A 56,512-nucleotide genomic window follows, 5' to 3' on the forward strand; every position below is an offset into this window, starting at 1 on the left:
CAAAGATATGAAAAATGAGCAACACCAAGGGACATTTGTGCAGCTCTGTGGGGCTGTACATGTATACAGCTATGCTAAATGCTGTCAGCATGCTAATATGCTCACAGTGACAATGCTGACATATGTTGATACTTCCATCCATCCATACGTACATCCAGTAATTATTGGGGTATTTCAGGTTTAATTAATGAATAATATATACCATAACAAGGTGATTTATTAATGTTTTTGGTTGCTGTTACAACAAATTAAACAGCAGCTCTCTGAATTTACACTGTTAGGTTTAAAGTCTGAACTAGTGGGCTGAATAACTTGCAACATAAGTTATTTTGGATGACATGTCCGATGTATTTATTGTCCTAATCCACCAGCATGTGCTGAATTTATAAAATGACTTCATATAATTGCTCTGGGTTCTAATGAAACCCTCTAACTGGCTTCTTAATTATCTTAATGACTTTGTGGCGTAAGAGCCTCCAGCCAGCCTCCTCAGGGAGAGACAAGACCAGAGACTGAGTGGTCCTCGTCTTAGGGTGGACAGATGCAGGACTGAGGGATTGAGTGGTTTGAAGGGAGGATCAGTTTTCACGTCCTGTCTGGGAGTTCCTATGATCCCTGCTGGTTGGACCTGAGGGATGCTTAAATTTTGTTTTTTAAGCAGAGAGATGTGTATCTGTTAGCTGTGACCGTCAGAAAATGATGATTGCATTTAGTAGAAACATCTGCAGGACCTCAGGCTTGTTGTTGAGAAATCATGTTTTAAAATGACTAAGTTTTGGTAATGGGGAAAATCCAGTATTGCTCAACAATTAATACAAGACAACAAACCAATCACCCCTAGCAAACTTTTAAACTCAGACAAGACTGCTCTCACCTTAAGTTATTCTCACCATTATGAACAGACTATTGCTGAGCACATGAAGGGAATTTGTGTGGGTAGAGTACTCATAACTATTTGCTTAGTCCCTCAGGCTGATCAGATACCAGACAACACAATGATTCCATTAGATCTCAGCTCGCACTCTTTTGAGTAGCAACAATTAACATGACTTAAACAGTATGCACAAGCTCAGTTTCTACATGGGCCTTGAACACTATAGTTGTTGCACGACTTACTTTTGTTCTCTGAAGTTGCCCATTTGAGCACACGTGGAGGTTCCCATGATGTTCTTGAATCCATTTGCATCATAACAGCTGAGCCACCGCAAAATGATTACATGTGCTGTCCAGGGAAAACAGACAGCTGCGTAACGGTTTGTCATGCTATTAAAACACACACATACTCAGATGACGAGTTGGAGAGTGGGAATCAGACCCAGCCGTGAAAGAAGAAAATGTCAACTTGGCTTTGTTACAGTTCAAGAGGAAAAGTCAGGGGATCCCCCGAATCTTTAGTTTTCATCCTCCAGCCTCATGCATGGAATGTCTTGACGAACATCTTGACAAAATCAATCCATCCATTACTCTACTGCCATACACATTGAGACAATCACAGCTGCTAAAGTCCAGATGTTTGAAATATACATTTAAATCCTGATAGGATGCGTTTCTGCATGATGCAAACTTCAGGCCTAGATTTCAAAACATAAAGTTTGCTGCAAAGTTGGCATGTCACAATGTCTGATCCTATGACTCATTAAGAAATTCCAACTTGCCCAAGCAAATAAGCTACAGTAATCACTGCACCATGGGAGCAGAGTCACCATCAGTCATCTGGAGTCAGCAGGGGAGCCTAAGAACTCGTGATGAGGAGGAACAAGACTTGACATTGTTTCCGAAAACAAATTGCCTGATCAAACAACCCCACTAGGTCATGAGCTGCCCCAGGTGCTTTAAAACCCAAATAAAATAGGCAGTGGAGTGTGTTGCAAACCCGTTGTGAGGGTTAGAGCATTACCCTCTGGGTATTGTTGCTAACAGGTCAATCATATCCAGTGGATTTGCACCATCTACTATCCTCTTATTCAGTCCTGCTATGTAGCGGAAAAAGTCACATAATAAGATTTTGAAAGATTTTCTCCAAATGTATTGCATATGGACATATTTCTTTTATTTAAAAAACAAATGTATTTTGATGTATACATGATAACATGTGGGCTGCATCACAAACATTTCTTTGGCAGCTGGTGTTTGTGCAGAGCACTGAGGTCTGGTGCACATGCCATGCAGGCGATGACAGCAGGCGGTTTCCATGGAGCAGCGCTGCATGAGAGCGTTGTAGAGCCTCCTCAACCCTCCTGAGAGAAGGCTATGTGGAATATCTTTAAAAATGATCATACTCATGCGAAATAAAAAAATAAAATACTGCTGGATATACAGTTTAACACAGTTATGCATGTATTTGTGTGTTTGTGTGTACCATTTGTCTTAGACTGACTTGATTTCCAAAGTCTGGTTTTGGGTGTGTTGCTTGCTTACACTGGCACATCTTGTCCCTCGCTCAGTCTGAGTGAAGTCACTTCTTTTGGCCAATACACTTTGGGATTTTCACTTTGAACTGTTCTTTCTTTATTTTATAATTTTTTTTTCCAGCCTTTGTGTGTGTGTGTGTGTGTGTGTGTGTGTGTGTGTGTGTGTGTGCACAGTTGTCCATTTAAAGCAGGATAACAAAGCTGGTTTAACATATTTATTCAGCCGTAAGTCTAGAATAGATGTAAGGAAGCTCAAACAGTATGAAGAACAAAAATAATAATCTAATGGTTTATAATTACATATCTGAATGTGTATTCACATTTTAAGAACACAGCAAAAACCATGCATCATGAACACTGAAGGTGAGAGAGGGGGAGGGGAAGAACAAAGGAATCAGAGGAGATGGTAGGAAACATGGTCTACAGGAGAATGGCGCCTGGTTTTAAAAGCCACAGATCGTTTCTAGCTGCTTTCTTGTATTTCACATATTCTGCTGAGACACAGCAAAGCATCACTTAATGAAGAAAAAATGAGGCAATGAGGGAGAAGGATGGGTGGGAAGTCGAAGGCGAGGGAGAGGCAGCAGAAAGCAGGGGGAGGAGGGAGCGTTGTTGCGTCTGCCACCGCTGTCATTCTGCTGCTGCGCGGTTCAGCAGCAGGAGGGTGTGCTGAAGGGAGGAGTGTGGAAAAAACGGAGGAAAGACGGACGGGAGGGAAGGCGAGAAAGGAGCGCCTGGACAGTACTGCAACAGCTGCAGCTGCAGCAGCCTGTCAGGAGAAAAGAGGGAAAGAAGGAGACTGAGGGAAGAAAGAAGGCTGCAGGATTGCCTTGGAGGAATCATTTATGTGTGCTTTTTTCTTGCAGAGGAAGAAAGATTCTGATAAAGGAAGCCTGTTTTTTTCTCTGCTGATGATTTTCTATACGGTCTCATGCAGGAGGCATGCTTGGAAATAGTGTGACAGGCAGAGAAGGAGAATTGAAGATGGAAAGGACGGATAGCACAAAGGCATACAGCCAAGCAGATGGCAAAGGAGTTGGTATGGCAGCTAAGAGGGCCAAGTCTGGAGTGCCCCAGAGCACGCAACGGGGTGAACTGAAGGTTTACCGGGCAGGTAGCTCTGAAGGCAGGCTGCCAGTGCCCTCCAATCTCCGCAAGCAGAGGTCTATGACAAACCTGGCTGTACTCACATGATGCTGAGAAGAAGTTGCATCTTTATGAGCCAAAGTGGTGTGATGACATGGCAAAGCCTAGAGCAGGACAGACCAAGACAGGCAAGCCAAAGACGGCAGGGGGTGGCAGTAGTGCTGGAGGGGGTGCCCCTCTCTCTAGAAACCTATCCAAATCTGAGCATTCACTGTTCCAGGGCAAACCCAAGCCCTTTAGCCCTCTGGCTGCTCCTTCTGCCCTGAGCAAACAGAGCCGCATACCTCGTGGTCCTTATGCCGAGGTGAAGCCCCTGAGCAAGGCACCTGAGGATGGAAAGTCAGATGACGAGATCCTCTCCAGCAAAGCGAAGGCCAATGCAAAGAAGCAGGGAGCCGGAGCTGGGGGAGAGTCTGGTTCCAAAGGCCCAGGGGAAGAAGGAGGAGATAAGCCCTTCCTAAAAGTGGACCCAGAGCTGGTGGTGACAGTGCTAGGAGACCTGGAGCAGCTGCTGTTCAGTCAGATGTTAGGTGAGCACAGTAGTTATCTTGATGCATCCCTACAGTCTTGTGCTGCCATGTGCTACAAACCAAATGCCCCGCTTGTGCAATTTCACAGTGCTTCTTAAAGTGGGCATCACACCCCCTTTGATTTAATAGAGCAAACACACGGCAACCGGTTGCTGCTGCAGACCTACATTTCCCCAGAATAGATTTTATAGTGATCACTCAATGGGGTGAACATGTTTGCGAGAAGTCATTGTTCTCGCAAAGCATTTCCTCAGCTTGGTATTGAAAGCTCAGTGGTTGGTTGAAAAGCAAAGATTTAATGATGCTCTATTGTTCTCCAGCATGTCACTCAGGTGTTTGAGGCTTGGTGCCATTAATTGTGTGAAATGTGGTTGCTTCCTGTCGCAACATTGTTTGGCTGATTGTGAGAAAAAACCCCAGGGGTTAGGGGATTATTAGCAGCATGCTCTTCTTTCTAAAGCTCTTGTTTGGTGCAACATGCACCGATTCTCTCGTGTCCATCCGCTAGCCCATGTACACTCCCAAAACCAGAGATGGAAAAGACGGCATGCCATATTGAATTCATTTCAGGCACACAGACACATTTAGCCTCCTCCCCGCTCCATTCATCTGTAGAGCACTGACAGATGGTTTGCACCCTGTGTAGTACAACAGTACAAATGGCTTTCTCTCTGGAGGTGTAGGTCAGGTTTATCAATAGAAAGGGCCAAATTAATAAAATCATAAAATATGTGTGAATTAATTTTTTACTTGGTTATTTTCTTTGTGTATACAAGCACGCCCCTGTGTTTAATTGCAGGTACATTCTGCCAATAGGTATATTCTGTATTTTAGTCACATGACAGGAGACTTGCATTGTTAAATGCATAAAACTACAAAGGTCAGAACTGGTTTTTGATAGAAGGCTTTAATTAAAAGAACTGGAACATTGAACTGCTGTGCAAGCTGAATTCTCACTTGATGACACAAGCCTACACTGACCTAGCCCAAGCATGTCAAACCAACAACCATGCAATATTCAGTATTATACCATTGCAGCTCACAAGTGCATGTTGCCTGCTCCATCTTAATGAACAGATCTGGAATAATTGAATCCGTTATCCATGCCTCATTAGCATATATAGATGTCTGACATTTTTGTTGGTCACACTTCTAGCCAAGTAACAACTGTAAACAATGCAGGGTATCATGGAGTGTAGCGTTCACAACATCATCCTTTTCGTGAGATTGAGTGTAGAACCTTTTTTTGCACCACACCCATGTCTGCTTTATTACCCTGATTCCACAAAATGTGCAGGAAAATGCCTCAGGCTGGTTCTTGTGAGTGTGTTGCATTGACCTTCATGGTGTTTCCAAATTGACTGTCATTATAGCTGAGAAAGAGAGTTTAGCATCTTAATGAATTATTTATCATCATTTAAGATGATAATCCCATGTGGGCTTTTGTCATGAGTCAACTGCTTTGTGCCTGTGAATGGGATAAAATGGTAAGAACATGATGATGTAAAAACATGAAATGAGTGACACAACAAGTACATTGACCAAGATATTTAGAAAAATATGTTTTTAATTATAGAAATATTGATGTTCAGTTTCAGAACAGCATTATCACAGCATTATTACAGCTTTCTGCAACATTTTTTTTCACTTTGCCTTACTGTGCATGTACAATGGGCATGCTTGTTACTTTAAATAGATCTTTTTATTCATAGTCCACTATACATTCAAGGCCTGCTTAATGCTGTCCTCTTCTTCAGTAGCATATCCCATTATGAGTCCACTGAAAGGGTTCTTTTATTTCTGAACATAGGGGTACTCTTTCTCCAAGAATGTTCAATTTAATTAATACGCCCATTTATTAAACTTGTGCAAATTTGCTCAACGTCTCTGTCATACAATACCGCCTCATCAATAGGGATTTGGATGCAAAACCTTAAAAAGCATCCCAAACAGTTAAAATCTTTATGCTTTATTTTGTGTGTTTTATTCTAATTAAGTGAATCATTGCAGCTGAATGTCTCCTTTCTCTTAGAGTAGAGTTTTTACTGTCCACTTTGTAATAAATAAAAATGGACAACTCACATCATCTGTTTTAAAAAAAAAAGATAAACCTGTTATGACAAATGGATTCTGGGTCATTAGGACGATAAATTCATATCCATGATGAAAACGGACAACTGGAGCAGTATGGACTATTCTAACTAACAATGGGATGTAAAACTCTCTGTTGGTCACATTTATATGTGGTCTGTCATATCACATCTGCACAGCCATGCCAATGGCCTACAGCTAGGTACAGTCATAGTGGAAAAAGGCAATTTATACCCTGGGAAACCTTGGTCATGGATCAATGGCATGCCACTCTTAACATACAGTTAAAGTTTTTAAACACTGTAATACAATATACGGTCAAGTAATTTATGGTTTGTTTTATTTGAATACCACAGTCAAAATGCCAACAGCTTTTTTTGTTTCTCTCTGGCTCTTTTTATACAAGAAAGATTATTATAAGTATTGATGGCAGGATTGAAAAGGAATCTATATTTTTGTCAGACTGACCCATCTGTATTTGGGGCTGGTACAGTAGCTGTTTTCTAATCACAAAATATGTGATTCCACTTCCAGTTACTTCTAGTTTTAACAAATTAAAGCCAAAGCTGCAACATGATTATCATGTGATGTGTCTAAATGAGCTGTAACATTCAAATAAGTCATCATTTGAAAAGGTGATAGCTACTGCACGATAAAAATAGTGAGCATAATGTGATATTTCTCCCACCGGTTTTCACTCACTGTATCACCTGCCACTGTGAGAAACTCTGCAAAGCTTTTGGTCTATTTTAGATACACAAAAGACCTCCTCTAGTTGTTTGTGCCATAAAGCAGCCCTGCTCTTTTCTGTCACATTCTTTGGATTTCTCTGTAATTATACACAATGACACATGCTTTAACATCAACTGTGGTAAAGACGGTCAGTCCTCTAGCTCATCATCTACTTTGTATGGAAACTCCGATGTCTGTTTTACCTTCTGTAACATATACAACAGGAAGTTAATTTTATGAACGTTCATAGGGTTAATTACTGAAGTGCTGTTTGTTTTTACCATGTTTTCATCTACTTCTGCACTGTGTCAGTATAGACCAAGTCATGTGCCATGCGGTGTTGCATCATTCATAGGAGTTTCCCGATCCAGATCTGCTTCAGTATTCTGTGCGAGTTTTCCTTCTCTGTGTTAATGGCATCACTGCAATGCAGGGTGCCAGAAGACCATCAGCCACGGCACAGGAACACAGTGCATGTTGAACACAGTATATACTCAAAACAGATGTGATTCGCATGCGGTCTGTGTCCATGATTCCTGTTTGAAGAGATCCTGGAAATATACTCAAAGTAAATTAGCAGTATCTCAGAATAAGTTTAGATTGAGGGGTTTGTAGACCTGCTGTGACTAAAAGATTTATTCCTGAACTCGTTCATCCTTACCATTTAGAAGAACCACAATGTAAGTGTTAGTGTTATTTTGCATATATATATATACAAAACACTGTCTAAGGAAAGCTCATAGTTTTGTTTCATGCAGGAAAAAAGTCTGCAACAACTTAAAGCATGAGATAGTTTAATAAAGATAAACTTTATCCAATTCTGTCCATGCCATACAGACTCATGAATGAGTGCTTGTCCGTATTGGACACATACACCTTTATTGTATTATACTGAGGCAACAAGTCCATGCAATTCCAACTAGTTAATGTATCAAACATATCATGGGCTAATCTCCACTTTTATTTATTTATGTGGACCCTATGTCAGTGATGAACATGTGAATAATATGCCTATGTTGTGTTTGAGATACTCACAATTCGCACCCTCTATACACACAGTAGAATTAGTTTAACACTCACTCTGAATGTTAATTTCTCTTTGTCCCTAGAGGTTTTGCTTCCTCACACTGCGGTGGAAAACGCCTTTTTCTGTTTTTCTGAGCCTTCCCCCATTTTTTACAGCTAAAACAACAATACTCCTAATTGTACTATATATATTTGATTGACTGTTTCAATTGATTTGAGATGGTCATGAATCACTGACTGTACACTTGTACACTGCAGCTTGTTCCAAATAAGCAGTGCTGCACTTCAGCTAGTTGTTAGCTTTACAACTTTAACTGAATAATGGAGATAATGCTCCACACATCAGAAAATGGAAACTCTAGAAAGAAAAACTCAGTTGTTTGAAATGAGCGCAAGTAGAGAATGTCATAGTACTTCCCCCCTGGTGGCAACCTTAAGATTTTTCCTTTTCAGGATGTACCATGTCAGGCAGAAAGAGGTAGATCTGGCGTTACCAGCAACAGTGATGCAGCACATGGAGTGAAATGCGTCTGCTTAATGATGTGAACATTCGTTGGCTGCATGTTTACAAGGACAACACCTGTCACATCAGTCCATACACAAATAATGCTCAGAGAACACAAACGTATGAACATCTTATGTACACACACACACACACACAATTATATCTTTTAAAACACGCACAACAGTAAAACAGCAGCAAAATGTTGTTTTGACAATGGTTTATAACCTTTTGTTCTGCATGACAGACCCTGAGTCCCAGAGGAAACGGACCGTGCAGAATGTCCTTGACCTCCGCCAGAATTTGGAGGATACCATGTCTAGTCTGCGGGGCTCCCAGCTTAGCCATAGGTAAGTGCAATGTGTCTACATTGTTTGATTTGCCAATACAAGCTATATAACCTGACTACGGTGCACATTTTGTCCATGAAACCATATGTGGAATTCTGTCTTGGGTTTAAATTGAAGGAAAGCGCACACTCCTGTGAGATAGATTGTTGGATCAATATATAACACAATCATGTGAACACAGTCTTGCTGCGGCTACTTGGAGAGTTGCCACCTGGTGTACATCTGGCTTCCATCCTTCTTAAATAGCCCCTTTCTGTTTCATCATTATGACTTCATTCCAACAATCTCTCTGACTCTCCTAGGCAAAGGGCCTAGACATTCATTTATGGCAAACAACCACAAAATAGCAAGACACTGGTGAAAAGCAGGTGTTTTATTTGGACTTTGAATGTAGGGGTTTAATATCCTGTGTAAAACATACCCAGCAAAAAGGAACACTGTTCTGCTTGTATCCCTTATTTTATTTAATTTTTTTCATTCTGTTAACTCGGATTACTTGTTCCTGGAATAGTTATTAATAGTTTCATTATTATGATATATTGAATTAATTTCTGAAGTGTTTTAGCCTCTCTTAGCTCACTGTTTACATCATGTGTATGATGTATACATAAAAGAGTGAAATCTTCTTGATCAACATATTTCACATTGTCCAGTTATCTTGTTAAGTATCTTTTTTTTTTGAATGACTCAGATCTTTTCAACAAGCCAATCCTCACTTGTTGACAATAGTAGAAATTATCTGTCACTATCAGTACTGGAGTGGTGCCAGTTAGCCTCAAAGTGGATGAATTATCCATCAGAAGGGATAAAAATACTCTCGTAGTTGTAACCATTGCAATATTTATTTAGGTAACTTGGTTCATCTAGTTATGTAATCAGCAGACACAGAAGATGCTTCCGGCCGTTTAGGGGACATTTCTAACACTGACCCACTTACAGAACAGAACGTGGAAAACTTTTACATACTCTATCATTTAAAGAGATGCTGTGGTATGCGTTAGCAGATTGGGAATGGCCATGTAAAACACAGCATGACTCCCCTGATGGGAGAGTATTATCCAGATGTGAGTGTGAATATATTGCTCAAAGAGATGCCGAATGTCATGGTAACGTAAAGATATCAGGTCATCTCTTAATTTATCTTTGGGTTTTAAGATGCCACATTTCTAGTTTCAGTCCCTGATGATAATACGGCACAGTTGTTGTATGTAGGTCAACGGCAACTCATTGTCATTGTGGGTTTCTTTGAAGGACTTCTGACAGAGAAAGTAAATTGCTTTGTTGGGTGCTCTGGTCTCATCCTTTGCACTGTTGTGGATGCACTGAGTTTGTGTGTCAATCTTGACAAGACTGTCTGCTAAATGCTTCAGATATACAAATGTAATATGCACCCCTCCTCTTCCCATGTGTCTCTGCAGCTGCCTGGACAGTACTGTGGGCTACGACAGTGATGAGACCAACGCTCGCAGCATATCTAGCCTGTCCAACCGCTCTTCACCTCTCTCCTGGCGCCATGGCCAGTCCAGCCCTCGTCTACAAGCAGGTGACGCCCCGTCATCGACAGGCGGGGGATACCAGGGGAGCAAAGCTGGCTCTCAGTACACAGCCCATACGATGCCAACTCGCTGCTCCAGCCGCTTAAGCAGTACATCTCGAATAGAGCTCATCGAAGGGTTGGATGTGGATGATCCTGACCTCAAGTCTGGTTACCTGAGTGACAGTGACCTTCTGGGAAAGAGCTTGCCGGATGATGATGATGACAACCTGGCTAATGGGTAGGAGCATCTGATACAAGTATGGTTTGAACCTATTGTTCCCATGACAACATGTAGCAACCAAAGGCTGCAGTGGTGGCAAAGGTCCGCTAGAAGTTGTACAATAGCATTTAACTCACAGTTTTCAATAGCCTCACAGACCTTTTTCTGTATGTGCTACATGTGGTTAAAGCTTCATTTTTATTTTAAGATAATAGATAATATGCATTTTAACATTCAACTTTGGTGCAAAAATCTTCAAAAAGGAAAACTTTACATGCTGAAAGTTTTCTGCTTAGTGTTGGGTTTTGCCGGACCTATCAAAGAGCTTTCAACAGCAGTCTCAGCAGACTTATTCTTTCTTTCTCCCTAAAGATTTCTCAAAGTACACATGACACTGACAGAGGCTCTGAGAGATGTTTCCCTGATGTAAACCGCACATGTTTACATCTTGTGAAGATTGGGTCAACAGGTACACGTGCAACAAATAGTCTGCATCAAACATGAGCCGGTTCTCCTTTTAAACAGGCTTTTACAATTTCTCTCCATGTTTCTCTTTTGCTCTTATTCCTGTTTCGTGCCTTCACCCTTGCTTCCTTCAAATCCTTAGTGTGCCTTTATCTAATTCATTCTCCCAAGTTGACAGCTGACAGTGAGAGTCTGAGAGAGAGACAGAGAAAGAATCCAGGACAGTTCTTGTGTGGTTTAGCAGCTTTATCACTATTGCACATGCAGTAGGATTTAAGCTTGGTCCCTTGAGCATTCACTGGGCTCTGCAAGTCAGGTCACATTCTTACTACAGAGTGAATTAAGAAGAAGAAAGAGACATTTAAGTGAGCAGAAATTAGAGGAAATAAATTGTGAAACAGAGGCAAGATGGTTTACTGTATGTGAAGTGCTTTAAATATGGAGCTGAGCTGAATCAAGACTAATCTAAGATTGGTACTAGGAATGATAAAATAAAGTAGCTCAATCAGAATTTTGGGAGGAATGAGGTGAAAAACGTCAGACAGCAGAACCCTGATGAGGTCAGGATTATGTTGGGATTATGTCACGGGTCCATTCCTCACAGTAACATTCATGCACTCAATCCAGTTAAATCTGCCCTGTATTTTGTCTGTTCTCCTGCTGCATCAGCTCTGCTGTGGTGATTGAAAATTATGTGAGGAGTGAATCAAGGGACTCACCCCTGCTTTATAACAGCACTAGCACCAAAGATGCTACAAAATTTTATGTAACCACTTTTTTTTTTTAATGCCTCAGCTTGTTCAGTGTGAGACTACCAATACCAGCAGAATCCAGACATGTGTTCAAGGTGGCTGCAAGACACTCTGAGGGGTACAGCTAGTCCCTAGAATAGATGAGCTTTTACAGTACACTAACAGGATTGTGCATGTTTGGATATATGCTGTCCTAATATGGAAATGATTTTCATACGTGTTGTCACGAGTAATAAGAGACTATTGTGGCTGTGAAGATGCACAAAGATATAGAAACACTGGGTGCTATTTTCTCCCTGACCTTGAGTAGGTTGCATGCTAATAATTGAAGATACAACAGTGTGAAAACCCATCTAATTTATATGCTGTGCAGATCTGTATTTGCATAATTTCAGTGAGAACGTATTCTTGATCCTCCTGTAAAAATACTGGTATAACTGCAGTAAATCAAGACTTAATCCTGCCTCATAATTATACTGACAATCTCTGGTGTAGAAACCTAGCTAATCTGCTTTTTGAAGCAAGCGCAACAGCACATGCTCTACTTTCTATGCTTACAGTATCCTCCTGCAGATTCTGTGATCTATTTGCATTTCTACTGTACATCCCCTGCCACACACTCACAGTTCAGCTCATTGAGGACCATTATCTACCAGCTCTCAAAAATGGATCAGGCTCCTCCTGCGTAACCATGGAAACCAGCTGGCAATTGACTGTAAGGAGAGGCACAATTTCTGGTCCTTCCTATAAAGCCCCAGTTTTACTTTTTCATACATTCAGTTGATTTAAGTTTTTGCAAGAATTGAATTACCTTTCTCTATCTGATAATATTACTGTTGCAATTTTCAATTAATAACGCTTTGATAATGTATACAAAATGTATAATGCTTCAAACTAACTGGAGAGGGACTGTGAAATAAAAAGCAAAGAGCTTTTTGTTGATCTTCCCTTTTTATGGATTTTGGGAAACAGTGAAACTGCAGCACACCACTGAATGTCTCATGGATATTGATTAATCCACACCAGACAGTTATCACTGCTATTGTGTGTCTGCCTTGTCAATTATCATGAGCACAATCTATGCATCGGAGGGGAATAGCCACAGCAACAGCAATAATATTCTGGTACGCCCCAGTTAAAAGAAAATGTACTGTATTTTTTAGAAGCCTGTTTTTATTAATCATTTATGTTTTTCCTGTTTGTTCCCATCAAACCACCCATTATTTATGGTACCAGTTGCCATCATTCCAACTTTTACTGTATGTCATAACAGAGATTTTGGCCTCTAGACTCTAGACCCCACCGTACTAAGTATACTCCGTTAAGAAGTTCTTGTTAGTCATTACAAGTGTGTTTGCAAATATTTAACAGTGTGCATCAAACAGAAAATCTTCTAGTTGGGTTTATGGCCAACTCTAATATATGAGGTTAGAGGAGAGAAGCAGTCAAAGGCACTTATCTTCAATAAAGATAAGCAGATTGCACTACCTTATAGACAGCTTCAGCTCTGTTTTGCTTTTGGGCTAGTTTTTGTTCCACACTTTCTTTTAAAACCACAATGTAAAACTGTGACTTGTGATACATGCAGTAGCTTAATGACAACATATTGGCTTAGCCATCTTTTAACCTGCATTAAATGATTTGTATTGTGACATTCATCTTGGGGCAGAACAACAGGCTGTAAACACTTTACTGTAATATTGCTTCATAGGTTTTTAGGTGACCTGATGGAAGTTCAGTATCATTTTTGATTGAATCTTATACTCAGATAACTGTTTGCTAAATGCTTTGCTTACCAGATCATCTTCTGGTAGTGACAAGGTACAGAGCTTTATCACAAAAAAAAAAAAAAAACACCAGCCCAGCCTAAAAACAAAAGTTGGTGAAAGATGCTTAAATAGCTGAGTACATGTGCAGTCTGTCACTGAGTCAGTTTGTCACTATGCGTTGTCTTTCCAATGTATACAGTTTTTTTAATATATAATTTTATAGCTTGCAATATACAGTGGCAAGAAAAAGTATGTAAACATTTGTAATTTCATGGTTTTCTGCATTAATTTGTCATGAAATGTGATTTGATCTTCATCTAAGTCATTAGGCCTATGACAGTAGCCAGTGAGTGTATACAATAGATAAATAATATAGTTTATATTGTATATTTGTTAAATGTCACACATGAATAGATCACTTCTTTTTTTTGTGTCTTATTCACAGTACATTTTTTAGATTTCATTGTGCTCCATATTCTATTGGCTCTACATGGCATGGACTAAAGACCTAGTTAATGTTATGACTCGTATATAGCGACCATGCCGAAGAAGATGGGAGGCAGGTGAAATAAAATAGCTTGTTTATTGTGCTGTAATATTGTCCAGTATTCTACATGGTAATGTAGGGTACCATCGTATGTGTCTATACAGCAGCACACTGGCAGCAATGCAGAGCAAAGAAAGGGGGCTGGTTCAGTAGCATAACACCTCTGATCATGCGGCAACATGGCTCAGGATGTGCTGCCATGGCAACTGTCTTCCACTGACCCAGTGATGGGCTGCCTTGTGTGTCGCGTAATAGCTTCTGAACGGATGCATGTGTGAGAGAGCAAAAAACACAGACAGAAAATGAGAGGGAGACGGTGACAAAGATGGATGAACAGACACACAGGGAGACTGGTGTGAAAATGGCATGCTAACCATTTAATTAGATTGTTTTGTAATTGGCCTTGTGGAGGAGAGCTGTCTGCCTATAGAGCTATTGTTTTTCTTTCCATTTACATCCTGTTATTGGCAGGATTTACACTAGTGGTTTTGGAAATGTATTTGTGTTTGTCCAGAAAACTGGTATAGAAAACTATGACCCAGAGAAAAACACATTTAACACCTTATTAATAATAAAAGTATACAATTAAATGATACAGAGAAATGCATAGCATACAGTTATGGTATAGCTCATAAGCACTGAATGTATTGAGTCTATATCTTTTGCTACATTGCTGCTGGTGAGTGGATCTGTTAGAGGCTTGATATGTACAGCATGAAGGTGAATGAAGTTTTATAAATACTGGAATACTTTACTGCCTCACTCATGGAAACTATGTGCATCAACACATTCTGTAATGCACAAATAGTTTGCTGCAGTCATCTGATCCTGGACCTGTGCCCCTGGCAGTCTGCAGTCAATTTCCTTTTCCTGCCATGGTTAGACCTTTCTATAGGAACAGAGTGCTTTGCTGACTATTGAAGCCTCACACATTTTCTGACCCACTTAAACCCAACTGTGCAACAATTAGGCTTCAGCCTCTTTGCTTCAGTCTTCCAGTGGAGCTGTTGCTGTTTACAGTTTAGTGAGGCCACCGTGTGGGGTCAGTCATTTATGGGGTATGGCTCAGTAAGAAGGGATGTGGTTTTCTTGCCACTGAACACGACACACATTCACAGTAGGGGGCACACAAATCATTTTGAAATGTTTCTCTCAAAATTAGTTAATTTGTCATTTCCCTATGTTTCAAAGTGTTTGAAATACTGAAAGAGCAAGTATAAAAATCTTCTCCATTAGACCCAGCTGTGAGTTACTCTTAACACACAATACACACAGATCCCCTAAAGTCAGCAGCTCATTGCCCAACAAAGGTCAGTAAAATACCCCCTGCACTCCTCAGCCTAGTGAATAATGGACCATTACAGCAACACCCCAGGGTGTGTGAATCATCCCTGTCTCATGTCTGCGTGTGGTTGTCTGGGTGTGCAGTTTGGATTCCACCAGTGTATAATATTAAGCCCCAGGTGGAAAATATGATACATCTACTATTTTTCATAAAATATGTAAAGTTCCACATATACACCATATGGTACATATTAATCCATCATTCACCATGTTGTTGGACTTGGTTCAGACAAGTCAAATTACCTGCTCCATGTAAGACTAATAAGGCCTGGTTGGTTTAGATTAGTTTATTACTCAGACAGCAAACAGATCAAACTCAGTATTAAAATGTCATACAGTATTAATCAAGTTGATATGAGTGTGTCCAGTGGGGCTGAGACAGAAACAGAGCACAGGGCAATATTTTAAAACGATGCAACAAAATAGAGTAATGCAATTCTCTAACCTCGCGCCACAAATGTGGCACTGTTGTATTTTAGGCTTCATCTGCAGGGTGAAGTTTCCTGTCTGAGGCTGATGAAGACTGTACGTTAATTTTCCAGTCCAATAATCGGATGACAAGTTCATTTTCTGGGGCTCAGTGAAGATGGGTCAGCCAGATTCAGTCACTGATGCATCTCAGTCCCATTTACTTTTGTGATGTACCACTGCTCTGTGATGAAGGCAGGCCAGGATTCTGCCCAGCTATGGTTATTCTCTGTACAGAGTCATTCCTTTTTGGATGAATGATATTGAAACAGACATAAACCACTGAACCCACTGTTTTCCTGTGATGTTCCTTTCTTTCTGAAATAATGCCCCCATTGTACAATTGAATCAAATTCACTGGGAGGAACATCTGATCTTTCTCTGCATCAAAGAGATGAAAATCAATTTCTATTCCTATTGTTTTTTTCCTAAATGTCATGAGGTTTCTTCCCTCATTGCACAATTACAGAGCATGTACACAAAAGTAGCCACAAGACGTCCAGCTTTAACTCACTCTGCCTCCTGCTGGAAATCCAATGTCATGACACCACATGGAAACAGAAGCATTAACACCACTAAGTGGTTTTAAAGTTGTGGCTGATAGGTGTACCTTTAAATACATCTCTATTTTTCATTGAGGGATTGAAAGAGCCAAGCACTATTATCCACCAACAATGCCTTCATATGCCACTAATGATTCTGTGGCTTCATGGAATCAAATCCCTGCAACCAGCTTCCAAAATCCTGTGGCAAGCCTTTCCATAAGGCTGCTAAACGGCATATTAATATTACATTAGACTTTCCACAATCAAACGTTGGTCACATGTCCACATAGTTTAGTCCTCATGCTGTAGTTTTTTGTTCAACCTGGCATGGAGTTCATTGTAAAAAATTTATTTGAGAGCTCCCAGTAATGTTTCAGGTGTATCATACAGTATTTACTTGTTTTTAGTAAGGTGAGATTTCTCTAGAATTAAAGTGCCATATTGATCAGGTTGATGTGTCCTTTTTAGACTTGGATACTGCAGCACAGTTTACTGCATCAAAGGGAGACAGAACTGACAGATCAAAAGCTGCAACACTTAAGGTCAGATTATGAAAACTGTTTCCTGGCTGGTGACCTCACCGTGCCGTAACATCTCACAGATGGGCTGCATCTCTCTATATTAACAGTTTGTAAATACTCCAACCTGGTGGTGGCAACATTACTGAATGACCTAAGTAAACACAAAAAGGATGTTTCTGACACAAGCCATTTGGTTATCAGTGCAAGACAGCTGCTAGTATACAGTACAAACATGACTTCAAGGCTTGTCAGATGACAGCTTGTTTAGCAGCTCTGTGGCCTGGCTGAGATAAACAGGAGATGTGATCAACACTAGTTGTTTTTTCTTTTCTTTGTACTGTTAACAATATATCACAGTCTTCATTACAAGAAAAACTAAGCACCCGAGTTTATTTTTTAGTATTAGCAAGTTTGGGTTTTTTTTATGTTTTGTTTGAGCAAAACAAAAAGAGCAACACGCAGAGACGCAGAGCTCCTTTTTAGATGATGATCACAGTGATGATTAAAAAAAAATGGAGGCAGACACAACAAGCTTTTGTCAAACAGTGGTCTCCCTCTGTTAAAGAGATTTTGAGGAATGCTTGTATGTCTGGAACACATACTGACAGCAAAACAGTTGGTAGATTTTAACAAAAAGTAAAGCCACAGTCAGCTAAAATTCCTGAAAACTGACTCATGGAAAACATAGCCTCTGAACTGCAATACATCAATTGTGTCAATACATTTAGTTTACTAAAGTGCAACTAAACTAAAGTGCATTTGATATTTTATGCATCTCTGTTTTCTGTTTGTAATGGATCTCTTATAAGGTCAATTAGCAGAAGTTCTATCATTTGCAAGTCTTTGTTGGTACATTGTGGCTCAAAATAACAGATTTTGACTGAAGATGTGGACTGGGTGTGGGACATATATAGTGCACAGAGGCTTTACCTCATGGAGTGGTTAATTTACAGAGATCTGGTGAGGTCATCGCCAGATTGTTCCACTGCTAATGGGAGGGGGGCAGGAGGTTTTACTAAGTACTTATGCGTCACTGGAGGTCCTTGTATCATCTGTGGGTTTGTGGTTGCACTCGCAGCGATTCAGACTTTACCTAGACTGATTTTTTTTTTTTTCCAGCTAGGCCCCAGAAAGTAATGAATGAAGCTGGAATATTTTTAGAGACATTCATCATGGTAGTAATCTTGCTAATGCAGGAGGAAGACTGATGCTACAAATGTCTATGTAGCCACAGTACTGTATATGGCTTTTTATTCTTGGCCCTGATTTTGACTCCAAAAAATGTTAGACAGTAGTATATAAAGTGGATGGAACGAGGTGTAACATTAGCCACTGGTTTGCTCTGGAGGGGGCCCAAAGGTGCTGCTGACTGTCGCCTGCCTGATGTAATATAAAGGTTTGGTTAAGACTCACTTGAGAAATCACTACAACTAACATAAAGAGATAAAATGTTTATTTTACAGCATTTGTTGAATTTTGGTGAGTTTACATAGTTTACACTGGTTTCTATATATTTTATACAAATAACAATCACTTTATACAAACAATAAGAACTACTTATAATAGGAAGCACTGATGTTTGTCTGATATTTATTTGCACTTCCATAAAGGTGGATGAGATGTTGCTTAAAACTAAAAATGCCGAAGCATCTTTCACCAGACCCCTGCTTGCGACACACTTGTTTCATTATCCTACACCTTCATTGTGGTCTCAAGACCAAGCAGAGTTTATCTTCCAGTGTGAAGTTAATTTCAAGCAAAAGTGCACATTTTGAACATTTGTAGGTCTAAGCTTAACTTATAAACTACCTACAAACCCCATTTTCAGAAAAGTTGACTTGACAACATGGATGGATGATTTCAAAATTAGCGGGTTAATTGGTAACAGGTGAAAAAGGAGCATTTACCATGAGCAGGCTCATTGTTTGCAAGGATGGATCACAGCTACTTTCTGCAACACTATTTTACGTAACGCTGTTAAAAGATTCAGGGTCTCTGAAAAAGTCTTAGTGTATAAACAACAAGGGCAGAAAGTTTGGTTCTCTGTGCTAAAGATGGAAAACACCATCCAGACTGCTATAGGAAATTATCAAAAAGCAGGCCTCCCCGACATTTATTTATTTATTTGGTGCAATGCAGGCACCAAACCCTAAATTAAAAAACAAAAAAAAGTATTTACATAAATACAATTAAGTTAGAAATCTTTTCTTTGTACTATTGCTCGATGATTAAAGGCTTTGAGGTTCGTTTTTTTATTTTAATTTAATTAAGCAATTTGAACTGTTTCTCTATTTTGAAATGTTTAACAGTCCAAACAGTAGCGTTTAATTGGTTCATTGGGAAAAAGTGACAAATAAAACAATCATTATGTTATAATAATAATAATAATAATAATAATAATGAATTATTGTTCGGCCCAACAACACAGAGTTTGCGTCTTGTAGCTAACGTTAAGCTATATGTTAACATGTATGCTAGCAGTATCCCCGCTTTGTATCCTACCTGTGTTAGTTGTGTTAGGGAGTATCTCACCATCGTTTTCTTTAAAAACCACAGAAGATTATTAACTTACCTTCACTTGCTGTTGTTTTGACGGTGGTGCTAAAGACTCGTCTAAATATCTCCCTACACTAAATGATATCTCCTCCGCTGGAAGACTCTGAACGTAACTCATCTTTACCGTTAGCTCAGCTAATTAGGTTGGGGACGGGCACAAGCTGGAGCTAAAGCTAGCGTTAGTGTAAGTTTTGGGGCTAGGTGATTTAAATTCCGACTTGATAAATGAATTTTAATAATAATAATAACTTATTTAGCTATGTTTACTTGTAATCTAATTACCATTGTAACGTCAACGGGAACATTAAACTGTTTCACTGTAGCTAACAGCAGTGAGGTTACCATGGATACCACTCACCTCGCCAGCCGTTAACGGAGAACTATCGGGACTATCGGGGTCTGTCTGTCGGACTATCGGGACTATCGGGGTCTATCTGTCGGACTATCGGGACTATCGGGGTCTGTCTGTCGGACTATCGGGGTCTGGCTGTCGGACTATCGGGGTCTATCTGTCGGACTATCGGGGTCTGTCTGTCGGACTATCGGGGTCTGTCTGTCGGACTATCGGTGTCTGGCTGTCGGACTATCGGGGGCTCCGCTCTCCAGTCTCCGCAGACCTCTGCTTCTTCTTCCCCTCCCTCCTTCCCTCCCTCCCTCCTTCTCTCTCCTTTGGGGGTGGGGGTGTTGCCTGCCCAGTGGCAGACCGCTTCTGTCTGCTCTCTGAATGGGAGACAGAAAAGGGGTCTCCGCTTGCGGAGGATATGAGTTTGAACCTCGGCGTCAGCACACGGCTACTTCAGGGAAGCTGTGCTCTCCAGAAACGGAGCCGCAGCCACAAATGAACCGCCGCGTTTTAATCGGGAAAGTGCCTCCAATGCAGTCGGTGCCGAGGGCTAAAAGGACTTTACTTTTCACCCCAAGGTAAAGATGACATTTCATCAGTTTTCGACATGTTAAACTTGTGAATGTGGTCAAGATGCTGCAGTGGTTTTCTCGATTTGCTCTCTAACCTTAAATACTAGCTATAGCTTAACGTTAATGGCTGCTGCACGTATTGGGTTAACTTGACAGATTTATTTGCTTTAAATTATGGAGCGTTTTACTGACAGTATAATACAATAACAAAAGCCGATAAGATACAGTAGAAGATGAATTCGGCTGGTTTCACTACATTTTTTAGCTGCTTGAATCATGACATTGTACTTTAATACATTCAGAATAAAATGGAGATCAGTGAGCATTTTAGTAGCACAACAACTATTTTACTGCAGGAGGATAATCCACTGCTGCTACCACAACTATCTGTATAATAATAATAATTTCACCACTCACTCAGCCATAGACATTCGCTCCTTGGAGCCCAGATCTTGATGTCCTTCATGCATAAAATACACACAATGCCAGAAATGAACTGCAAAATGCATTCCTTATACTGTGTACTGGTTTTATAGTCACAATAAAATACAATTCACAACTTTAAACTTTTAACTTTTTCAGTAAAAGTGTCTTGCATTTATGCCTTTCTACCTCTTTCTTTGCAGTGCTGTCCACCAGTGCCTGCCATAGTGTCGGCCAGCACGTACATGTGTCTGTGTGTGTGGTTTTAGTGATGCTGTTAGATCCAGGTCCAAGTCTGGACAGTGATTGTAATGCCCCCACCCTGCTCCACCCCACCAATCATCACTTAGTCTTTTTAAACCAAAACATGTTCACACCAACCCAACTTAAATAATAGCATGGGTGCACAAATCAGAGATGCTGGAGCTTTGCCATACAAAACAAAACGTTAATTACCACCCTATGTATGAAGTATGCAGTTTGCTGGTGTACTCCCACCCTCTCCGTGTTTGGATTTCAGCACTGAGAGCAGACAGTTTGGCTTTTTAATATCAACAGCCCACAGACCCGCCTGCCTCTTCTTAGGCTGACATACCTGTGGGGTTATTCATGACCCCTACATTACCCTTGACAGAGATGGTATTGTTGAAACATCCTATCAACATCTGTACTTATTGTAAATCAAAACTATTCTCATTATCTTATTGTTGTTGTATAGAAGGACTTTAAAATACCCAAGTCTAACAACTATCTTAGGTTTTTTCCTGCTCATGTCAAATTTAGCATCGGACACGTATGGCACAAATCTTTACTAAGATGATGACTTCTGTGCATCGCAATGCTCAAAACCAATGCAAAGTGTCAGTGAAAGCAATGTTTCGGTTTTACAACTGCAACTACAACTCGACTACAGCCATGTGATTAAATCCAATTCTGAAAGTGTATGGGCCATTTTTGTCTCCCTGTATTTTTCTATGCAATGCCATGTTCCATGGCTCTGCTAATTGCAGACTGCTGACCCACAAAGGACATTTTCAGCTCAGGATGGAAAGCAAAAGAAAAGGAAAAGAAATAATTCAGCTCAAGCAGTGACTCAGCTTTAAAGGGTCTTATTAATTTACCTTTTCCACTGTGCCAAATTTTTGTGCGCCAACACAAATTTGATTACCACCTGTGGTTGCCAGAAGAAACGATGGGGAACATAATTATACTAAATCCAAGCTGGACTTGCATTTAGCTCTCTGGAGATGTAATTTTTAAATTCAACTAGGCATTATTGCTCTTCAAAAGCGCATAAAAATGCTTGACTCTTCAATTTTAAACTCCTTTGGTTTCTGAACAGTTTTTTCCTCCTATGTTGTTTTGGTTGACTGAAAGGATGTATATATCTCTTGTTGTGTTCCACCAACGATTTGCAATTTAAATTTATAAAAATATGAATGCCTCTAGAGATTTGATGCCCAGTGAGCAGTTTATCTGGGGTGTGCTATCCATCCATGCCTTTCTCACTTGAGGGGCCGATCTGGCAGCATCTGTTTCAAGGCGAAGCAGGACGTCATTGTGGGGTGAAGGGAAGGGTCATGGAGGGTTTACTCTGATTTTCCTCATCCTGTTTCTTTAGAGCATACCAGACCACTTTCTAAACCCTGAGCTGTCAGTTGCTATACTTGTTGTTTAGTGTGATTTATCAGCATATGTTTCCCTTGAAGCTACAGTTAAAGATTAAAGTGTGTTTAGCTCTAGGGTTTCTGTTTAAAACCCACCATATTTGCTCACATGGTGATATATTGTAATATGGTTAATCTAATATTTTAATAAATTAAAATTATATTTAAAAATTATAATTTTACTATTACTGCTAGTTATGAGTTTCCTCTTCCTTTTAGTGTTTGACATATAGGTTTACTTATTTTTGTAAAGTTCCAAACAAAACTAACTGTATGGAAAATGTGTAAAAATGCATGTTGTCATTATCTAACACAAAGAATTTATGGATCATGTTTATGTAGATCGTTGGATTAAACAGCAAGTGAAAAATGTGTACCTTATTTTAACTTGAATTACCTGTTTGTTTGAACATGTGGCCCCATGTAGAGATAACTTACTTCAGACAAACGGACATATCATGGCTGCCAGCCCATTCTCCCTGCTGTACATTTATATGGTTGTAATTTACTTGAAAAAAGCAACAATTTTGTTTTGTTTCAGTTGGGATGAGAGCAGCTCCATCAGCAGTGGGCTCAGTGAGGGTGACGGTGATGGCTCGGAGAACCTCAGTTCCGAAGAGTTCAATGCCAGCTCATCCCTTAACTCCCTCCCAAGCACACCCCTGGGATCTAGACGCAACTCTTCTGTCATGGTGAGCTGAAATACTGTACCCTGCAGCCATCTGTACAATACAGCGTGTGGCAGAGTTTCTCTTTCCTTTGTCTTGTTTGTTTGTATAACAGTGAAAACATTACAGCTAAGGCCTTTCCTTGGAGCATTTTTGGTGTTTCACTCTTTGATTTATTTTGCTCTGTGTGTTAAATGGAAGTGCTGTGTTTTGACAAAGGCCACAAGAAGACACCAGCTCTCACCTCTGTCCTTACAATGACATTAAAGAGATAAACAAACAGTCCAGGTGCATTAAATCTTAGCTATATTTACTGTTTTATGTTCCAAAAAGTACACATAAACGTCCAGTAGTTCCACTGAGCAGTAAAGCCTGTCTTCACTTAAAAATGTGCATTGCTTTTTGTTATCTAACCTTCACCTTCACTAGCCAGAATTATGTCTGTGCACAATAACAAGACTGTCTGACTGACCTCAAATTTTTAACACACATTAGCATGATTGTCTCACAGTTTCTCACATGGTAAAACTGTGAATGCACTTTTCATTGAAGTAGGAAACGTTTGAAATGGGAAGTATTTTCATTGTCATAGATTAAGCAGCTGATTGCAATTTCTATGGTTGATAAACGTATATCTGATATAAATTTTTGTTCTAAGCAGAGTATGGCTTAAAACACGTCAGTAAAGTGTCTTAAAATATCTGAAAATGGCTCTTAGCTTTCTAACAGGTAAACATATTTACCTTTTTCTTACTATGTGTCGTTTTTACTTACTTCTTACTTACTTGCAGAATGCTAGCTGGAAAGAAATAGTTAGTGTTACTCAGTGAGCCATCTGTCACTCTAGACGCAGCATGCACAGTGTTGTCTGCAGTGCTACCCCCTCAATGCACCACAGAATAGTTTTTTTTATAATCTAGCTTTTAATGACCACTGCAGTGTGACAAAAATGTATGGCTCTTTTTCTATATTGTCCTGTTTTATCTCTGAAAGTGTTAAAGCCATTTTGTTTTCTTATTTGTTTTTCTTCCTTTGTCTTCCTCTGTGGTTGTCTTTAGTCCGCGTGGCGCATGTCAGTCTAACTCTAATTCTCTCCTACTGGAATGCAGTTTAGATGGAAAGATTACAGACAACATTCAACTCCATAGATAACGCATACCATGTTTGATGGTTACCCACACTGTGCCTTTCCCCTTTCCTCTGCAGCTCCGCACTGATGCAGAGAAGCGCTCCCTGGTGGAAAGTGGACTCTCTTGGTACAGCGAAGATGGCAAAACTAGCCACAAGCTTGATAGCTGCAGCTATGACACAGGGAGTCTGAAGACAGAGGCCCCAAGCAAGTGGAGAAAGAAGCCTCCGATATTTAGTGAGGATTCAGGAGGTAGAGGGGAATTTAAGAAGCCTCAAAGCTTGGGTCAACCAGGGAGTTTCAAGAAGGGCCGTAACCCGCCTGTGGGTGTGACCTCTCCCATCACCCATACCTCTCAGAGCATGCTCAAAGTCGCAGGTAAGCTGTTCTCACTTTTTATCTGTATGTCTTCTCTTAGTTTGTATTTTCCTTTGCTATTCATCTTATTTAGGAATTTGGTGTTTCACTTCCAACTAAGAAATCATTGTCATCAATAATCTCTTGTATGATGAATCCAAATGTAAAACAGTGTGTTTATAGAGCAGCCAAGCCAGATATCTGCTTGGTGTCAAGATGACTACAGAGGTGTACCCCTTAGAGTTAGCCAAAATTTGATTTGTAGCATAGCACGGTATACTGAGTGAAGAAATGCACCATGAAATCCATTTCTTTGGGGGGAGAAATCTGTTTAATGGCCAAAGCCATATTTCTTCTGTTATCTCAAAGGAAAGGTTGATACTGTACATGCCTGCAGTCTGCAGAGACGCCATCTGCCATGTGAAGCAATACAATTTACTCCATTATTAAATAATAGTCAAGAAATTGAGTTCCAACATTTCTAAGCCTTTAATTTAAAATTGCTGATCTCAATTTCAAATAGAAAACATGTAATTAAAACTAGTTGTGATTATATTTATTTTGAGTGCAGTTAAAATTTATTTTAAAAAATGTCCGTTCTAGATTTACAGAATGGCTTAAAGGTCAGATAACTAGATAATGATGTAATTTATAACCTTGACCCCAAATAAAAATTTATTTTTTTACCCTTTTATCTTTTGAAAGTATCGTTCAGTCTTCATATATCTGCCACATACTCTGTGTGTAATAATTTCATAATACATAAAGTTCTGAGTTTGAATGATTTTATCACTTGGATATGTTTCAGATTATGGTAAATAAAAGTTTAATTTTGCATGAGACTCTTAAATCAGAGTCTGTTGGAGAGGTACACATCAAGGGCGCTTAAAAGCTTTTTAAATAAATACAGATGTTTCTTGATTTTATATTTAATCTTAGCTGTAATGGCTGGAATGACTACATTTCGCTATATGTGTAGTTGAACAGAAACATTTTTTTATACATTTTAGTTGAGTTCTCATTTTGTTTGCCCGGGTCGACTGGGTTTACTGACCTATCAACCTATCACCTAACATTTTCATTCATCTGTTTCTAAATAGCTTACTCTCTTTAGGGCAACTATAAGGAAAACTGCGTACCCACACATTCTAGTTTCTCCTTCTAACCACTGAAATACATCTAATTCTGACTAAAATGGCTGTAATGTTATGTCTAACTTTCGTCATGCAGCTCCTAAATGTGAGAAGCCACTGGACAAATCCAAGATGTCCATTAAAACAGCTGGTCTACAACGTTCTCGTTCTGATGCTGGTAGGGATCATCATGGGGAGCACCGCAAGCCTCCTTCAGGTTTAGTTAAACCAACTGCTGGGGCGTCCTTTGGGTACAAGAAACCAACAGCCACAGGTACTGCCACTGTTCTGACAGCAGGGGGCGCCACCATCTCAAGTGGCTCTGCTACTGTGGGGAAAATCCCTAAGTCGTCTGGCATCCCTGTGAAGCCAGTGGGAGGAGGGACACCCTCTGGTAGAAAGAACAGTTTTGACGCCAGCAGTGAACAAGGATTCCTGGGCCCAAATGTCAGAAATAGTATTCAGTACCGGAGTCTGCCTCGACCAGCCAAATCAAGCACATTCAGTGTGATTGGCCGGCCTACAGCTCGGCCTGTCAGCGGTACCATTGACCCCAGTCTGTTGAGTTTGAAACCTGTGCCCATCGCCTCCGCAGGTCCGAGGGTTAAAGAGTCTAGTGGCGGCAGCAGTAAATTGGCTAATCGAACCAGCACAGGCCCAGTGAACCAGACAGACAGGGAGAAGGAGAAGGAGAGAGCCAAGGCCAAGGCTGTGAGTGCTGACATAGACTGTGGTTCTTTAAAAGGAGAGGACAATCATTCTGAATCCACAGGAGAGTCTACTGTGAAATTGCACGGCCTGAGACGGACCAGCAGCAGCAAATATCCCGAACTATCATCACCCACCACACCAAGGTGTCTCTTTAAATACTGCTCTAAAGAGTCATTTCACCTGAATTACAAAAAACATTATATTTTCTTACTGACCTCTTGTAATATCTAGCCATGTGGATAGGTTCTGGTTTTACTCTATATGCCTGAGATATCTGCTAAAACCCATTACTATGGATTGGAACAAAATTTTACTTGTGGCGCCTGCAGGATTTTAAAATGCCATGTTAAAAATTCAACAGCTATATCTTGTTCCAGAAACAGTGTCCCAGTTACTCTAAGTAATCCACAGAGCTCACTGTCAACAGTTTTTCCTGGAACTAATTTCTATTAAAGACATGGTCCAGAATAATGGGAACATTGTTTTGGATTTATGCTTGTGCTGACTTTTAGATGCAGAAATCTTAGAAGACAGATATTTCTAAATCATGCTGAATTGAACCACAACTATTTGCCTGGTTAAGCAGTGTGTGCTTAGAAGTAAGACAAATGTAAAATGTGTTTTCTGTTATTTTGGTGAAAGACTTAAACATACAACACATACATGCATGGCTCCAATCATGCCTTTGTTTTGAATATCATTACTCAGGACTTCATCATAGTTTGGTTTTATTGAAATCTTGCTTCTCTTTTCTGATTCCTAGAATGCTCAACACTAAGTCTCTGGGCCGTCCACCCAGCCTGGCTCACCTGGATCAGGTCAATTCCAACAGTCTTGATTCCTGTGTGACCATCCAGGACCTCCCACCCAAAGTCCCCCCATACTCCAAGCTTCAGGACTTGGCCGGTTCCCACACAGCTGCCCGCCTCACCCCTAGCCCCGCTCCTGTCCTCCACATCGATTCTCCCAGCTCCTACACCAGTGAAAGCTTAAGTCTGAGTGGATCACCTCTTCTGTACCCCAAATTATCTGGTTTGCACCGCAGCCTAGAGTCCCTGCCACTGCAGATGAGTGTACCACTCAGCGCAAGGTTTGTCACAACTGAAACTCGTGACAAGGAGGAGAGGGGTACAGGAACCTGGGGAGCTGGGAGCAGAACATCCCTCAACCTCTCGGATAGGTATGTCCCTGTCTAATGTCCATTGTTTAAAAACATGCACTTGGGACAAAATTAGTATGAGTGAATATTGTTGCTTTTGAGAATGAAAATGACTGTGGGAGCCTTATTTTTTGTTATCTAAGTGACACTGATCATATGAGGTGACATCACGAACAAGCTACAGTATCTCTTTATTATAAAAAAGAGCAATCACTTTTATTTCATTTTGTTTATTTTGGTATAATCATGTGAACAAAGGTGTATTCAAATAAAATAAGTAATTTAGGTAACTCTTTCACAACTACTTATTTATAGTCTTATAAATATTCATAGAAGTAGCCACATTTGTCCAAGTAGCAAATGGTGTCTATAACATATTTTGAAGTGTTGTTCGACATTGGTCTATAGGTGTCTTGGCAGCCAAAACAATATCCATCCATATTTTATCTCTTTTTCTGGGAACAGAAAATATGAACTGTCATTTGGACAATGAAGGCATGGTTCCATCTGACAGTCTCTGGAGATGGATTAATTCCTGTCAAAAGAATGTACTTTTAGGCAATCCCACACCATGTGTATGAAAGTGCCTAGTGTTCCATATGGGCTTCTTATACAAAGTGCGATACTCCACTGTTATGCAGATCCTAATGACTAAAGTAAAGGAATAAGGTAGTCAGTGCTTGTGTTTGTGGGCTTTTTATATGAATCATTCATATTTACAATATTAACATATTTTTTTCTTCTTCTTCTTCTTCTTCACAGTTTACAAACAGACCGGAATACCCTGCCAAAAAAAGGCTTAGAGTACGTCACAACTGTTATTGTCCAAGTGTCTCGTTTATTAACCTCATACAGTTATATCTTCATTGTTTGATGTTAAAACTACCGTTTTATTTATTTTTCCCCTCTACTAGACGCTATGGCTCAAGCCTGTCAGAGAGTGAAGGAAGCAAACCAGGAAGGCGCCACTCCCACACCATACTCAGCATGACAGAGAGCGAAAGTCCCCCTCAGCTGCCTTCTCCCACCCGTGCGCCCCACCCCTCCTCCTGCAAAGCTCCTCTCACCAACGTGGGTCAGTCTGCTTGTGACTGCCAAGTTCTTAAACCACTTACTGTTTTCAGCTGTGAAACTAATGACACTTGAGATCTTTGACAGTCTGTGACAAAGTCATCCATGTTCTCGTTGATTATAACTTTTAAAATGCTGAGGAAGGACAATCTAGTTTTTTAATTTTTACAATTAAGAAATGTTGACAATAGATTCTGCCATATCTCTGAGTGGCAGCCAGTTAGTGTCAGATCAGTCTGAATGATATGATTATGATCATTCCACATCTACACCAGTTTAGACTTATGTTTAAGTCTGAATTAAGCAAGAGATGGAGCCAATAGGAGGTCAGGTCAGGCTATATTTATCTCTTTGACTCGAACCATAGTGTTGCTTTACACTGAGTCATCAGAATCAGAGTGCTATACCTAGGTGTAGGCCTACTCTGTGTGTGTCTTTTTTCTACAACACTGCGTCCTACAGTTTTATCTGTATCACTCACTATTTTCCATATGTCTTTGTTTTGTGAAAGTTGCCCCAATATCCAGTGGTAGCCCAAGGATATCTCGCTCCAACAGCACAGGGCCCCCTAGTGACTCAGCCTGCGATCTCTATGGATCCTCCACTCTGGGCAGCAGCATGTCCCTGGCTGACCGGCCTAAAAGCATGATGCGGTCCGGGTCATTCCGTGAACCAGGGGACGATGGTGAGCCTTTTCATTTGGACTTCCTGCAGGCAGGCTTCCTGACAACTGGCTTCAAGTGAAACAGAGCTGTCTAATACTGCAGGCAGTCTGTTTAAAATGAATAGAATTTGTTTTCATGAATGAGGAAAGTGGCAATGAGTCTTGGTGCCTGCGTTTTAGACTATAACTAAAAAGAGCTATCTGTGATTTAAATGTCAACAACACTGGGTTTGTAATGAACATTGGTTCAATGGAAACTTGGTTTGGAAATATGAAAGATACTTCCATATACATAGACTCCTGTTCATTCTAGTTCTTTCAGTGATTTCAGGAAAACTGATTATAAAAGATTTAAGCACACAGAAGCATCAAGACAACTTATCCTAATAATATGGTGATTTATTATTATCTTTATACATATAATAAACCAAGAGAGATGATAAATTTAAGGAATAGCTTTCCCACAAATGATTTAGGCTAGCAAATGACAAATGGATGTGGCACTAGAACAGTAGAAGATATCCCAGCATGACTTATTACTGTTATTGTAAATATTAAGGATATCATCTATCAACCAAAAAGGAAACCACCAATATTAATATACATAATAATATGAATATGAAATTCTACTATTTATATTAGAGATTCTGAGGTTTTCTGACATCCCACTTGGAGGAACCTTAGATTTGACTTGTTTTAGGCCTGAAACTCAGGAATACTTTGAAGAAGGATCATTGGAAAAAGAGGTTCTGGCAAATGAGTTAACTGAGAAGATTGATGCCCCTCTTAGTGCTGTCTGTTATTTATGTAATGTTTTTAAATTTTTCAAGCAGCAACCACATTTCAGCATCTCTAATGATGACTAATAAACATGTTACATCTTGGCTACACCTTCAAATGTCTGAAAGAGTACAACATTTCAGTCACTGACTGGCTCTTCATCAGGTGCAGAGACATTGTTATTATTACATTATTTACTTTTTTGGACTTGAAACTGGATAAGTACTTTGTGCAGGGATTGTGCCTGGTCAAGAGTCAAAAGTCCAGCACATAACCCTCATGAAAAGGGAAATTGGTACATTATCGAAACAAGATATAATATGTAATATTAATTTGTTTGACTTTGACAAACATTAGCCTGCTCTAGGTTTTATGTAACTCTCCACTATGCAGTAAATTAGCAAGTGTTTTTCCAAAATGTCAAATGTCTCATAAGTGTTCTAATGCTTCAACAAAGTCAAAACATCAAAGTCATAATACTTTTTGTGAATTTTCTGAAGATGTGTCTAGAAGTCACTGTATACAGTATGTTCTTAATGGCCTGGCTGGGTTTAAAGTGTTCCACTGTCTTTAGAGCTATCGGTACTAAAAACATAATTTTCTTGTTATGCAATGCATCTACCTGTAATTATCTTTGGTGACAGCAGAAACTATAAGCAAGGATTTTTTGACTGGCATTTTTTTACACATTTGGTTGGCCTAGTAACCATATAGGATTACAGCTTTTTTTAATAATAAATAAAATCTCTCTCTCTCTTTTTTTTATGCAGTTCATGGCTCTGTGCTGTCTTTGGCATCCAATGCGTCATCCAATTATTCTTCGGTAAGTTTATAATGATGAATGAAATAATAATACAGCCATTTACTCTACATACTGTTACATAAGAAAGGTTACTCTTACTAAAATGAATGCCTTTACTTTATTTAACAGCAAAATATTGAATATTAAAAATATTTCTCCAATTACGATTATTGTGATGCGATTTAAAAATTTGATTAATATAACCCCTCTCCAGCTCTTAATGCATGCAACTGGTATTTCATGCCTATTTCAAAAATTTGTATTTTACTGTTGTCGTCACTAGAAAACTTAAAAATATCCCTTTTACTTTAGTTAAGTAGTTTTCATAATTGCCCCTAAACTTAATTCCCCACCCTATTTGTTTTCACCATGCCGTCTTAAGAATGAGGAGAGGATACAAGGAGAGGTAAGGCCAATTTGCCATATCTCTTCAACTGACATTGTGTTTTGTTTTCCATTTCCTGTTAAATCATATCAACTCATCAATGAGTGACTTCAGATCTTTATCTCAAGACCCCAGAACTCAGTTCATTTTGGTTCATCTCTAATATTATTCACTCTTAGCACCACATTCTTTCTCATTTGCCTCATAAAATTCTCAACGCATGAGAAAAGTGATTAAAAAAAAACAACTGTTACACCATGATTATAACATTTCCTATTTGTCTCAAATGTACTTAACCTGTTTGTGAGTCCTTCCAGTTTCTGTCATCAAGTAATATCTTTCAAATTAGTTTTTCTTTTGTTTACATTCTTCTTGTAGTAACCTCAGTGAAACAACACATCTAACTTATTCAGTTGTTGCATTATGATCATCAAAATTAACATATCAAGCACACCTTAGTCCAAGGTTCTTATTAGTATAATGTTTATACTGTTCTGACTCACTGTACAATTTGTCTACAGCAAATCCGCAAATTGAGGCGAGAGCTGGAGTCCTCTCAGGAAAAGGTTGCCAACTTGACTATGCAGCTTTCTGCCAATGTATGTATGATGTTTATATGATTCCCTATTGGTCTCTTTTTAAAAGCTAACTTGTCAGTGAGTTGGATGAATTTTTGAGTTTTTTTAGAATACGGTCATTTCAGGATGTAAACACCTCTTAATTGATGGAGCCTTAATAACACTGTCAACTGAAAACAGAGACCCCATTAAACAAAGGGTATTTAGTATCTATCCTGCATTAAACAGGTTTAAGCCCTTGCTTACCTAAGAGAATAAGGATCACATTAGTTCTGTCTACATGATATTGCGTAAATCTTGCTTTTACCCTATATATTCATGGCTAACAGCAAGCAGTTACAAAATAGTCTGACCACGTTACCTAATCCTTGTGTGTCATGACAGATGTGTCATATTGCCAGTACTTTTGCTGCTGCTCACATATGTCAATTTCTTCTAAAAGCCTTCAGCCCTTTTCTTGATGGACACCTATTCAAACGTAATGCTTAATTCTCACTTTTAACTCTGTTTCACCAGCTTTACCTAATAAATCTCCATCTTCTGTCTCTTCTGATTGTCTCACTGTGCAGCTTGTGATGCTTGAGCCTGGCATATTTGATAATGTTGCATTTAAACTACACACCGCATAATAACACATTCTAATGTAAAAGAATGAACATGAACTACTGTCTCCTATTCAGCGTTTACTTACTGGATTTCCTAAGTCAGCTACTACTTCGGGTGCTTTGAACATAATAAGTGACTGTAAGAAGTCTACATATGTTTTGTTTATGTCTTTAAAAGAAGTCTTTTCCCACCCCTAATGCTACTGTGCCCTCTCTTTTACACTCTTGACTTTATTGACTGCTGGACTTGCTGCTGCCCCTGCCTGCCTTCCACTGACCTGCTCCACTGGATGTTGGGTGTAGCAGCTAGGCCAGGTTTGTTTGTTGCCTCCAGAGACTCTGTCCCTTCCGCATGATTGTGGGCATCAAGCTGACGAGTTGCTGTCTCATCTCTGTTGGGCTTGTGGTGTGGCACAGACAACCTGAACCTCTAGGTTAAATTATGCTGACAAGGACTGCAATTACTCTATATTAATACTTTAATGTATATATTCATTACTTATGAATCATTGATGATTTAATTTAATTGAAAATGGGATTTATTTTAATATTTTTTTATCTTTTTTACATCTTCATTAGCATATATATATATTTAAGTTCTTGTTTAGTTTTGTCCTAATTACTTAACAAACTGTGTAGGGGCGTGTCATCCATGGATTTTAGAAGCTTTGTACCAGCAGCAGTGGTGTGAGACACCCTAGCCTAAAGGTCGACTGTGCTTCATAAGGTTTACGAGGTTTATCTCCTAGTGCCACACCGCTTCCCTCCGTCACCAACATTTCTGTAACATCCTCTTTCATCTGTGACATCATCTACAGCTGTCCACAACTCCATTCCTTCCTATTTCTCCCAGCAGATGGAGAAAGCCATTTGCTTTATTTGTTGTGAGCGTTTCAGACTGCAGAGTGATTCGATTCAGCTGGTGACTCATACCTGTCTGCTGTCTCAACACCCCATTCACTCACTCTCTTTCTCTGTCTCTTTCTGCCATGTTGTCTATTCTTAAAGGCTAATCTGGTAGCAGCATTTGAGCAGAGTTTGGCACTAATGACGGCACGCCTGCAGACCCTGTCGGTCTCCTCAGAGCAAAAGGTATCTATCACAGTTATATCACATTTGTGATGAATGCTATACGACCTGTGAGATCTGTTTTCATTTATTAATAGAATGAGTGATAAATGTCCAAAAGCCTAACAACAACAACAATAAACAGACCTGTATAGACCAACTGAAAGGCAAAGTTAAATATTATTTTATGTAGTTGTTTTACAGTACTGTAGTGCACTGTACAAATACAAGAAAATAGATCATTAGTTTCTGTTGATTATAGCACATATTGATTATTCTTTCCTCAGGACTCCGAGCTCACGGAGCTGAAGGACACCATTGAAATTCTGAAGACTAAAAATACAGAGGCCCAGGAAATCATTCAGGGGGCACTCAGTAATCCAGACATCACACCTAAAGGTAGACAATGTGCTGGGCATGTACAGTATGGTTAAGACTCCCTTCCTTTGCAATATACAGTTATCTTCTTATCTTTGGTCTTGGCATTTAGAACTGTTGATCAATCGCCAGAACTCCTCAGAAAGTATCTCCAGTCTCACCAGCACCACTAGCCACTCAAGTATGGGTAGCCTCAAGGAGCAGGAGGCCAAGAAGAAGAAAAAGAAGAGCTGGGTAAGGACGCACAAGCTGGGGGTCACATTGTTCAGTTTACGCAGTATGTTATATAGGTCAATTAAGTCTGTGCGTGATTAGACCCACACAGACACTACCCAGAACAAAATACAAGAATTATTTTTGCAGTAGCCTGTGAATCTTTAGATCGATGTAACATGAGTTGAAAGTCAACAAAAGCTTTGAATTAAATAATTGAGCTTGTAAAGTTGTTGGACTTTGATTAAATGCAATAGTCTTGTCTTGATTAGCACTTATCTCAACAGATCAACTTACATTATTTTTAATATATTTAATATGTTATTATATAATATACTGTTTGTATTTTAGTCAATGAGTCAACCTCTCTCCTAGTTTATGGCCTGCATGTGTTTGTGTTTGTGTGTGTGTACAGTATGTTCTCCTCCTGTGTTTTTCCAAATCTGTTATTAAGAATGGCTCTGGTCTCTCCCTCATGCTGCACTGCTTTTTATTTTAGGTCTTTGAGGTGAGTGATGTCACTATAGTAAATTAAGGCAGAAGCCCTAAACCCCCTCCCTTTCTCCAGACTAGTCCTAACCATACTAGGGAAGTGTTTGGAAACCTTCTGTCATCTATGTGTTTTTAAACTTGATTCACCAAATCACATTACCATGATTTAATGAAATTGTAAAATTAAATGGAAATGGTTCAGTGAAAATGCATGTCACCATTCACTGTGGTGGTTTGAGTTTAAAAGAACACAAAACATTGCTTTACTCATCAGTGCATTTCACACATATTTCTCATTTTAGGTTTAATCTGATATGTATCTAATTTCTTCTCTGAACAGTTACGCAGCTCCTTCAACAAAGCCTTCAGTAAGAAGGGCTCTAAGCCGTCAGGGCCATATGCTGACATTGAGGAGATTTCCACCCCGGAGTCCTCTGCACCTTCCTCCCCCAAAGTCCACCATGATGAGGATATCCCTCCAGTGTCAGTTAAATCTTTAACCTCTGCTTCCTCATCCGGGTAAACCTTTCCCTAGAATGAGCTTTTAAACTGACAGTATAGTAAATGAACACAGTATTTATAATTATACTATATTTAATCATTCCGATGGCACTGTTGACGATAGATATGAAAACAGATTTTTACAAACCTCTATGCTCGTGTTTAATTTTCATATATATATATCATTAATATACATATATCATTGTCTTGTATGATTTTTTTTTTAGACTCTGTGAAGGAGGTGAGGTGGTGGATGACAAAGTTGTCTCAGAATTACGTACAGAGCTGTGGGAGAAGGAGCGGAAACTAACAGACATACGCCTGGAGGCTCTAAGCACTGCCCATCATCTGGAGCAGCTGCAGGAGGCCATGAACAACATGCAGGCATGTGATAGATTTTCCTTTAGGTTAAAAATTTGTCTGACAATGTTTAGAGATAATAAAGGACAATGTTACTTTACTGTTTTCATTTTAATAAACCACCATAATGTAAGGAAGTCATAGTGTTGGTTTCTGACTTGAAAAACATTTATATATCCGAGTACTACAGCAGCAGTATGGAGAAAGTGACACTAGAATTTCTAAACATTACTCTCTCTCTTGATTTTGTCTGTAGAGGACTGTGGAAAACCTGAAGACTGAGAATGACCAGCTGAAGACTGGTGGTCTGTCCCCCTGTCCATCTCCTGGACCCTCCAGCTCTGTCTCCCAGTCCTCAGGCCTCACCGCTTTAGGAAGTTTATCCCCTCGACAATCAATAGCCATGCACATGCCCAAAAGCTACAGCAGAGGGCTGAGTGAGGGGAGCAGTTCAGGTACAGTTAAATCCCATGAGAAGGCAGAGTAAGAATGGGTTTTATCAGTGTGGTGGACAACAAGGCATAGGACTTATACTATTGAGCACTGAAAGTACTACCTTGTTGTTCTGGTAAATTAGTGTCTATGTTATGTTATGTTATGTTATGTTATGTTATGTTATGTTATGTTATGTTATGTTATGTTATGTTATGTTATGTTATGTTATGTTATGTTATGTTATGTTATGTTATGTTATGTTATGTTATGTTATGTTATAACCTGATCTGTGAAGTAGAACTTTGTAAAGTCTGTTTCAACATGAGCAAGTCAGAACATTCAAATCTTTCAAACATTTAATAATGACAATGGACATTTCAAAGCGATGCTGCTTTACAGTTGCAAATGATAAATCAGTGGTACATCAGTTATAGATTAATCTAAACACTTTTATGGTTCTGGCACCACATGTAGCACTACAAACTTTAAAAACGATTTTGATTTTCAAAAGCCTCTTAAGGTGGAAAGGGGTTAAATAACTTAAAAGAAAAACTGTTGCTTACATCTTGATGCAACTTGTGTCACACATGCTAGAGTACATGATTTTTCTTTTTCTGTTTATATCCTCTCTTTTATGTATTCCCTGGCAGACGTCCACTCTGCAGATTCTCTTAGCCTTTCCTCACAGAGAGATGATCACCGTGTTAGGGTGGTGGTTTGTGTTGCAGATTTACATGTCTTCAAAGATGTAAGAATGTTTTTTTTTCCTTTATCTTTTATACACCTTCTTCAAAGCTTTAAAAATGGTGTAAATATTTGTATCCTCTATGGATTGCATTTTGTATCAGCAGGAGATTAAACAGCAAGATTTCTTTGTGGGCAAAGTCAGGGTGAATGGCAGGATGGACTGGACCATGCTGGATTCAGCTGTCAGTCAGGCATTCAAGGTGAGACACCTTCTTTTGACAATTTAGTACAGTGTGTTTGGGGACTCATTTGTCATGTTTGTGCCTGCTAAGATTCAGAAATGGTACATACCTGTACTTTCATGTTGAACTTCTGGTTTTATTAGAATGAAGAAACATAACAGCAGTAGTTAAATTCACAGAAAAAGTTTGAAAGGTCATTTTATAAAGATGCTAAGGTCCTTGCTAGTAGAGAATCACTGGTTCATTTTGTATTTTGTACAATAAAACCAAATGACTCATGAGCGGGATCTTATAACCCCCTTGTACAGATCATGTTTTTTTAATCATGAAGTCTTTCCTGTCCTTTATATTCCAGGTGTACATAGCCAAAGTTGACCCCACTTCCAGTCTAGGCCTGTCTACTGACTCCATCTATAGTTACAGTATGGGTCACATTAAGAGAGTGCTGGGTGGAGAAGCTCCTGAGACACAGCCCTCCCGCTGCATGTCCCGAGGCCCCAGTGGCATCACAGTCGCTCTGAAAGGTCTGTGAAGAAATGTTACATATAAAATAGAAAAATTAAAGATTTCATGATAGTAACAATGTTGAGACACTGGAAAGTCCTCCTCCTTCACAGCAGAGTTTCATGGAAACAATCAACCTTCCATTTCCAATGCCAAATAATATTTTGCTTGATACTTGTTGATTAGTTAATCAGATGTTTTCAATAAAAACAATTATTTATTTTTTTTTTAAATAAAATAACATTGTGTATCAGAAGCCATCAGTGGAGTACATTAGTGATTCTAAACCAGAGCTGTGATCACTGAGGAGAGTTTAGGCTCTGGTAGTCAACCACTCTCGTATCATAGCATGGAGGAATGCAAGAAGCGAAGTGCTAGGAGAGCTGGGAAAGTAGCGGCAGCCGAGACAGGACTCTCAGTAACACGATATCTGTGCAGCCAGGCCCAGCTGGTCGACCAACCTTCGTCTCAAACACGTGGGCCCCATAGATGTTTAGGCAGAACATTACACTTCTGCAGACTGGTGGGGGGCGCTTGATGCTAAGTTATTTTAAGAGCAAAATGTTGGAGCTCAGTGGTACTTATGAAGGACATGTGGGGGTGATATAAATCAATTTTCACAACATCTTCTTACCCCGTTTTTTTTTTTTTTTTGCCAGTTTGTAACATGTATTCTGTCTGGTATGGGTATTAACAGAAGTCTTAACAAGCACTTTAATCAAATTGCATTTTATAATTAATTCTAATTTGAGCTCGGTAGTTAGCAGGTCATGTTCTTAATAGTGTATTCTAGTACAGCACTCACTCTCACCTGTCTCTGTGTTCAGGTTTAAAGGAGAAGTGTGTGGACAGCCTTGTGTTTGAAACACTCATTCCCAAACCCATGATGCAACACTACATCAGTCTGCTTCTCAAACACCGTCGTCTCGTCTTATCTGGGCCAAGTGGGACGGGTAAGACCTACCTCGCCTCCAGGCTGGCTGAGTACCTGGTGGACCGCAGCGCCCGTGAAGTCACCAGTGGCATCGTAGTTACTTTCAACATGCACCGCCAGTCCTGCAAGGTGACAAACGGATTTCCCATGAGAATCTGTACTACACTGTTATTTTATCTGTCACATTATCACCTTCCCTTCATCTATTTACACGGACTCTCTCTCTCTTGCGCGCTCTCTCTCTCTCTCTCTCTCTCTCTCACCCCTCAGGATCTGCAACTTTATCTTTCAAACTTGGCCAATCAAATCGATCGAGAAACCAGCACATCAGAAATACCACTGGTAGTTATTCTGGATGATATTCATGGTCCTACTTCCATTAGTGAACTTGTCAATGGTGCTCTCACCTGCAAATATCACAAATGGTAAGCTCCACACAAACAAACCAATAATGGCTGCCAAAATGCTATATTTAATGTAAGCTAAACTGTGAAACATTGTTCTGCCTTTAGCCCTTACATTATTGGGACAAGCAATCAGCCAGTGAAGATGACGGCAAACCACGGTCTGCATCTCAGTTTCAGGTTGGTTATTTTGTCCTATTGTTTCATTTACAGTGAAATTGGATTTGAAGCTCGCCATGGAATAAACCAATACAATAGTCAATACAATAAAAGCATTTGTAAGAAAGACTAATGTATGAGTTCATGCCTTTATGTAGGATATGATGGTGCATGATTTGATGAAGTTTGATTTTGGTCAATGCTGTGATTATCATTCAGACTCAATGAGTACCATTATTACATTATCTGTTCAATATCTATTTTCCTACCGCTTGTACATCTGTAACTTTACATAAAAATAAACTCACTATTTCTTTACTTTTCCCACATTTTAACTTATTTAGGCAACATTTTCCTTTTATATCACCCTAGCAAAATAGGAAATATATGAAAAAGCTATAAATCTTTAGGCTAATTATGTCTATAACAACGAGTCTCACTGAATCAACATTGCTAATTCAATATTTGGACAACAAACTAGCCCATTGACGTACAGCCTGATCAGTCTGTATTGTGATATGTTTTTTTGCACATTCTATTCAATGTCTCAGGATGGTGACCTTCTCTAACAATGTTGAACCAGCCAATGGCTTCCTGGTGCGATATCTGCACAGGAAGCTGATGGAGTCAGAAGATGAAAGGAGCTTGACCAATGAGGACCTGATCAAGGTGTTAGACTGGGTGCCTAAACTTTGGTATCATCTGCACACTTTCTTGGAGAAGCACAGCACCTCTGATTTCCTCATAGGTATTGAACACTCCTATCTAGGCTTGGATGCCACACTGTACATTCACTTTAAATAAAGCAGACGTTGAGGTTACAAGCACTGGTAAGGACTGTAGAGCTGAAAGTGCTCATGCTTTCTTTGTGTGTCCTCACCGATCACTGTTTTTGTTCCATTGTCTCCCCAGGTCCCTGCTTTTTCCTGTCCTGTCCGGTCACAGTCGATGAGTTTCGATCATGGTTCATAGACCTTTGGAACCACTCTATTATTCCATACCTGCAAGAAGGGGCCAAGGATGGCATCAAGGTGAGAAAACCTTACATACAGAAAATTGTCTCTGTCTCCATCTGCTTTAGCAAATTCTATTTGGCTTCTCTTTCTCAGGGATTGTTGCACTTTATTTTACTACTGTGGTATGTTGTAACTCTTCAGGTCCATGGCCAGAAAGCTGTTTGGGAGGACCCAGTGGAGTGGGTGAGGGACACCCTGCCTTGGCCTTCTGCCCAGCAGGACCAAGCAAAATTGTTCCACCTACCTCCCCCCAGCATCGGCTCCAGCAGTCCTGGTCAGCCGTGCGAGGAGAGGCCTCATAAGGAGACTCCACCCAGTTCCATGGAGTCTGATCCTCTGGTGAGAGAAAGCACGAAGAATTGTTTTCAGAGTTGTCAGTATTGTATAAAGTTGAAATTAATTAGCATTTCTGATTTTTTGATTCTCTTCTTTGTTCTAGATGGCAATGCTTTTGAAACTGCAAGAGGCTGCCAATTACATTGAATCCCCAGATAAAGAAGACCCTAGCCTGCCTAAGCTTTGAACACAATATGTACACTACACCACTTAGCACTTCAAACTGTATTTTTTTTTTCCACTGTATGAACACAGTATACATTCAGGAACAAATGAACCCTCAGTCATTCCTGCAGCAGCAGGAGGTTAAAAGTGTAAACCAACTAATTCCAGATCATTTTAATACACAAGGTATTTTCAAAAACTGTATACAAGTATTGAATGAAAAGCTATATTCTGTTACTTAACTGTATATGTGGCTGGATGAAGTTCACTTCAGTCCAGATCCCTTTACAGTACCACCACATTAGTCCCAAGTACTGTTAGATCGGTGCTAATGGATGATTTTAAAACTCACCGTCTCAGCTCTTAGACTTCAGGTGATTTCTGCAACGGCACACACAGTCCTGTGTTGTGCTAGAGTGCATTATGGGATATGGCGTGTTTATCCACAGGAGCTATTCTCCTTTAAAGGTGACTCGTTTTGGGGAAAAAAAAAAAAAAAAGAGTATGACAGCATGGCAGAGGCTACTGTTTACTGCAAACTTTGTTAGTACATATCTACTGTATAAAGTCTTTGAAGTCCAAATCTTATACATATGCAATTCTGAACTTTACAACCCGAGCAGGTAAAATAAATAAAATGCCTTAAGAACAAACACGTCAATGTCACCTCTACTTCAGCAGAGATCACTGGTGCTTTCATCAATATCACCCCTGCAGTCCCAGGCAGTCAGAAACAAGTTATTTCTTTAACTTATTAACTAATTAACATTTTTATTATTACATCATCTTTATGTTTCAGAACAAAAACTACAAAACAGCAGGATACATTTTCATGTTTTCATGTTTTTGCACCTTCTTAATCATATTTATAATTTGGGAAATGAAACGTGCTGTCATACTCTTTTTCATGAAACAGAACACATTTACTAGTGATGTCAGTTCATCACGTTGTTGTATTTAGCAAGCAGTTAATTTTGGTTCAATAACGATGCCGCCGTCTATATCAGGTATGATATAGTTATTACACAGGGATCATATAACATAACAAACAACCTTTTAGGAAATGAAATGATCAACACTATGTGAATCCAGTGTGGATTTTTGTCTATACCATTTATCCAGGAAAGAATACATTTGTTTCAAGTCTTTCCCCACATATGAAAGAGTAGTTACTGTATATACTGTGTACATATAATCAGGCTACATCATAATTAATTTATCTACATTAGTTGGTGCAAATATTTAATATACTAAACCAAATACTGTAATTCAGTCATGCATATTGACTGTCAAGTTAGGGATTTAAGTTCAACTTTGAATGTATAGAAAACACTTTAAAAACAACCATAAAACTGTATCATTTTTCTAGTAGGTGCTTTTAAAGGAAGCCTTCTCTCTAAGCTTCACTGCAAAACACTTTTAAAGTTACCTATGCCCATTTCATTTGCAACAGTTTATGAAATCACAAGCAGAGTTAAGACTCAATCATTATTTAAGTAAACATGGTGCTCTTTAAGAATGTCCCAGTTTTAGTGTCAATTAACGGTCACATAGATGTTCAGGGTAGGTTAGCAAAGACAGTTGTGTCAGTTCTATTAAACACTTAAGAAATACGAAACAAATCTAGATGATGATTTCTGAGATTTTAGTAAGTTACGTTGATAAAGTGGTGATGATTCTATATTGAGACATTGTATGGTGTAGGCCTATGTTGATGTTGTATGGTGTTCACCTTTGAGAACAGTTAAGGTATATGAAACAGTAACAAACAGGTTAAATGTCTATGGAAAATATTTGTTCCAAAAAATAGTCAAGAGCAAAAGATTTAAGCTTTTTATATGGTATTGTACTTACTATAAAGCATATGAACAGGCATGTAATGATAAAATAATTAATCTGTTAATCCCAAAAAGTGTTATTGTTGAGGTGCTCGGATGAAACTTCATATGTACATAAATCCTGTAAATGAATGTGAGACCACTTTTATGACAGCTTCATAAGAAAGTTTAGTATTTTAAATTGTTTCTGAGCTGCTTACTGCTCTGTTATTGCACTGTTTGCATAAGGCTGATAACAACTATTTGAGCTAATCTGCAGCTCCCATTGGTCACATGTAAACACTTTCATTGAAAAAGAGGCTAAATGGCTGGTGAGTCTCACCCTGGCCACATGCAGACTGAGAAAATGTTCTCCTATTGTAAATATTCCAGATGTTGGACAGTATTACAAAACCCTGATCTGTTTCTGCAGGTTAACAAAAGCCATCAGCTCAAACTTCCCATCTCACTCACTGGTCGTCGTGCCTGTTGCTCTGTAGTAACTGTGATTTGTGTTTGCTTACTAGTGTATCTGGACTATGCAGCAACTTCTACTGGTGCTGGCAATCAGGAAGTGTCTGAACTTCACAAGCAAATGCGCTGTGTTTTCATCCGGTCTGTCTTTGAGTTCTTAATTTGGACCAAGTTGCACCACAGGATATAAGCGGAGGCTTGTTTGAGCAGTTGACATTAAGCCTTAAAGAGAGGAGAATTTGTTTGATGTTCGGCGTTCAGAACAGGGTTCATAGATGTAGATAAGTCAATTCAGCGGTTTCATGTGTTTTGTCTATACGAATGGCAACAAATGCAATGTGAGCGGACTTGTAAATGGTCAAATGACGATAAACAGAGCGAGGAGGATTTTATAAATCTCCTTTTGGGCTTCAAATACTCGACAAGAATCAGTACTTCATAATTTTTGTTTGATTTTAAGTAAAATGAAATCTGAATGAACCTGATATCTTGATATCTTAAGCCAATACAGGTTGCTGAATAGTCATATTTTTGCAAAGCTCATTGTGGACTAAAGATTAAAAAAAAAAAGAAATGTAATGCGGTATCTTATGTCACTGATGTGCAAATGTTAAGGGTTTCTAAGTGTTGTAAATGCATGTAAACTTGCAGTGTGATGAGGAAACAAGTCAACATCATCAATCATTCTAGATAATGTTTTCCTTTTTAATACTCAGATATTTGATATTTCTTTTTTCTTTTCTTTTTTTCTAAAAAAAAAAAAAAGATCCTTTGTAAAACTTAATTTCTCTATTTTGTACAGGATATCATTGTAAAGATTGTAAATATGTCGGCATTTTAAATGCGACAACAATCATCAAGGAGGGAAAAGTATATTTCATCAAAGTTGGGTCCAATACATGGATAAGGTACTGTATGCCTTTGAAGGCTTTCATCCACCTATCACTGTTTGTTGGAATCAATAAAATACATGTTGTATTTATTCTGCTGCCTCCTGTGTGTAAGTTTGGCAGAAGCTTTAACACTGAAGTGTGTTCATCAACATCACACTAAATATTATTAAATATTATTAAATGAGTAAAAATGAAATTGAAATTGAAACTTTACTAGATACAGCGCAATGAAAGTCAGAAAATATAAATCCATGACATAAAAATGAAGCCAGGAAGATGGTTTCTGTACAATCTGAGTGAGTGGACCCAGCACACATGGTGGTCTGAGTCATGGGTGGTGTCCAGTGTCTACTGGGTTACTGGTGGGTGGTGCCTGAACGCACCGAGCTCTATATAAACCTTCCGCCTCCGCAGGAATGATGGCATTGGAAACTGTTTTAAGGACTTAAGGAGTTGGGAATTAGCTGCAGCCTCCAACATGCGGTCCAAGCCTGCCCCAATCAAGAAGGAGCCCAAGGCTCCAGAACCGGCTCCGGCACCCGCCCCGGAACCCGCACCAGAGCCCGCTGCGGAGCCCGCTCCTGCAGAAGCCGAGGCCGCCCCGGCCCCCGCTGAGGGTGAAGCTGCACCTGCTGAGGAGGCCCCTGCTCCCCCAGCTGAGGAGCCCAAGCCACCGACCCCTCCACCCGCAGATGGTAATACCCGGAGCTCAGAGGCGTTGGTTTTACTTTGATGTTGTGTTTCCGTGGAGGCGCCTCGGATGTGTCGTTGAACCCTTTAATAAACCCGAGTAGTTGGTTCAGCTTCTGGTAAACACGCGTGTGCGTCCTGTGCCGCGGATAACGAGTTGTAACATAAGATGGAAACTGCACATAAACCGGCTGCTTGGATGCTTCAGCGTCTGGCTTCTTTATCTATGAAAGTCCTGGTAATGCGCTTTACGCATCAAGGACGCATGCTTTCTCTCAGCTAAACTGTCATGTAAACCTGTAAAGCCTTTCCAATATCCCCCTTTATACATCTGGAGTTAATGACAAACCTATTACAAACCAGATTTTATTAAAGGTGATGATATTTCATCTTCTAGTCATGGTGACTGTGATTCAGTCTTTTAGATTCAGTGCTGACTTCACTGCTCTGAAACAGATTCAACACCAAATGAACATTGTCTAGGTGTCATATTAAAGTCGGGTAGTTTTTATATATCTAGTGATTTCCTACAGCTGATAATATCAGCTGCTGTGGAATGACCAGCCCCATTATTATATTTTGAGCTGTCCACTTACTACCAGCTGCTAATCACACTCATATCTAATGCTAAGACCTTCTAACCTCTGATATCAGCTGCTGCACCTGCTGATGGTAAAACAACCTGCAAAGAAAAGAAAAACGTTCCTGTGCACTCCTCTCTTCTAATTACTGGGAAGATTTTGTCATTTCATTAAACTGGACCAAAGACCTCGTAATCCCAGAACTGTTAAACCTCAGACTTCCCAGTAACAGTAACAGAGAGTTGTGAATCACATAACTGGATTCTGTTTGATGCTGTAGCGTTGCTCATCTCATTACATGCTGCCAATAATAATGCAAATGCCTATTTAACATCAGCTGAAGCTGCTGAGGCGCCTGTGCCAGAAGAGCCTAAACCACCCACACCTCCACCACCTCCACCCAAAGGTAACCGTTTATTTAAAAGGAAAGACTCATCTCAGCCTGATGTGTTGTGACCATATTTGTTTTTATGCCAGCGTTGAAGAACTGCATCATCACCCTGTGAACTGATTCATGATTAGCAAAGTCGTGTGAAATATTGTGTGGTTTTGATATCTGCAGAGCCCACGAGTGCTCCTGTGGATTTGTTTGTTGAGGATAAGAATGACACTTCAGTTTCTATCATCTGGAGTCAGCCTGAGAACATCGGACCATCCGGTCTTGATGGATACACCATTGAAGTCTGCAAGGATGGAAGTAAGTCCTGCTCTGCACCATATACTGGCATGTGCACCAAAGGGGTCACGTAGTGGTATTAATACACCATGACAAAAATGTCAGCGCATGAGTTCAATCCAAAGCTTTTATTTCAACAGGTGGTCGTTTTGAATTTCCCATTATACCTTTTGCCGCGACAAGTTGAAAATGCATTTTAACATGTCCAGGATCATGTAAAGGTTTTGTTTTAATGTGGGTCAGCCGTATCGGTTGCAGCTGTCCCTTAAGTGTCACTTGCAGAGTTATATCATGAGCTACCTAACTTCTCCCTACAAGGAAAGAGGCATTTCAGGAGCTGCTGTGGTCTCGCTGGAGCTCCTGCTTTTAGACTTACAGCTCTAAGCTAATATCGGCCGCCGTTCAATGTTGACTTGATTTAGCCAGCGGGGCGTAAAGTTTACACACAGAACAGCACATTTGTGTTTATTGCAGGAGATTTGTGTCAAACATAATCACTGTTTACAAAGCTGCACAAGTATCGCTTCATGCCCTTTTTGCATTTCCAGTCTGTCATTGTTTATCATTTTCTCGTCCAGCCGAGGACTGGAAAGCGGTCAACGAGGAACTGCAGAAGTCCTGCCGTTACGTCATCAAGAACCTGACCACAGACGACCGTCTGAAAATCCGTGTGGTAGCTGTGAACGCTGGAGGCCGCAGCCCCCCTGTCGCCCTTCCCGAGGCTGTCCTGGTGAAAGAGGTTGCTGGTAAGAAGTGTTTGCAAAGACAGAAACAAACATGCATTTGACACGCTCAACATGATTCCCCTTATATCAGAATGTGTATTTTTAGCACCCAGACTGACCCTATGTACCCTTCCCTTTACTACTATACCACACATAAAACCAATATAGCACATTTAAATGTGAATAGTTGAAGAAGCTACCACATGAGAAAAGATAAATACATGATATGTATTGATGATATGTGCTTGGCACTTATCTGCAGTGTTAATGGTAGAAAGTTGTGATCTTCTCACTTGTTTCCGTTTTGAGTTAAAATACTGATCCACTGGAGCTCAGTGTGAAAGCTGTGCACTTGTTAAGTGGATGGTTTTACAGATCTTGTGCTCTTATACACCTTACAGTGTTAATCAGAGAGCATATCCAAAGTTATCTGTGGTAAAATGATGATTGCACCCACGAGGGCTTTAAAAAGAAGGCCCGTGTTACTTGGGCTCTCTCACAAATCATCATTAGGCGTAATGGAGAGTTGGACAGGGAACTTGATCCCAGCTGGAAAGGCAGTACTTCAGTCGTCTACACCACGCTCACCATCGTGTTCACTTAGCCAGGTGGTCTACATATAGAGGCTACTTATCAAGGATCTTTATCAAAACCACAGCGCTTTGGAAAAATAACTGGGATGTCCCTGTTATTAACACAGATTCTTCTGTGGAGGGTTTGGCATTGCAATGCAATTCCTGCCAGGATTCAAGCTGAGGGCCGTGTCAGGCTCCTTTCTGCAAGATCGATGGTGACAAGTGATCTGACTGCAAGCTGTTGGGGGCTGTAGGGAGGAGGGGGGTGGATGGTAAATTCCAGTGTGTCCTGTCTCTAAGTATAGAGAGGGGCTTGTGGGGGTGGCGGGTATGGATCTCACTTCTCAGGTGACGCCTAAATCTCATGACACTTCCAGAGATTCACTGTTTATTTTGAAACATGCCACAGACTTTACAGGTACAGTGTTCATTAATCCTAATCATTGCCCCATGAAGTGATAAGACACTTTCACTATAAAGTCTTTTTATTCTAATATATAAATGCTCCTTTCCTCATCTCAGTTTTTTCCTTAGGACAAATCATTTATGTTGCAACAGCAGCTCAATCACTTCTGCGTCCGGCTTAATGTATGCATTGTATCTGCACACATCGGATTATATTCTGGTGTGTGTGTGTGTGTGTGTGGGACTAACTGAAGCACAGCATCATGCGTCATGAGGAGACATGATATACTACAGTACGCATGCTTTATTTAGAGACCTGACAAATGTTGCTCTGCAGGACTCAGCAGGTGGTGGTTCTCACCAAATCAGTTTTAAAAATTAGCATTGGCAGAATGCATAAGGCTAAAATATCATTTCAAATGTCACACTGGCTAACTACCCCCGTGGTTTTGTTTTTATGGTTTATGCACTGTTACTTTATAAAATCTAAATATTTTACTGTTAACTTGATTTCTCCCTATGTGTTCTTGGCCGGTCGCTCACAGGACAACACACACTCTCCTGCAACGTAGGAAACAAAACCAGAAATACATGAACATTGGAGAATAAATGTACTTTACCTTCACGAGCAGTTTTAGTGGATGATAAACACCCAAATGTTCAACAACGCGTACAAAGTGCAAACATTTTTTTGTGATTCAGATATTAGAAAACAGCCCATGAGTCATTCAAAACTGTTGCTAAGGCAGTGGTTGCTGTTGACATTGCTGGATTTATACAGTCATGGCAGCTGGTCAATGAGCGGGCCAGTTTCTCAAAGGAAGTAGCCTAACAAGTCAGTCGGGCCTGCCGACGTAGCTCAACCTGTGCAGCTGCAAGGCAGATGTGTAAGACAGAGTCGGGCTGACAAGTACCTTCTCCCTGATTCAACATTTTTAAAGATGTATTCTGTCATTTTCTGTTATAAATGAAAACTACTGGTGAGATCTGTTCACTTGTATAGAATAAGTGAGGAAACAGCTGGACTCCTGAGGGATACAATGCAGCTGTGCCATTCAGATGAAACATCCACCCCAGGCCACTGAGACCAGTCACAGCACCTTTACCCAAAATAATCAGCTCAGTGTTTACTATTGTCTTGGATGAGGGTAGAAATTAAAAGCAGTCAGTTTGAAGTTATGGAAGGTTAGTGCTGAAAATAATGTAGCCTGTCATGAGGCCCAGAAGATTTATGACGGTATGACCTGATACCCAGTGTGGGTTCAATGATGGGTTAAAACATAATTTAACACCTAACTTTGGTCAAATTCTGTGTATGAACTGTTTATTTTATAAATGTATAAACATGCTCTAATAGTCAAAAAATAGAGAATATACTCACAAAAAGAATCTGTACTACGACCTAGAAGAAGTCCTACTTGTTTTCACTGTTGCTGTAACACACATCACGTCACACTGAACAGACGTAGCAGAGGAAACAGTGGGATTTATATTAAAGGCCGCTTTTACAACCAGTTAAAGCGCATATACTCCCTGATGGCGCCAGTGAAAATTGTCTGGCTCAGACGGCCTTACGTCAGCTCAGCATCCTCAGTGATTTCCTCAAGATTTGTTGGTCACAAAGGGAACTGGAATCATTTAGTTTCACTCTAGAGATCTTCTAACAGATCCCACATATCTCGTCCAGGCTGTTTCTTCTCCTCATTAACAATCTGTAGAACCTGCTGATAAAAACTTGCAAAATGTATTTGTGTATGTATGCCGAAATTGCTATAAAAAACATTACTGATTGTTTAATTTGTTGTTTTCCTCCTTAGATCGTCCCAAAGTTCGCCTGCCTCGTTTCCTCAGACAGAGATATGTTGCTCGTGTCGGTGACAAGATCAATCTTACCATCCCCTTCACGGTAAACTGATGATGATCAGATCTTTCAGTACATGCATAATGAATAAAGGTCTACGCTGTGACTCCGAGTTTTTTCCCTTTTGTTTTTACCCAGGGTAAACCCAAACCTGTGGTCACCTGGACAAAAGGTGGACAGCCCCTGGACACAAAGAGGGTGAACATCCGCAGCACTGAGAGAGACAGCATCCTGTTTATCCGTGCAGCTGAGAGAGAAGACTCAGGAGTGTATGAGATGACTGTGAAGGTGGAGGACTTTGAGGACAAGGCTTCACTCACCCTTCAAATTGTTGGTAAGTATAATGTTGACATTGCATCAGAAAGAGGACATCGGGATACTGCGGCAGAGAAAGGCATCGTAGAACATTATCCTCCGTCCATGGCGATTTGACTTGAACAACTGCTGATGTAATGGTCGTCTTGTGTTCGTTCGCAGAGCTGCCTGGGCCTCCTGCCAGTGTAAAGATTGTGGATACCTGGGGTTTCAATGTTGCTCTGGAGTGGACCGCACCCACTGACAACGGAAACACAGAGATCACAGGTTACACGGTCCAGAAGGCCGACAAAAAGACTGGAGTAAGTCGCTGTTAGTGCAGTGGTTTATTGTGAGAGGGCGGCTGACTGCAGGCTCATAGTAAATGATGTATGGTGATTATTAATAGTTTGATCTTCGTAGTGAGTTACATCTAGAAACATCCTCAATACCTGCTCAGCTAATCCATCATGTCTTCACTGGGTGTGTCTGTAGGACTGGTTCACTGTGTTGGAGCATTACCATAGACTGAATGCCACCATCTCCGACCTCATCATGGGAAACACCTACAAGTTCAGAGTGTTTTCTGAAAACAAGTGTGGAATCAGCGAATCCGCTACTGTTACAAAGGCGGAGGCCAAGATTCTGAAGACAGGTACGTCTTAGTCTTAGTTTCCTCAGCTTTCAGGGAGATAGATACTGCAGGATTTGACTTGTGCCCCAATAATCTGCTGCGACCAAATAATCTGCAATCAAAAGTGTTCTTTGGGAAACGTGTACTGTAGCATCTCTTATTGACCAATACGGGACCTTCAGCTTAGTCACAGAAAAAATGTTTTGGTGCCATAAAAAATGTAATTAAAGAAAAAAACTTGACTAGGTGTCTCTTCCATTCTTCAGGTATTGACTACAAGCCACCTAATTACAAGGAGCACGACTTCACCGAGGCACCCAAGTTCACCACCTCCCTGACTGACAGGGCAACTACTGTCGGCTACAGCACCAAGCTCCTGTGCTCTGTCAGAGGATTCCCAAAAGTACAGTATCACAAGTTCATTTCACTTTCATGACTGACGTGTAATGCTGTGCCTCTTTGCCATCTAACCAGCAGCTCTAACAACATATGAACTAATTCACCTGCAAATGCCACAGTTAAGATTTGGTTTAGGGATCACACTGAACTTTAACTTCCAACACTGCTACTTGACATTGTTAACTTTCTGAAAGTTATGTCATTGACCGTCACTTAATGCACCAGCAAGGCTCATCGAAACTCCACCTCACACTCGACGCAACAATATCACTTCCTAATTATGAATATTTAAACTTCATGGTAGCTATGATTTATTTCTTGCCTCTCTCGCTTATCCGTTGCTGTCAGCGTGTTTGCTCTAAGCTGAGAAGATCTTCGCCTTCCTGTGTTGACCTGCTGTCAGAGCTTCTCAAGTTTGCTTTGAGCTCATAATCCCATTGTGTCACCAACAGTACAAGAGCTTAAATGAGACGGCTACAACTGGTGTTTTCCTCTTTTGAGGCAGAGCAGGAGGCGCAGAGGTCATGTTGGTAACATGTCAGCAGGGAAGCAGGGTTACATGTGTAACATTTCCAATGGGGCCCCAGAAGGTCCATACCTCATCCGGAGCATTAAAACGCCCAAACTGGGTGTGTGCTGTGTGTCTGCTTTAATCAACAGAGCTTTTCTTGCCAAGTGGCACAAATATAAATAGAAACACTGCCGCTTATTTATGTATGAAATGTTTTAATGTAAGTAAGTAGAATTTGTGCCCCCGCGTTTTAATCATCATGTAAGATACAATAATGTAGTTTTTCTACAGCCCAAGATTGAATGGATGAAGAACCAGATGATTATCGGAGACGACCCCAAGTACAGGCAGATCTGCGTCCAGGGTATCTGCTCTCTGGAGATCCGTAAGCCTGGTAACTTCGATGGAGGTGTGTACACCTGCAGAGCCAAGAACGACCACGGAGAAGCAGCTGTCAGCTGCAAGCTGGAGGTCAAACGTAAGTAAACGGTCTTGATCAAACCACCTTTTTTTTTTTTTTACCAGTAGCCAAGTTTTTAACACGTTGAAAGTTAATGACATTTTTCTGTCAAACAGAGCCGACGATTGCTGATGCCGACAAGAAATAGATCAACATTTTCATACTCGCAGGTCAGAGGTGTTCACATTTTGAATATTCTGCTTCGTGTACACTGATTTTAAGCCAAAGACAAATAAAATATCAATCTTACAAAATATATATTGAGAATACATGCTAATTATTTTGCTAGCTATATTCCACAGCATGGATATGGGTCAAATGAATCACAATTAAACTGGAGGTAGCGGATAGGTTGATGTATATGGGTCTCAAGGTAACAGCCTCCTTCTTGTTGATTTACTTTCCATACATGGAGGGCACTAAACTTGGAAAAGGTGGCCTCTGCCACTGAGGTAGCACTCATAAATTAAATATGTAATGGCTCCTCGTGTACTAGGTTGGGAGACTTAATCACATTTCCTCGACTCAGCAGCTGCAGCCTCTAAGACACAGAGACAGCATTTAATTTGCAGGTTACTTTTAAAACTCGCTAAATATGGTCTTGGAGCTTTAATCTGTGTAATGAAGTTGAAGTGATTTCTGAATAAAACTGTGTCTTCTATATAAATACAAAGCAAATGTTTCTGTTTGCTTAGTTATTTTTTACTCTATTGTCATCCTGAATTGCTGACATGTCTGCAATTGCAGCTCTGACACCTTGTTTAACACCTGTCGTTGTTCTTATTTGTTCATCTGTTGCAATCCCCATTTAGGAGCAGAAGGAATGAGGCCTTTGCAACATAAGGTGTGTGACGCTGTTGGCGTTTCTAAAACAGTCCTCCACCATTATAAATCAAGGTTTTATTCTTATATATATTCTTTTATTTCTGCAGAAAGGTGCTGGATTCCTGGAAGAACATGTATATATGGCTGGTGACCACACTATCAAAGGGATGTGGCTGTGAACTCTTGCTAAGTGCACCCTAGGTTATGATGAACAAGTGCTATCACTTGATGTCTTTACTTAACATAATGTCATTAAAAGTCCATATCCATGTCCATTATCAGCTTTTTTCCCAACAACATCTGTCTATGGTAACTAAATTGTCACATTCAAATGCTGTACCTCCATAGATTATCATCTTGTGAGTCTAACTAGGTACACCGAGATTTTGACAGCATGAATTTACCGTTCCTCATAGGAGAACAATGTAACATCTACGTGTTTATACCAATAAATAATTTAATTTCTGGTTTTGCTTTTTTCAATATATTGTCTTCTGTAAAGCCTCCAGCAGAACTAATGTAAAGACAACGTTCATTAGAGTAGACATCGAATATGCATAAATAAATTAAATATTACTCTAGTTAATTCTATTTTTGGATATGTGCAGTAACAGATAAATAAAATGCAGTAAAACCAAGTCAGAAGTGAGACTAAGCTCTTGTGCATGAACTACACCGACAATACTGATCAGTCTGTGATTTCTGATTCATTTGCTGCGTATGTTTCTATAAAGAACTGCGCGTGCTGGTGTCTTCAATCAGTGTAGAGCAGGTCGGATGAACATGCAGGTATGAAAATGTGTAGACCGACCAGCACCCAATACAAAACGCATAAAGAATAAAGCTAACAAATGTTAACTCCAGCTGTTCTTTACATGAACTGTTTTTAAAAATATTTCCTCAAACTGTTTTGGGGAAAGAAAGAAAAAATCCAACTCCATCTGCAGATTGATTTAATTACTTTCCACTAGAGTTTCACTCGGCTGCTGAATGTATGAAGGCATTTTGGCAGCGGGCCAGTGAGAACCTGGAGACAGCAGCACTATTCATTAGGCTCATGTAGGCCCACAGTAAGAGTACATCAATGTGTGCCAGGACGTCCATAATAATAATACCAGTCTATAATACTGATCTTGTAACTATTTGGTCTTGGAGTTCCTGGAATAGTGCTACACGGCAGGATGCCAAAGATATCCAGGTTACAGAGACACATGGGTTCACGCACAGGCTGATAAAATTAGCCTTGGTGCTCCATCTCACTCAGGTTATTTTTGCCACCGTGGCTCCACTAGCAAATGTGTTTTTATGTTAGCTTAGAAATCCGACAGAGACACTGAAATCGGAAGCAAAGATGTCAAGACAACCTCAAAGAGGTGATGTTGTTATCATCTACATTTAAAAGAACTAAAAGCTCTGTTGACCTTCCCCACATTTCCATCCTTGGACTAATATTTAGCAGATTGTGGTGACAAATTTTGTATAAGAAATAGGTTTCCCGGTAGCACACAGTCTTAGTGTGTAAAAACAGTAAGAAAGAGTGAGGCCTGAATGACACAGCTCTGCAGCATGTGCCAAAGACAGAAGCTCTCTTTGAGTGTGGCATCCTCTAGTGTTACATTTAGGCAATGACATGTGCAGGCACCCTTAAAATGGGAGGATAGAAAACATGTAAACATCCTTCATATGTTGCCATCTTTAAATCCAAATAAACAAAATGTAATGATTAATAAAGATAAACAAATGATTTGCCCTTTTGACATAAAGTATGTCTCTCTGTTTGGAGCTACTTGCTCAATTTGCCTAGTGCAGCTTTAACCTGTAGGCTAGGAGCCATAATAGGTCTCAAGCCTACTTCTGGTTGGTCCCTGGGTGCTGACATGCTGCAATACGGCCATGGAGCAAGAGATTTACGGTCTAATTTAGGTCCTGCGCTGAAAAGGTTTCAAACCCCCAATGAAAACCATTATTAAATCATGTAATTCAGTTTCTTACAGTAACCTTGAAGGTCAGTATTTGTGAAATCATGTGATTTAAACTGACTATAATTTGCAGCGGTGCATCAGAGCATTTACTACTAGTAAAAGTAGAAATACAACAGTGAAGAAGTAGTATATTACAATTGAAAGCTCAAAAGTATTAGCTTACAATACTTGAAGTATTAACGAATAATTCATTTTGCATTAAGGCTTCATTTCCAAATGATCAAATAAAATCTTATTATCTTACTGTGTTTTGCAAAATTAATTAGATTCCAGTAACTACAGTTAACAAATGAAATGTCAAATATTTCATTCGCAAATGAAGTAAAGTCTAAATATGAAGGAGCTGAAAATGGAAATACTCAAACACAAATACCTCGAAATTGTATTTACAGTACAGTACTATAGGTGATAACTATCCAATGCTCTTTGCATGTTGGCAAAATGCACAATAACTTTCTCATTTAAGGTGGCTATAAAAGATATTGCTATTGCAACGTTCCTGTTTTTGTGCAGATGAGTTTGGCCTCAGTGCTTTAAGCACGGCTGTTCGCTCGTAATCTGTCCGCCTCCACTCTTCAATCTTCATTCTTTGTTATTTCATGTTAGACTGAATGGTTCACCTTTATGAAACCAGACCTACACAGCTGCTTCAGGCACAAATTGCAACTCTAATCCTCTTGCTGAATCACCTCCATGTTTGTTTCTTCTGCTGTGATTTATTGCTCTGGCGTCCTGCATGAGGCAATCACAAAATATCCTCTGGCTGAATAATTGGATCCTATCAAAACTTTTCGCCTCTGTGATTCTCCTCTTGAGTTGGAACAGGAGAAAATAAGTACAGCAGAAGGGAACGTTTATATTAAGGAAGGATCCTTTACTGATGCAGCGTCTCTGACTCATCTGGTGGTGTTACTCTAATCATTGGCAGCGTGCTGCTGTATCAAGGGTAATGCCAAAGGCAACTGAATGGTGAGTCCTTCTTGAACGGAGCCTCGCTACTATTTGCTGCAGAGGTTTTGGCAATGTTCCCAGAAGGTTTAATAAGTGTAATGGCAAAACTGGCACTCACACCACTGTCCTGTCGTTGCTTTTCGTTAACAAATGTTGCACTGCCACATCGGCTGACTAGACTGTCTGGACACACTTTTCATTGGTCGGAGACAGGACAGTTGAGGCTGTAGGAGGAGACGATGTCGTGCAGTTTGGTTTGAGTTAGTCCATTTTGTGTTTTTTCAGGATTTGCTACTGATTTAAAGGATATTTATATATTGATTTGGGACAATTGGTGCTTGAAAATTGCATATCTGATGCTTCTCAGTAGTAGCAGTTGATCTAAACAGTGTTTCTCACACACCAGCCACGCATTATATCAATTTCCCTGGAGAAACCTGCAGCGGCAGTGTGATGCTCTCCAACTGTCCAGTTTAGAACATGTGATGGATGATAGTGTACGCCTTTGTTAAATCAATTTAATTCTAATTGAGGCACTGAAGCACTGTTTGATTAATTAATTTAAAAAAAATAGAAACTGATGGTCAGACCTGTTTGTGTGCTTCTTACTGTAAATATCATTTGACATGAAGAACAAAATGTCACATGTCAAGCTGTTGAACTGCAGCAAAGTGCAACATCCAGATTCACTTTTACATTTGTGTAGTTTAATTAGGTAACTCTCTAATCTGTGTCTCTCTAAATCATAGCAGTAATGTCCTATAGTTCATCCCAACTTCTGAGCATTTAAATGATTCACCAGTGTTAGATGCCTTTAAACTAGGAAGGGGAAACTAGTTGCCTTTTTATGTTGCTGCTGCTGAATCTGTTGGAGCTTAACATCAACTACTGCAAAAAAAAGAAATAAATAAGAACAACTTCCCATCTGCGTTCATTCTGTCTCTATACTGCAGCAAATCCAGCCCAAACAGACCGGTAACTCTTCCTCCTCTCCTCCTCCTCCTCCTCCCAACTCACCTTCTATCCTCTCTGGTCATCATACCTCACTGCACTCTAGTTCCTGCAGAGTTCCTGCAGCAGGCATGCACACAGCCTAAAACCAAGCTCTGTGAGAGCCACTGCAGCCTGCTGGTCACCATCTTCCCCTCTCCTTTCAACACTCATTGATTTCCCTGTTTTTCCACTTCCCTCCTTCCCCTCTCTTTCTTTACTCTCCTTGCTCCTGCAGCTAATTCTCAAAGCTCAGCACTCCCCGTCTGCCTGCCTGCTGTACCGGGGGGTGGGAGAGGGGAGGTGAGGGGGGGGG

General features: G+C 39.9%; 2 protein-coding genes across 2 annotated transcripts; both read left to right on the forward strand.

The window, feature by feature from the left end:
* Positions 1 to 3,139: 3,139 nt before the first annotated feature.
* Positions 3,140 to 40,953, forward strand: LOC113155430 (neuron navigator 1-like). The gene is given in 31 exon segments (XM_026350151.1): positions 3,140 to 3,602; positions 3,604 to 4,087; positions 8,686 to 8,788; positions 10,207 to 10,563; positions 23,059 to 23,209; positions 24,392 to 24,692; positions 25,902 to 26,658; positions 27,279 to 27,695; positions 28,437 to 28,478; positions 28,589 to 28,749; positions 29,257 to 29,430; positions 30,960 to 31,012; positions 31,374 to 31,397; positions 31,898 to 31,975; positions 32,866 to 32,874; positions 33,568 to 33,651; positions 33,915 to 34,026; positions 34,118 to 34,239; positions 35,051 to 35,229; positions 35,439 to 35,595; positions 35,828 to 36,026; positions 36,657 to 36,754; positions 36,858 to 36,953; positions 37,291 to 37,459; positions 38,267 to 38,502; positions 38,644 to 38,798; positions 38,886 to 38,957; positions 39,488 to 39,684; positions 39,849 to 39,967; positions 40,094 to 40,291; positions 40,392 to 40,953. Coding segments are annotated over 31 exon segments (5,637 nt in total). The 5' UTR covers positions 3,140 to 3,353; the 3' UTR covers positions 40,476 to 40,953.
* A 3,117-nt stretch (positions 40,954 to 44,070) lies between these two features.
* mybphb (myosin binding protein Hb) lies at positions 44,071 to 52,896 on the forward strand. The gene is made up of 12 exons (XM_026348851.1): positions 44,071 to 44,332; positions 45,471 to 45,605; positions 46,163 to 46,330; positions 49,107 to 49,195; positions 49,289 to 49,484; positions 49,628 to 49,767; positions 49,940 to 50,099; positions 50,345 to 50,481; positions 51,280 to 51,466; positions 51,565 to 51,618; positions 52,261 to 52,292; positions 52,381 to 52,896. The coding sequence occupies exons 1-10, from the start codon at positions 44,116 to 44,118 to the stop codon at positions 51,594 to 51,596; spliced, it is 1,461 nt and encodes a 486-aa protein (XP_026204636.1). The 5' UTR covers positions 44,071 to 44,115; the 3' UTR covers positions 51,597 to 51,618; positions 52,261 to 52,292; positions 52,381 to 52,896.
* The last annotated feature ends 3,616 nt before the right edge of the window (positions 52,897 to 56,512 follow it).

The sequence above is a fragment of the Anabas testudineus genome, chromosome 5, assembly GCF_900324465.2.
Source record: "Anabas testudineus chromosome 5, fAnaTes1.2, whole genome shotgun sequence".
Classification (NCBI taxonomy): Eukaryota; Metazoa; Chordata; class Actinopteri; order Anabantiformes; family Anabantidae; genus Anabas; species Anabas testudineus.

Bases quoted from the DNA above. Each gene is read 5' to 3' on its own strand.
- mybphb (XM_026348851.1), top strand. From the start codon at position 44,116: ATGCGGTCCAAGCCTGCCCCAATCAAGAAGGAGCCCAAGGCTCCAGAA. The intron at 46,331-49,106 runs GTAAGAAGTGTT...TTTCCTCCTTAG, and splicing joins CCTGGTGAAAGAGGTTGCTG to ATCGTCCCAAAGTTCGCCTG. The intron at 51,467-51,564 runs GTAAGTAAACGG...TCTGTCAAACAG, and splicing joins CTGCAAGCTGGAGGTCAAAC to AGCCGACGATTGCTGATGCC.